Raw genomic sequence first — 72,089 nt, 5'->3', positions numbered from 1 at the left:
CCTTCTTTTGATTTTCCCATGATGTCAAGCAAAGAGGCACTGAGTTTGAAGGTAGGCCTTGAAATACGTCCACAGGTACACCTCCAATTGACACTAATGATGTCAATGGGCCTTTCAGAAGCTTCTAAAGCCATGACATAGTTTTCTGGAATTTTCCAAGCTGTTTAAAGGCACTGTTAACTTAGTGTATGTAAACTTCTGACCCACTGGAATTGTGACACAGTGAATTATAAGTGAAATAGTCTGTCTGTAAACAATTGTTGGAAAAATTACTTGTGTCATGCACAAAGTAGATGTCCAAACCGACTTGCCAAAACTTTAGTTTGATAACATGAAATTTGTGGAGTGGTTGAAAAGCCAGTTTAATGACTCCAACCTAAGTGTATGTAAACTTCCGACTTCAACTGTAAGTACGATGGTTACTGTATGTGTAACTACTTTTGACACGTTCTAATGACACCATGTTGATCTTGTGAATATACCGGATAATAACAAATTCATGCCGAATGTTCACACATTGTTTCTCCCACTCAATGTTATTTAGAGAAACTTTTAAAAAGTATATTTAAATGTTTTTATTTATCAAACTCAACTTGCATGTCCCATTATATTTCCAAGTTTAAAAAAATGATATTAGCTATCTATAAAAATGGTACCAATAACAAGGTGGGGGGAGTTCCTACTGCATGACAGCTGAGAGATGACAAAACATTTATATAATGCAGTTACTAAGGAAATTATTCAAAAAAATAGTGTTGTTTTCTTGTATCCTTTCAGTACAAAGGGCATGCCCTATCAGAGTAGCATGATTATGAGGAAATGATGGAGTATTGTCTGATTCAAAAATGTTATCCACCACAAAAGGTTACCCAGATGACATTATGCATGGCAGATGTCTCTGATGGACAATTTGAGGCATATGACCTTTCGTGTTGCACATGCTCTTTGACACACACACACACACACACACACACACACACACACACACACACACACACACACACACACACACACACACACACACACACACACACACACACACACACACACACACAGATAATTATATATTGTATTTACATGTCTCATCAATTTAAGTGACCAGCTATTAAAACAACAGTTATCAAGCTGAAACTACAAACAGACTGAACTAAAGAAGAACAAAGAATTGACTCAATAATTTATTGCAGATGTTTTTTCATAGGAAAAATGGTATGCCCTTGGATGAAAACAATGACGTTGTGGACATACATGTGTCTACAATATTTAGTTATTGTGCAGACCATCCCAGTAACATAAAAAGCCCAGCCCACAGCATTCAAGGGCTTACCGACCCACTATTCCTTTAATTTAGTCTATTGTTTTTTAATTCCATCTTTGATCCAGCTATAGGGCTATGAACTCTAAGCTTTGATGTCAGTATGCTTGTAAATAACTCAAATAGGATTATAATTCAATATTTTCTATTGGAACACATTTTAGTCAGTGCTAGAAACGTTTTCAATTATAAAATATTTAAATCCGAGCCTGACACTGAGAAGTCACCCCAAAAGAATCCCTTTGTCATACATTAGAAAGGCCCATTTGATGCTGATCATTTGCCCTTGTGGTATGATACCTCGAGTAGTTCAAAGAAAGTCAATGCAACAAAATTAGCATTTTGCTAATTATTTATGAAATGCTTAATTATTTCACCCACATGTTGAGTGGATTAGACAACATAGATTAGTTATTTTCTTTTAATATTACTGTACCTAAACCTGACAAAGTATGAAATATAAATATTATTGTGAATGATAAACACAGTTGGCAGAGCTACATTGGGGTTCATATTGCATGCAATGGGAATGTCTAATCCATGACATGTGGGTGGGGTGATTAAAACAGACAGCAGCACTGGAGATATGTTTGCTTTGAAATTCTGAATATGATATGATTATGACACTATGAATAATTGTCCGAGAATGGCAGCCCGGTTAGATTTAGAACTCACATGCAGTTTACGACTAATTGTGTTAAGTGAAAATAAAGTGACTTTTGTTCTTGGGATAATGAGCATTTTTAAATGTCGCAAGAGTGATTGTGAAGGCGCACTTGGCTCTAGTGCTTTAGGAGTGAGCCCTCAGCCCTCCCATGGGGTGACATCGTTAGCATTATAGTCAATATTATGGAGGTATTATTTTGAGAAAATGTGTTGATTCAAATTCATAAATTATATTCTGATTTTCTCATCAAAATGTTTTGAAGGTGCAGACTATGGTTCATGCTCCCAAAGTGAATAATGTCAGCTAACACAAACTCAGGGTATGCGCATTGATTGTAGCTACTAGTTGTATAGTATTTAGATACATTTTCTATAAAGTCTACCCATCATCAATGGAAATGATCTGTTGTTAGAGTCTGTGTCATTTGGATGTCATTATATGACCATTCATAAACAAATAAAAAGTAGACACTTGTAGCCTTCTTAAAATGATTCACGTGTTTGAAAAGTACTTTGCACATTTGCCATTTAGATCACCACTATATTATTAGTTCCCATGAGCCTAGGTGGATACCGCCAAAGGTCTGCAGAGTTTTTCTCATGTTTTTCACACACCCCACCCCCATGTCTCCCCCAAGCTCGATCCCAAAAGTTTCGGCCAGAGCTGGCCTGCTCTGCCTGTAGACCAACCACTCAGAGCCTGGGCACTGGATAATTAGAATCAGTTATTCAAAACATCTCTAAATGTGATTTAAATGGTAAAGATGTATTAACATAGAAGGAAACCAATAAAGCGGGTAGAGGGAAATTCCGACTTAGGAGCAGAAGACGATGTTGAGGAATGAGGAAAGGGGTGGGGGGGAGGTGAATTTTAGGGGGAGAAAGCAATTACTTGATGTAAAAGGCCACGAACAGAGCACCTGCCGTCACTGAGAAATCAAATCTGTCAGCAATTAGAAGGATCTGAGGGGGCCAAGCAGCACTTGCCAGTGGACAATGGGGCAAGGGGAGAGCGGGTTAGCAATTATGTGAGCTGATAGAGTAGCTTTATTTATCTAAACAGTAGGTTAGTCGCCCAATCTCCTCTTTTGTCACTTGTTGCACACATGTGAAAGGGCCACTACTTAATCCGAATGGTGTTCCTTGTCGTAGCCAATCGGTATTGTACGTGAGGGCAAGAGCTGGAGAGGAAGTTATTTCCTTTCAACACAGGGTCAGAGTAAAATTGGGCTGATCTCATGCTCTTGCAATGCTTTCTTCACTCCCAAGAGCTGATCCGGATGCTTTACATTTGAAGCTATTTATTGAGGGTGGGGAAGGGGGGCACACTCCTCTAAAACATGTACTCAGTATCAAAGACTCCAAAGACTCCTGCTCCTTGAAGAGGGCAAAAAAATCCACATCTTAGGAGGGGTATTGAAGATCTGCATAAGATCTACCTTTCACTTGAGACCCCAATGCAGACATGGCACACTAATAACTACTCAGCAGCTCTCTCAGAAATATACCGAATAAGCTCACAAACTTTTGTCACAAGAATCTTTATACGTCATGCACATAAAAACATGCACATGAATAAATAAATAGCCCAGTGGATTAAGCGCTGTCCAGACCAATGGTGGTCAGTGCCATTTATGATGAGGGAGGACAATATTTTTTTCATGAGCATGGCCTTTATTTCTATTGCAGCATGTTGGATAACTGTCATTCATATTCCATTCACCCAGTTCAATGTAACATAAATAGGGTTAGGCTGCTACATGATACTCAAATGTTCACTTTTCACATGAGGTTGCTACAACCTAGCCTATGAATGAAAGTTTACAACGTAGGTGCACACAGGTCAACTGAAAAATATGAGATAACAGACAGTTACACATTCATTCAATACCGCCTTGCACACTCTTGCCTGCATCTAGCTTATCTAGGGTGTAATCATTAGTCCAAGAGTTGCAAACGAGAGTTTATATTGGACAAATTCAGGTACTTTTATCCCCGTTTCGTTTGCTTCCGTTTAACAAAGATTTTTAACAGAATCGGCGGATTGAATACACCCCTGATCATGCATAAACACAGTTCAAATCAAATCAAATCAAATCAAATTTTATTTGTCACATACACATGGTTAGCAGATGTTAATGCGAGTGTAGCGAAATGCTTGTGCTTCTAGTTCCGACAATGCAGTAATAACGAGCAAGTAATCTAACTAACAATTCCAAAAAAAACTACTGTCATACACAGTGTAAGGGGATAAAGAATATGTACATAAGGATATATGAATGAGTGATGGTACAGAGCAGCATAGGCAAGATACAGTAGATGATATCGAGTACAGTATATACATATGAGATAAGTATGTAAACCAAGTGGCATAGTTATAGTGGCTAGTGATACATGTATTACATAAGGATGCAGTCGATGATATAGAGTACAGTATCAACGTATGCATATGAGATGAACAATGTAGGGTAAGTAACATTATATAAGGTAGCATTGTTTAAAGTGGCTAGTGATATATTTACATCATTTCCCATCGATTCCCATGATTAAAGTGGCTGGAGTAGAGTCAGTGTCATTGACAGTGTGTTGGCAGTAGCCACTCAATGTTAGTGGTGGCTGTTTAACAGTCTGATGGCCTTGAGATAGAAGCTGTTTTTCAGTCTCTCGGTCCCAGCTTTGATGCAGTTCACTTTCATAGCAGCCATGTTGCATTCCCTCTCACCTTTTCCCTTCATTTGTGGACTTCAATGAACAGCATATCAGCTTTATGTGACCAGGGGAAAAAACCTTTCCAAGCAAAACATTGTCAAAACCGCTACACACAGCCTACATAGTTGTCCCTATATTATCTAAAGTAACGTCCTAGTCAAAATAGCTAATAAAACTAATGCGTTAGTAAACCCACTACAATCGTGCAGTAACTTTACAGTGTATAGTCAGTAAGCAGTTACACCAGCGGTCCCCGGTGGCAATAAATTAATAAAACCAAAAGCTTACCTTAACTTGGAAGTGTTCCAGTGTTGTGTTGAATAGTCATAGCCAGCTAGCAAACATAGCATCCCTCTGTTTGAGCCGGGTGTTTGAGTAACTAACCTAGCCATCTGGTAGGTAGCCTAGTGGTTAGAGCATTTCAGTTGAATGCATTCAGTTGTACAACTGACTAGGTATCCCCCTTTCCCCATTTGCAAACTAAGTGAAACTGGAAGCTAAATAAAATTAAATCTCTCTCTCTCTTGCTTCTCCTTCATATTTGAATAAATTAATTTGTTGAAAACTCTTCAACTATTGTCTTTCTCTCTCTTTGAATCAACTACTCACCACATTTTATGCACTGCAGTGCTAGCTAGCTGTAGTTTACTCTTTCAGTACTAAATTAATTGGCTGATCCTTTTATTGGGTGGACAACATGTCAGTTCATCCTGCAAGAGCTCTGATAGGTTGGAGGATGTCCTCCGGAAGTTGTCATGATTACTGTGTAAGTCTAAGTCTAACCAAGAGCCTCCTAGGCTTTGTATTGAAGTCAATGAACCAAGAGGAGGACAGAAGCTAGCTATCCTCTGGCTACACCATGGTGCTACCCTACAGAGTGCTGTTGAGGCTACTGTAGACCTTCATTGCAAAACAGTGTGTTTTCATACATTTTTTTGGTGACGTGAATATATTTAGCACAGTTTTATCAAAAAAGGATAACTTTTTCAATGTTTTACAACTTTATTTTTTATAAAAATACACAGAGGAAGATGGTTCTCCCCTTCCTCCTCCTAGGAGCCTACACTGGTCCAGACATATTTAGTGTCTCCATTTTCCTTCCAAATCCTACTCTTCTGTAGCTGTCTCTATGTCTTGTCCGGTGTCTCTCTCCGTCATATCCTACTCTTCTGTTGCTGTCTCTGTGTCTTGTCTGGTGTGTCTCTTCAGTTTTGCAATCCAAAATGGTCAAGGGGATACTAGGCTAGCTCAAATTGTTTTGGGCCTGTGTCTGGATCACCTAAATTATAATTTTCCCTATCAGTTGACCCTGGCTGTTGCTGCTGTAAGTGCTCCACTGGCTTGTTGTTCTCATCTGTCCTCCTCCTTGTCTCATCTGCTAGGTAGCAAGATAACAAGTTAGAGGTGCAACATGTCAGTATACAGTAACTTTAAGACTAACTAATGACATGACCAGGGCAACTCAATTGTAAAGAAAAATGCAAGTGTCTGAATAACAGAGCCACACAACTCCAAACATGCATAACCCCTAGGCAATATGTCTATAAAAAAAACATGAGCCAAAAAAAGTACTTGTAGAATGGAGTAAGTTGTAAGACCTCTATACTTAATTTCAATTTGCCAGTTCTACCAGATAATGAGGTTTTTATATTACATAACATTTGAGGACATATACAGTGCCTTCGGAAAGTATTCAGACCGCTTCACTTTTTCCACAAATTGTTATGTTAGTGTTATTCTAAAATTGATTAAATACGTTTTTAAAAACTCAGTAATCTACAAACAATACCTCATAATGATGAAGCGAAAACAGGTCTCTAGCAATTTTTTCAAATGTATAAAATGTGGGAGAAAAAAACTACTTTATTTACATAAGTATATGAGACTCGAAACTGAGCTCAGGTGCATCCTGTTTCACTGATCATCCTTGAGATGTTTCTACAACTTGATTGGAGTCCACCTGTAGTAAATGCAATTGATTGGACATGATTTGGAAAGGCACACACCTCTCTATATAAGGTCCCACAGTTGACTGTGCATGTCAGAGGAAAAACCAAGCCATGTGGCCGAAGGAATTGTCCGTATGGCACCGAGACAGGATTGTGTGGAGGCAGAGATCTGGGGAAGGGTAGCAAAACATTTCTGCAGCATTGAAGTTTGGAACCACCAAGACTCTTCCTAGAGTTGGCCGCCCGGCCAAACTGAGCAATCAAGGGAGAAGGGCTTTGGTCAGAGAGGTTACCAAGAACCCTCTGACAGAGCTCTAGAGTTCCTCTGTGGAGATTGGAGAACCTTCCAGAAGGATAACCATTGCTGCAGCATTCCACCAATCAGGCCTTTATGGTAGAGTGGCCAGATGGAAGCCACTCCTCAGTAAACAGCACATGACAGCCCTCTTGGAGTTTGCCAGAAGTCACCTAAAGAGAAACAAGATTCTCTGGTCTGATGAAATCAAAATTGAACTCTTTGACTTGAATGCCAAACGTCACGTCTGGAGGAAACCTGGCACCATCCCTACGGTGAAGGATGGTGGTGGCAGCATCATTCTGTGGGGATATTTTTCAGCGTAAGGGACTGTGAGACTAGTCAGGATCGAGGCAAAGATGTACAGAGCAAAGTACAGAGAAATCGTTGATGAAAATCTGCTCCAGAGCACTCAGGACCTCAGACTGGGGCGAAGGTTCAAATAACAACAGGACAACAACCCTAAGCACACAGCAAAGACAATGCAGGAGTGGCTTCGGGACAAGTCTCTGAATGTCCTTGAGTGCCCCAGCCAGAGTCAGGACTCGAACATCTCTGGAGACACCTGAAAATAGCTGTGCAGCAACACTTCCCATCATACCCAAGAAGACTCGAGGCTGTGATCGCTGCCAAAGGTGCTTCAACAAAGTACTGAGTGAAGGGTCTGAATACTTATGTAAACTGATATTTCCAGGGGGGTTTTCTTCATAAATGTGCAACATTTTTGTCATGACTTCTGCTGAAGTTGATGCCTCTCCTTGTCAGGGTGGTGCTCGGCGGTCGACATTGACGGTCTTCTAGCCATCGCCGATCCATTTTTCATTTTCCATTTGTCTTGTCTTGTTTTCCCACACACCTGGTTCTCATTTTCCCTCATTATGTGTTGTGTATTTAACCCTCTGTTTCCCTCATGTCTTTGTGTGGTATTGTTTATTCTGTTTCATGTTATGCACACGTTAGTCTGTTGCTCTGGGTTATGTTAACCCGTATTGTTATTTCGTGTTCACTTTGCCGTATGCTTTTGGTTTGCCTAAATAAAAGGCTCCATTGGCTACCCAATATCTGCTCTCCTGCACCTGACGCCCTTACAGCCATTTACGCATACCTGACAATTTTCTAAAAACCTGTCATTAACAAGCTGACCAAAACAAGCTACATATGGACAGTACCATAACAAATTATCTAATGATTGTCTGTTCGCAGCTAAATCTGCAGAGCTGGGAAGGTTGTATCCACATATAATTAACATTCTATTGGTTGCATAAAATTGGAAATAACTAAGTTTTGAATCCGGCTTCATTTTGCATATCATATAGCCTACCTGTATGCTAAGAATTGGGAAGCAATTACAGGGAGTGAATTTAATCAATAACAGAACGCGGAACAAAACAAGAAACACGAGTAGCGTACAGACATGAAACACAGAAACAGAGTCAACACCTGGGGAAAGAACCAAAGGGAGTGACAGATATAGGGGAGGTAATCAGGATGGTGATGGAGACCAGGTCAGTCTCATGAAGCGCAGGTGCACGTAATGATGGTGGCAGGTGTGCATAATAATGAATAAACTGGCGCCAGAGCGGGGGAGTGGGAGTAGACGTGACATATCTCAAATTTTGAAATATATATATTTTTAAATGGCCTGAACAACAAAGCATTGGCAGGGCAATTCAAGCAAATCCAATATGTGGTGATAATGTATTGGGCCTATAGCTTACTGCACAAACCTCATTGCAACATTAGTGTTTTTAATTGGTTAATGTTGCATAGGCTTTTTTTAAGTCATGTAACAAGCAGTTACATCTGGGACCGGGCTGTGGGGGAGACCAGATCTGGGACCGGGCCTAAACATATTAACCTGTAAAAGAAAAGGGTTCATATTGAAACAAAAAGGATTGAATTCTTTGAATTGAACATAATCTGTATTCTGTTACAGTTCAGTAAAGGCCTACTTATGTAACATATTGATTGATACAGGATGTTGGGTTAGGGGATTTCCCTTCACATTGTCAAGTATTTGGAAATGAATTCCATTATTAATGGAACGTTCAAAGTGATCTTGACTCAGACAAAATTTCATTTAAATGTAGCCTTTATTTAACTAGGCAAGTTGCTTACCACTGTTCTCGATTTTTCCCTGTTAACACTCTTAATGTTTCTCTTTACTGTGGCAATTGTGAACGAATCAAAGCAATATTATCCACTTTCAATGCAACATACCTGTCACGGATTCCCCTGGTACTGCTGCTCATTCCGTTCAGCCGCTTGAGGTCTATGGCCCCTGCCCTCTAGGCGTCACTGAACTGAATCATTACCACCAACCCCTGACTGTCTTGTCTCATTGCGCACACCACATTCCCCCTGATTAGTATTTGTATATATGTGCCCTCTGTTCCCCATTGTCCTTGTTGATTAGTGTTCCATGTCTGTTGGAGTACCTGTGCTCTGTTGTATCGTTTTTTGTTTTACTGTGTACTTGTTATTACGGGTCTCGTCCCGTGTATTTATTAGAGGTTTACACCTCATGCTTTGTTTGGGTTACAGCCCTGTGTTATTTTTATATGTGTTTGTTTTGGGCTTCGTCCCCGTCATGTTCATGACTTATTCTATTTCGGGGTAGAGAAATACAAAAAAAATATATTCCTGCTCCTGTCTCCTGCCATTATACAACGTGACGATACCAAAACAAAATAAACTATGGAAGATATTTTGTTGTAGGCAGAACGCATCGGAGTAGGATTCTATTGCATTCCCATGCACTTCTCGGCCGTATTCTACACAGACTGGTGTGACAAACAATCAGAGCTGCAGTAGGCCTATATGCAAATAGATCATTGCCTTATATGGATCCGTGCCATATACTTTGAACTGGACTGTGTTTACAGCATGAGCGGTCGTGAGTAGATGTGCTTGTTTTGAGATAAAAGCCAGAGCTGCATGTAGCCACGTGCACATTTTGTTCATATCCTTTGCTAGTTAGTAAGTTATTTGCCCAGTTATAGATCATTTGTAGTCAGCAATAGGGGAGGGATTGCTCATTCCGGATTGCTTCCTACAAGAGCACAATACATATACATACATCTTTGAAAAGCAAGTCAGGTAAAGAGCTAATTTTCACAACGTTCAACTTTGTGCTCAGCAGACCTGAAATTGGCTCAGTGATGAGAAAAATTACATTGGTTATAAGACCTCTATGATTCATTTCATTTAGTCACTTCTACCACCTCAATATTGCCAATTTTAAACAGGGTTAAATAGTTCAACTTCAGTCTACAAGGGGGCACTGTGTCACTGTCAGAAGACGTGCTTCAATCAGAAAAATGTTCTCATCTCTTTGGTCTCAGCTAGATAGCCAGCAAGTAGCTACCAAAGTGTCTAGCTAAAAAAAAAAAAAATACACTCTCTAGAAAGAAACACTTTTCCTGATATCATGGCTTATATCAACATTCTTAGCTTGCCCATTCACTAAATATACTGTTACATAACTCTGCCTGACACCCAATAGCTTAAGAATGCTAAGCGCTAATGCTAGCTTATTAGCATTAGCCAACCCTTATGTTGAGGAAGACTAGCTCGTTAGCTACCACCAACCATGCACAAACCTGTGGATAACTCTGCTGCTGAACTTTGACTTTCTGTCTGTTCTGCCTTCTCCACCCCATTCACTGCTTCCTCAACCTGCTCACTTTTTTTGTCTGTCTTACGGTAGAAGTTCAGAATACCCATATTTGCTCTGAGCTATGCTGCACACTCTGACTGACAGTCATTTTGCTGAGTGATGTCATCTAATTGGCGATGTGGGGGAGGGATTACTGTTTATTTTTGGGTCACGTGAGTATATATATATAATATATATAATATATATATATATAATATATAAATATAATATAATAATATATAATATATATTATAATATATATATATATGTAATATATATAATATATATAATATATATATATATATATATAATATATATAAATATAATATATATATATATATATATAATATAATATATAATATATATATAATATATATATATAGTATATATATAATATATATATATATATAGTATATAGTATATATAGTATATAGTATATATATATATATATATATATAGTATATAGTATATATAGTATATAGTATATATATATAGTATATGACTGTCCACTGCTGAAGCCACAGAAGCCCTAAGGACGCCACTGTTCCGTTGCACATAAAAGCATCAGTATTTAAGCTTTGGATCAATTTCCCTCCTTTATGCCCTAATTTGCTAATGAAATTGGTGTCTATACCAAGTTGTATTGGAATTGACAAAGGTCTTAACCTAGCCTAATAGTGGCAATAGTATCAGATGCAATAGATTCCTCAAGAAGATATTGGTGTTCAAAGACAGAAATGCAGCATACTCTTTTCTGACGTTTACCATAAAACATTGTGATGTTCCATACAGTATGGTCTTGTAAATGAATAAAAATGTTTAAAGTTATCGATAATAAGATGTACGCCCTTGGGTGTCATCTGTTGCTATTGATTAAGATCTATGTTTGTGAAATCTTAGAGGAGAACATCAGGATGATAGGAAAACTGTGAGGAAACCTACACCTGCACACATACATCAATGTGTCACGCCCTGGTCTTAGTATTTTGTGTTTTCTATATTTATTTGGTCAGGCCAGGGTGTGACATGGGTTTATTTTGTGTTGTGCTTATGTATGGGGGTTTTTCGTAGGTTTTGGGATTGTGGCTTAGTGGGGTGTTCTAGCAAAGTCTATGGTTGCCTGAGGCGGTTCTCAATCAGAGGCAGGTGATTCTCGTTGTCTCTGATTGGGAACCATATTTAGGCAGCCATATTCTTTGAGTGTTTCGTGGGTGATTGTTCCTGTCTCTGTGTTAGTTGTCACCAGATAACTGTAACTGTCAACATTTACAACCCTTACGTTAAGGACGAAGAGGTGAGGGCATTTCTGGGGAGATGCATGGATAACGTCTCCTCAGCAAGGCACCTCAAAGACTCCCTTGGGTTTTGGAATGGGAGGAGAGGCTTCCAGGCCCTGCTCAGGGAGGACCCAAAGGGACATGGTGGCTACCACCATCCTCCTGCTATGTTCTCCCTAGGGGCTGACAGGGGGACGTTGTTTTATGCACGTCAGCCCCCATTTTGCAGGTGCTGTATGGCCTACGGCCACATATTCGCCTCGTGCAGCACAAGAAAATGCAGATTTTGTGGATCTGAGGAACGCGAGGCGAGGGATTGTGACAAGCCTAAGGCGTGCCACGGGTGTGGCTCGTCAGCACACCTGTGGCGGGGTGCCTGGCTCGTCAGGGGTCATATGCGTCTGCGGCTGGGGGGGGAGCAGGAGCGGGGGATGGGGGAATAAGAGGAGGGGAAGGAAGCACGCCTCATGACCAGAGTACAGGTCCAGAGGGGAAGGCCGCAAGGAAGAAGGAGGAGCAAGAAGCGGCGGATGGAAGAGAGAAGGAAAAGGAAGGCATGGGAGTAGGAGAACCAGGAAAAGCGGCGGAAGAAGGCAACCGAGTGGAGGAGCATGAGAGAGAAGAAAGCGAGGGAGGAGTGTTGGAGAAGGAGACGTGGAAGAGCAAGTGGACTGGGGGAAAGTGCCCTGGTGGAAGAGATGAGGGGTATGGTGGAGGAGCTGGCGGGGGGGGAGGGTGGTATCTCTCCACTGCCGCCATCACCAAAGAAGAGAATGAAGAGGAGGGTGCGATTGGCCGACAGTGAGAGGGAGGGGATGGCCAAGAGAGTGATAGGGGTGGGAGAAACCTCTGGGTTGCTGCTGGTTTCCCCAGGCCCTCAATTTCTGTTGGGTGGGGACACACCTAACAAGACTCAGGACTGGGTACAGGAGGAGGTGGGGAGTTTTTTGTTTGGGGACTCAGCCTCCCTGATTTTTTTCCAAACCAGCTGCAGCACTGGGGAGGGGAGGAGTGTGGGGGTAGACCCAGGGTGCAGGGCACCCCGGAGCCAAACACTATTCCTGCATCCTGGGTTGGTGAGATGGAGGAAGAGGGGGATGTCGGGAGTACAGATGGTGTTCTCACCGGTAGATATGGAGCAGGGGAGCATCGGGTGAGTCTCCTGTTTTTATTTTTTTTTTCTGTCTGGGTTTAGAATTTGAGTGTATTACATGTTTTTATTTTATTATTTCATGGGGTCTAATTTTACTTTTGTTAGTTTAAATGTAAGGGGTTTAAGGGATTTTGTTAAGAGGAGGGCGGTTTTTAGTTATTTGGAGGGTGTGGGGTTTGATTTTTGTTTTTTACAGGAGGTTCACCTGAGGGATGGAGGGGATGTTAGTAGGTTTAAGAGGGAGTGGGACAAGGGGGAGTCGGTTTGGGGTATTGGGGGGGTGCACTCATCGGGGGTCGGGATTTTGTGTGGGCACAGGGAGGTAAAAGTGGAGGATTCTTTTGTGGTAATGCAGGGGAGGGTTATAGGGGTGGATGTCACGATAAGGGATTGTAAATTTAGATTAGTGGTGGTGTATGGGCCACAGGTGGTGGCAGACAGGAGGGAGATGGTGGACTATCTGACGCCCCTGTGTGTCACAAATAGGAAATTAGTGATAGGGGGGGATTTTAATACAGATTTAGGAATAGGGGGGGATAGCAGTGCAGGCGCCATTACCGGGCTAATGGCTTGCCATGGTCTGGTTGATGGTGGTCTGCACACTACTCCGAAAATGGCCGGTCCTACATGGCGCAACTCCAGGGGGGTTGAGCGGAGGCTCGACTATATTTTTGTACCCAGGTCTTTGGGTAAGTTGTCTGGGTGGCTGTGTCCTGTTTTCTTTTCGGATCACGACGGGGTGCTCCTTCAGGTGGGGTCGCCAGTCTGCCTCTTTGGTAGGGGGTACTGGAAGTTAGATCGGGATGTGCTGGAGGAGCAGGCTTTTGTTGATGGGTTTTATGGTTTCTTTTGGAGGCTTGAAGGCCTCCGGTCCATGTGCGAGGGGGTGTTAGAGTGGTGGGAATTAGTTAAGGTGAGGATTAGGGCTTTTATAATAGGGTATTGCAAGAGGAAAAAAAGGGAGGAGAGGAGGGAGGTGGATCGTATCCAAAGGTTAATTGAACTCGAGTACGAGGCAGGCAACCTCGGCGGGTCGTTTGACTGGGAGAGATCCGCTACCCTAAAGGCGCAGCTCAGGGAGTTGCAGGAGCGGAAGACTCGAGCTTTCCTGGAGCGTGCGCATAGTGGCTTTCTAGAACACAATGAGACTTGTTCCGCTATGTTCTTTAAGTCGGTTAGGGCCAGACAGAGTAGGAAGGTAATGCATGGCGTTAGGGAAGAAAATTGTAGTATAGTTAGAGAACCAGAGGATATGGTCAGGGTGACAACTGATCATTTCCAAGGTTTATTTAAGGAAAGGGAAATAGATGTAGAGCAGGGAAATGTGTTTTTAGAACACTTGTCCAGGCGGTTGCCGGAGGACATTAGAGAAGTGATGGAGGCGCTCTTAGGAGGATGGGAAAAGGGAAGGTGCCTGGGATGCATGGGCTGCCGGCTGAGTTTTATCTCAAGTTTTGGGGTATACTTGGACCAGTGGTCCTCGAAGTCTTGAAGGCCATCCTTGAGATGGGGGTCCCGGGGGGATCAATGGCTGTTGGTGGGCTGTCACTTTTATATAAAAAGGGGGAAGTAACAGACCTTGGCAACTGGCGGCCGTTGACCATGCTGTGTGTAGATTACAAGCTACTTGCAAAGGTTTTAGCAGACCGGTTGCGCACAGCCCTTCCCTACGTCGTCCATGAGGATCAGACGTGCGGGGTAGAGGGCCGCTCTATTAGATGGAACCTACAGTTAATCAGGGACTCCATCGCTTGGGTTGAAGATAGAGGACTGCCTTTAATGGTAGCAGCGCTAGATCAGGCGAAAGCCTTTGATCGTGTGAATAGATCCTTTTTATTCAGAGTGTTAGGTCGATTAGGATTTGGGGAGAAGTTCATAGGATGGATTCGTACATTATATGTCGGAGCGGGGTGCCGAGTTAGTGTAAATAGTCACTTTTTGACCTCTCGTCTGGGGTCAGGCAGGGGTGCCCACTCTCGGCTCTCCTCTTCGTTCTGTACATGGGGTCTCTGGGGGCTGCCATTAGGGCAGACACAGGGGTGGAAGGCTTGTTGATCCCTGGAAGTGGTGGGCTGCGTGTTAAGATGACGCAGTACGCCGACGACACTTCCTTGCTGCTGTGCAAGGACTCGTGCCTGACAAGGTCCCTTGCCATCTTTGGGGATTTCACCCGAGCGTCGGGAGCGGTTCTGAACCATGCAAAGTCTTCCGTCAAGTTTTTCGGAAGATGGCGCGGTAGAACGGATGTGCCCGGGGGGTTATCTCTCTGTGAGGGGGCCCTGAGGATTCTCGGGGTCCATTTTGAGACCTCCGGCTCAGCAACGCTAAACTGGAACAAGCGTATCGCAGTGGTACAGAGGAAGCTAGCAATGTGGAAGGCTAGGTATTTGTCTTTTATGGGCAAAGTCCTGGTCCTAAAGGTGGATGTGTTGCCGTCTCTTTTGTATTTGGCGTACATCTACCCATTGCCGGCTTGTCTGAGGAGGCCTCTAGTGAGGCTTGTGTTTCAGTTCATGTGGAGTGGCAGGTGCGAGTGGGTCGCCAGGGCACGCATGCTCTGTCCCGTCGGGGAGGGAGGTAGGGGGTACCACATTTCCCCCTCAAGCTGGACGCAATTTTTGTTTCTTTCTTGTTCTTTCTTGTTGTCTTCTGGACAACAGGCTCAATGACCTGAATTGGTTGAGCCTCCATAAGTGCTTGCCGGTACGTTCCATCATGTACCGGTATAGTTTGGTGCAATCCCCCACCTGTCCAAGATCCTCTTGTGGCAGGGAGGAGACTGTGCGCCATGTCTTTTGGGACTGTGCCTTTGCCGGAGTGGTATGGGCTAGGGCACGGGTGTTGTTAGGTTTGGTAAGGGGGGATTTTGTATTGATGTGGGCCAGGTTAGAGAGAGGTGTAGGGAGAGCGAGAGGGACGGATAGGGACAGGTTTCTGCTCTGGCTTCTCATGAGTCTCTTTAAACGGGGGCTGTGGGAAGCCAGGCAGAACATGGTGAAGACAGGGAGAGATTGGGGGGGTGGAAGGGATAGTGAGGAGGGTGGAAGGAGATTTGAGGGGGAGGATGAAGAGGGAGGAGAAGAAGTGGGGGCAGCATGCTGCTCGGGGAGAGGTGGAAGGGGGTTTAGGGCTGGGTGTCATTTAGATTTGTAAGGGGATAGATTAGGGACGGGGAGATAGGGAAAGGTAGTTTGTAGGGTGACGGGGAGGGAAGATGCTCCCCTGAGGTTTTGTTTGGGGTTTTTGTTTTGTTTAGTTAAATTAAAATACCATTGTTGGAGTATGCATGAAAAGTATGAGTTGTAAAGAATTAATGGTATTGAAGGCAATAAATTATTTTTTATAAAAAAAAAAAAATAGGCTGTATAGGTTTTCACGTTCCGTTTCTTGTTTTTGTATTGTCGTGTTTATTTCGTCATTAAACATGTATCGTATTAACCACGCTGCATTTTGGTCCGACTCTCTTTCGACGGAAGAAAACCGTAACAGAATCACCCACCACACCAGGACCAAGCAGCGTGGTGACAGGCAGCGGCAGCAGGAGCATCCAAGGTTGGAATATACGACTTGGAAGGAAATAGACAGGTGGGCGGTCGACCCAGAGAGAGTGCCGGAGCCCGCCTGGGATTCGCTGGAGCAGTGCGAAGAGGGCTATAGGAGAATGGAATCGAAGAGACAAGCACGGCGGCGCAGAAGGAAGACCGAGAGTCAGCCCCAAAAATTTCTTGGGGGGGGGGGGCTCAGGGAGAGTGCGGCAGAGTCAGGGTTCAAACCTGAGCCAACTCTCCCTGTTTATCGTGAGGAGCCAAGGAGGAGACCAGAACCAGAGCCGGTGTTGGAGGTGAGTGAAGCAGAGACTGTGAAGGAGTTAATGGGGAAAGTGGAGGAGAGAGTTATGAGGGAGTTGCTAGGTTGGTGCTTTAGATACGATATTCGCCCGACGGAGCGTGTCGGGGATTTGATGGCACCTGGGTCAGCGCGTGTTAGTCGGCTGGTGAAGAGTGCGCCAGCCTCACGCACTAGGCCTCCTGAGTACCTACCTAGCCTTGCACGTCCTGTGCCAAGCCTGCTCTCAGGCTCTCCAGTACACCTTCACGGTCCGGTCCATCCTGTGCCACCTTCACACACCAGTCCTCCGGTGGCAGCTCCTCGCACCAGGCTTCCTGTGCGTGTCCTAGGCCCAGTACCACCAGTGCCAGCACCACGCACCAGGCCTTCAGTGCGCCTCACCTCTCCAGCGCTGCCGGAGTCTCCCGCCTGTTTAGCGCTGCCAGAGCCTTCCTCCTCTCCAGTGCTGCCGGAGTCTCCCGCCTGTCTAGCGCTATCAGAGCCTTCCTCCTCTCCAACGCTGCCGGAGTCTCCCGCCTGTTTAGCGCTGCCAGAGCCTTCCTTCTCTCCAGCGCTGCCGGAGTCTCCTGCCTGTTCAACGCAGCCAGAGCTGCTAATCTGCATGGAGAAGCCAGAGCTGCCAGTCTGCATGGAGCAGCCAGAGCTGCCAGTCTGCATGGAGCAGCCAGAGCTGCCAGTCTGCATGGAGCAGCCAGAGCAGCCAGTCTGCATGGAGCAGCCAGAGCTGCCAGTCTGCATGGAGCAGCCAGAGCTGCCAGTCTGCATGGAGCAGCCAGAGCTGCCAGTCTGCATGGAGCAGCCAGAGCTGACAGTCTGCATGGAGCAGCCAGAGCTGCCTGTCTGCATGGAGCAGCCAGAGCAGCTAGAGCCGCCAGTCAGCCAGGATCTTCCAGATCCACCAGTCAGCCAGGATCCGCCATTCAGCAACGATCCACCATTCAGCCAGGATCCGCCAGTCAGCCAGGATCCGCCAGTCAGCCAGGATCTTCCAGATCCGCCAGTCAGCCAGGATCCGCCAGTCAGCCATGATCTTCCAGATCCACCAGTCAGCCAGGATCCGCCAGTCAGCCAGGATCTGCCAGAACCACCAGCTAGCCAGGATCCGCCAGTCAGCCAGGATCTGCCAGAACCACCAGCTAGCCAGGATCTGCCAGAGCCTACTACCTGCCTGGGCTTCCTCTCGGTACTAGGCATCCTCTCAGTGCTGAGCTTCCCCTCAGTACCGAGCTTCCCCTCAGTGCCGAGCTTCCCCTCAGTGCCGAGCTTCCCCTCAGTGCCGAGCTACCCTTCAGTCCCGAGCTTCCCATCAGTCCCGAGCTTCCCCTCAGTCCCGAGCTTCCCCTCAGTCCCGAGCTTCTCCTCAGTCCCGAGCTTCTACCTCAGTCCCGAGCTGCCCCTCAGTCCAGTGGGGTCCTTGGTGAGGGTTATTAGGCCAAGGTCGGCGGCGAGGGTCGCCAATCAAAGGACGCGTTACAGGGGACTAAGACTTGGTTGGAGTGGCGTCCACGTCCCGAGCCGGAGCCGCCACCGTGGACAGACGCCCACCTTGACCCTCCCCTATGGGTTTAGTGTGCGGCCGGGAGTCCGCACCTTGGGGGGGGGGGGTTCTGTCACGCCCTGGTCTTAGTATTTTGTGTTTTCTATATTTATTTGGTCAGGCCAGTTTTTCATAGGTTTTGGGATTGTGGCTTAGTGGGGTGTTCTAGCAAAGTCTATGGTTGCCTGAGGCGGTTCTCAATCAGAGGCAGGTGATTCTCGTTGTCTCTGATTGGGGACCATATTTAGGCAGCCATATTCTTTGAGTGTTTCGTGGGTGATTGTTCCTGTCTCTGTGTTATTGTCACCAGATAGGCTGTATAGGTTTTCACGTTCCGTTTCTTGTTTTTGTATTGTCGTGTTTATTTCGTCATTAAACATGTATCGTATTAACCACGCTGCATTTTGGTCCGACTCTCTTTCGACGGAAGAAAACCGTAACACAATGATCTTGTACAGTAACTCCAATTCAAATGACACATCTTCTTACAATGCCAGCTATCTGCTTTGACCCAGGAGAAAAGAGGATGTGAGGAAACAAGGTCTGTAAAGTGTCAGGAGATTAACTATGCCATTTATGGAACTTAATTTTTACAAAAATGAAGGCGACTACATTCAAAGGAGAAATGTGTAATTTGCAGATGATGTGGGTCCACCTCGGTAATGACGTAAAATTGTCATTGAATCCAATTAATATTTGTCTGGTTTGAGTACAGCTTTTTTATCAAAAGGAAAAAAAACATATAGGCTAATGCATACAGTAGGGTGTCAACTTCATTATCCTGATGCTGACATAGGCACAATTCTAGAACTGGCTCGAGATATATAAAAATAACTTTTCATTTATGGAGCAAGCTCATATCAACATCCTTCTTCAAGTGTTCTATTACATGAAGAGATTAAAAGTCAAATTGAAATTATATTAATTTGAACTAACTGTAAATATCAGGAATAATTTATGTTTGAAATGTATGTTTGAAGGTTTCAGTTACTGAATTTGTAATAAAAGAAAATTGTTGAGTCCATGGAAAGTGCTTGATACAGCATAAGCATAATTATCACATAAAATGTATATTATTAAGCACGTATGCCGTGCCATTGTAGGTATTTACAAATACTTCACAATTAAAAACATGTCAACTGGTGCTAAGTTGTTGCTTCTCCAGTGGAACCTTAACCTAGTGAGAATGAGAAAATAACCTCTTGATTAGAGTACCAGACATGATCCCATATTGCAACACATAAAACAACTTAAATGAAAGAAGCATGTGAACACAACAGACAAGTGTGAATAACTTAACCTTAAATGTGTTGAATATACTGCCCAGTATCTTCAACTACATAAAACTACATCAAACTTTCTGATTCACCACCCTATTACCCCTGATATATTCAATTGTCATCCACATGCTTGACTCTGCAGCACACCTTGCAGTGATACAGTGAAGATTGTCAATAAAGTATGTGGACGGTCCAGTAACGCAGCATCTTAAAATGGGATTCATAAATGGAAACGAGATGTCCAAAAAAATGAAATCCCATACTTTATTGACGGTTGATTTATCATTCTTAATTTCTCAATTGAAAAGGACATCACTCATGGCTCTAAACAGGGCTGCATATTTTCTAAATGGTGCAAGAGTCTGATGTGGTTTTGAACAGAGAACTCCACGGAGCAGGCCTAATAAGCTGGGGAGACCGTTGTTCCATTCTTTCAGTAGACATTTAGGTATTTGTATGTCTCTCATGAATGCTCACATATGTTCCCAAACGACACCGCTGTCATGGTGACATGCAGGCCATCTGAGGAAGTATTGTTTGCGTTCGCCATTTTGCATGATGGAGCACTTTTCTTATAAATATATTTCAATGTTGTGCTTCTACATTTAAATCAAATCAAATCAAATTTTATTTAGACTTAGAATTGGAAAGAGTGTATCTATTCGGGTATATTCAGAATACGTTCATCATATGAAGTCAGATGTTCCCTTTCAAAAATACGCAAACAATATCCAATACTCTATTCAGTTTTAATGTCAACATAAATTTGTCTGATTTAAAGACCTGTCAGGGGGATATATGTGGGCAAGAGGAACACATAAAGGACATAGTTACCTTTCTTCAAAATGCTTTCACAGCGTAAAACACATTTAATAAGAATCTTTTGATTGACAGGAGCGAGGTCTCCCACAATGTATTTTTGCTCTCACATTCTTTCTCAGCAGCTGTGTGCTGTTTTGTATGGAGTTGAAGAGACTAAAAACCGGTACAGCTCACGTACTAACTGAACTATTAACTATGAACCATTTATTCATCTGTGACTGTGCAGTTCAGTTGATTGCACACTAGTTGTGCCTTGTATTTGTGATGCAAGTATTACTTATACTGCATCAATTGTTTTGTGGGTGTGCAATATTTTATCAAAGGGCTTTACAATTTCCTACAACAATTAAAGGAGTAGTCCAATTGAGAGGAAAAGATTTACAGGCGGCCTCCTGAGTGGCGCTGTGGTCTAGTGGCTAGCTGTGCCACTAGAGATTCTGGGTTCGAGTCCAGGCCCTGTCGCAGCCGGCCATGACTGGGAGAGCCTGACTGGCCCAGCGTCGTCCGGGTTAGGGGAAAGTTTGGCCGGCAGGGATGTCCTTGTCCCATCGCGTACTACGACTCCTGTGGTGGGCCGGGCGCAGTGCACGCTGACACGGTTGCCAGGTGTACGGTGTTTCCTTTGACACATTGGTGCGGCTGGCTTCCGGGTAAAGTGGGCATTGTGTCAAAAAGCAGTGCGGCTTGGTTGGGTTGTGTTTTGGAGGACGTACGGCTCTTGACCTTCACCTTTCCCGAGTCCGTACGGGAGTTGCAGCGATGGGACAAGACTGTAACTACCAATTGGATACCACGAAATTGGGGAGAAAAAGGGCAACAACAAAAAAAATCCAAAAAGAGATATTTGCATTTATCTTTGTGTTGATATACATGTTACCAGGAGTCATTTAACCATGTATTGGTGTTGTCAGACTGTCTCCAGCTCTGTGCTGAACCCAGGCTGAGCGAATGTGAGTCAGAGCCACTGCAGAGGTCTGTGCAGGTGGCATAGCTGCAAAGCCCAGTGGGGTTTTCTCTGCTCCATCTCCACAGGTGCTTATTAGCACATAGGAGCTGCCATATGTTCCTAGCTGGGCCACAGCCTGAGGGAGCACAAACAGTCTTTGCCCATAATCTTCAGAACCTGATCAGGCCTTACTCCCACTAACAGGGCCACATGGTGTAGCATATATGTTAGTTCAGCAAAAATATAGCTCAAACATTATCTTTTTTTTTTAGTTACAGGACAACCTTTCTCCGCATCCCACCTCTATTTCCATACTCAACCGTTTGAAAAGAGATATGTATGTTCAGAACATGTAAGAGATATCTATTCTCAGAGACCAAGAATGATTTAGGTTCAGCACATTTCATAGTAAAATGTTCTTTTAACAGATATCAAACAGCTTTTGACTTCACCAGTGGTCGAAATGTCTCACACCTGGTCAGCATGACAGAAACCCATCATGACAGAAACCCATTGTCATCTTAACAGCCCCTACTTTGTGAAACGAGAACGGTTCTGCTGTGAAAATCTGCGAGGGAAAAAAGAATGGGAAGGTGTTGGGGAGGATGGGAGCTGTCCGTGTTTGAAGTGGGCATATGGTTGTCGCATTTGCATTTAATACCCTTCAGATTACTTGTTTTAACTTGTGCTAAACACCTCACTCGGTTGAAGCTAATTTGATGAGGCCATGGTGTGACCCAATGACCCCCCTCTCTCCGTGTTCTCTAAGTGAAACCAGCTGAGCCAGAGAGAGAGAGAGGGCCTCTGCCCTATCGACCGTGTGTGAATAGCTCGGGCTATCCCACCCCCACCCAACAATTTGGAGTTCTGTGCACTTAGCTGCACAGTGGACCGCTGTGCTGTGTCCACAAAGTCTGTAGACCTAGACCCTATTCCAGCCCCTAAAAGCTAAAGAGCTTCACAACCCTCTCGGCCACCAAAACAAGTGTAGTCAAAACACAGTCTGGAAAGAATAACATATGCCTCAGTTTCTTATCGCACACTTTCCACTTTGAAGATGTTTGCAGGAGAGGATTTGGGAAATATACATTTAACCAGAGATGTGTGCATGACCTGCAGGACCCACATTAGGTTATTTATTTTCATTTCCAGGTATATACTTCCTTGTGTTACAAACCATTAAATTACTGCTGTGCCTTGCGATGTTCATTAAAATGGTCTTTTGACTTAACCCACAAGGAAAATAAGTAATTTTGAAATGTTTCTAATTGTCATCCTCCGCTTGTAATTGTTGATGAAAAGGAAAAATCAATGACGTGTTACCGTTTAGGAGATGAACGTGTTTAGGATGTCAAACTTTTGGATTGTTTTGCATTTGTATCAACAATATGATTTGGCAGAACACTTGCATTAAGTTTTGTTATAAAATACTGATGTCTTTTCAAAATAATAAATGGTCGTAAAAAAAAAGTTGAAAAAAAGGTATAATAATACATGTTTTTCGCAATACATGTTAAAGGCCCAGTGTAGTCAAAATGTTAATTTTTGTGTTTTATAACAAGTTGTACAACAGCTGATGAAATTAACACTGTACAATTTTTGGAAAATGTGATCAATGTTATTTCCTTCTAGTTGGTGGTTGACAATACAATCCTCACAGGACATTCTAATCGGCAGGTTTACATGGGCAGAGGTTTATGACATCACCATGCAGTAAATTGGTTAATAGACCAATAACAAAGAGTGTTCCAAACCTCTTGACCAATAACAGCTTGTTTTCAGTTCCCCCTAGCCACTCAGACCACGCCCAGGCAAGTCCTAGCAACAGTTTTGCTTGAGAAATATATATTTTCCTAAAAGCTACATTTGGCCATTTTTATGGAAATCTATTACAGTAAGGCACTTAATTGTTACCCAGAAATGATTTGATATTGATATAAAACAGCTGCATAGGGCCTTTAAAATAAACATGAATTATGAAAGTCACAGTAGGGTGTTTACAATTTCCATTTTACTCTGGAAAGGTCTGTTTGACTGATGCACTACTAGACAGATCATACAAAAGAAACTTTGAATACAATTATATTTTGTTTCTGTATTTGCTTTAGCTCACATTGTCTTTCTAAAACACAACAAACACATATACAGTACATACACACGCATGCACACACACATGCACACGCATGCACACACACACACACACACACACACACACACACACACACACACACACACACACACACACACACACACACACACACACACACACACACACACACACACAAAACACACACACACACACAAAGAAACACAAAAAAAGCCGTCTTATAGAATTTCAATGAAGGTTGTTGAGGACACCGATATGCAGTGAGAGTGAGACCACTCTGCTGGAGAGCAGGCTCAACTGTTGTCCAGAGAGCAGTCTGAGAGGCTAGGTTTTTCTAACCTCCAAGGCTACCGCTGCGAGGGCGCCTCAAGAGAGTCCCTCTCATGTCAAAAGGGGAAGCCATTCGTCCTTAGCCTTTTGATCAGTTCACAAGTTACAGTTTTGCTCAGACCTTTTTTTCATGCAAATGGAATTCCATCAAACACAGTGCCGAAAAAACATCTCTTTTTTCCGTGCCTTAATAGGACGTGCTCTTAACATGGGAAATTTCATAACCAAGGACTTGCCCCAAGAGTGTACCCAGACAACTGAAAAATTGCCTCAACTTAGGCTACAGGTGTAGATGGGGTTCCTTCTAAGAACTTATTTTAGGTCCAAAGTTCTTTCCAATCGTTGCCTTTGTGTGCTCAGAAGACCACATTGACTCCCAATTAAAGGATTCGATATTCAGGATGGCATTTAGGACAAACTGCTTTGAAATAGTTTCCCACAGCATACAATTAGATCATCAGGTTGAATTTATATTGTGTAATAGTGTGGCTGTTTTTCTGAATTTTCATTTTGTAACCAGTATTTCCCATTTTTAAAGGGAATCCAGCATGGATAGATTTTTTGGTAGAAACACCATCTCACTGGACGATCAGTTCTGGGTTTTATTTGGTGTGTTTAATATCATGTGTCTCCAAAGCTTTTAATTATGTCCCTCATAAAGTTCATGGTGATAGAAATTGGGAAGGGGGTGAGTCAAAACTCTTGTCAAGGTCATGTTCCGACAGAAAGCACCAATAATGCCATGGATAATCCCTCCCCTTCCAACACGGTCTGACTCGGGTCCTGCCGCTTGGAGGACTCAGAGGCTGGTGGAGCCTGGAGAACTGGAGGACAAGGACTCGGCTCACTCCTCGTTATCCTCGCATTAGGCATCCGAGAGACCCTGGATTATCTGCCAATTAGCACCAATTGTGGCGAATGGTTTTAATATAATGTTCTATATTTTTTATACTGTTTAATTTCTGCTCCTCTTCTCTTCCCCCTCTTCTCTTCAGCACAACTGAGATTGTCAACACTCTCCCTATGCTATTTCTCTTTTAAAATAAAAGATTTGGGCTTTAATTAGCGTAGAATATGCCCTGCCAGCACAGCATTTGTTGGAGAGAGAGAAAGGAAGGGGGGAGAGAGAGAGAAGGGAGTACTGTAAATCATTTTAAGGGGGATACTGTGAAGGACTTGTTTGAACAGGCCCCAAGCCTTCCAGTGTTCCGTAATATTGGTGGAAAAGTCTGCTTTGTGTCGGAAGAACGTGTTGCCTGACTATTGTGCCCCCTATGGTGGTAGGGTTTGGTGAGTTTGGATTAGGAGACTCCATTACATTGCCCTAATAACTGGATCCAACTGTCTCATCCAGTGCATCAGATCCTCAAGTATTAGTGCTCATGACTCATTAAAGCATTTCAGTGGTTGATCTGAGGACGATGGTTACAGAAATACATGTCTGAAACCTTCTGAGTTAGCTAGTCATCTCTCTCTCTATTAGATTTTCACATTTAATTATTTTAACCTTCATTTAATTAGGCAAGTAAGTTAAGAACAAATTTGTATTTACAATGACAGCCCTAGGAACAGTGGGTTAACTGCCTTGTTCAGAGGCAGAAGGACAGATTTTTACCTTGTCAGCTCAGGGATTCGAGCAAGCAACCTTTCAGTTCCTGGCCCAACTCTCTAACCACTAGGCTACCTGCCGCCCCATACGGTGGGGTTCGAAATGATTGACACCCTTGATAAAGATGAGTAATAATAACTGACGTTAAATATTTCAAATACTGTTATGTTATATGCAGACCAATTAGGGAATTATATTATTTTACATTAATACAATTGCTCAGTGAAAGAGATTTTGTTTAACAAATCATATTGTTTTTTCTTAAAAAGTTTAGGGTCAAAATTATTGACACCCCTAAACATTCTTATGAAGTAGGAGTCAAAAGTTTAGTACTTGGTCCCATATTCCTAGCACACAATGACTACATCAAGCTTGTGACTCTACAAACTTGTTGGATGCATCTGCAGTTAGTTTCTCTCATCTCTCACCATTACCAATAACAGGGGAGGTTAGCATGTCTTTGGGGTATGATAAATTACATTCTGTAACTTTCTCACTCATCATTATTCACTATTCATTCATGATTATCCATAATCATGGTAGCATCCACATTCATTTAGTAGTGTTTAGAAACATTCTATTGTTATTTACAATAAAAGTGGCAATACATTATTTCCCATCCATTTCTATTGTACACAAAATAATCTTAAACACAACCAAAGCGAACTGCAAATGCATCCAGCAAGTTTGTAGTCACAAGATTAATGTAGTCATTGCGTGCTAGGAATATGGGAACAAATGCTAAACTTTTGACTACTTTATTTATAAGAATATTTAGTCGTGTCAATAATTTTGACTCTAGCATTTTTGAGAAAATCATACTTGTTTGACAAAATCTATTTCGCTAAAGCAATTGTTTTAGTGTAAATAATGTAATTTCCCAACATTTTGAGCTTACAATATAAGCTCAGTATTTGAATTATTTATTTTATACAGTCATTATTGCTCATCTTGATCAAGGGTGTCAATAATTTCAGGCCCCACTGTATATTTTGAATTTTCCATATGAAGTTATGATAATCATATTTTTCCTTAACCTTTCATTTACAAACAATTAATGACTACCATCATCTTAAACTTTGAACTTGCACTGTATGCAAATACTCAAAACTGCTATAAGAGCACACTTCATGAACACACGTGTGCAGTTATTGTCATTTTCGAGACTACTGTAAAACTCAGTCGTTTTCAACATCCTACGGTAAGATTGTGGTACATATTGACAGTCTTTTCACACGCCTCTGTGATTACTGTGGCAAAATGACAATAATTAATCGGCTATGTCGGGATTTCCACATGGGTTATGACTCTATTGTACAGATTAATGGTTTCTAATTTGGAGGCAAATGACTAACTTTAGTGCTACCTCAGAGTATTTACAAAGGTCACCACAGTCAAGTGCCACCCTAATGCCTTGATACCCACATATTGTGACAACAATGTGGTATAAGAGAGAAAATTCCCCTTATGATTACAAGTCTTTATGGGTTTATGGGTCGTTACAGACAACAATCGTTTGTGCAGCTAGCAAATATCCTTCTGTGTGTATACTTCTTGGTAATGGAAAACTGTACATTTGTACCACATCCATTGATAACAATATTAATGCATACATGTTGCAAAGTATAATATATTTTTTGATTTATAGTTTTCTGGGATAACAAATTAATTTCTACAACACAACACATAGGGTAGTTAACAGTCTATGGTACATTCACAAACATGCTATACACCCTTGTGGTAGCAAGCAAAATGTGATTGTGTATCATTTAAATATGTCCTGGGTAAATGTATACAGTAACTTCAATGAACGTCAAATTCTTTGTTTCTTATGCGTTATGGTGTTTTTCTAATGGTCCCAATTGCTTACAGTAGCAGTAATTCGACATAGCCACAAATTCATATTTTCCGTGTGTGTGTGTGTGGGGGAGGGGGGTCTGTACAGTAAAGGATTCTTATTAAAATGCTAAACTTAGTGCATTTACATCAAAGTGAATTAATGGAGAATGACCTTCATTACAATGTTTGAATATAAAAAAGAAAATTGTCTCTATGAGAATGCAGTAAAGGCATGAACAGATTACATATAAAGCCTATCTCCTTTGATGTTAACTGTCCAGACCAATTAGGCCTGAGGACATCAGTGATTTCTGATGGTTTCACGGTTTCAGGTTGCAGCATGAGCTTTCACTGTGCTATTCTTCACTGGAAAACCAACCAATCTGCTGAGACTTGACTGAAATTAAATCAAATGTCTATAAAAAAATATATATATATGGAGATAGTTTTTTTTTTTGAGAGTAGGTGATTTGTAAAAGTTGTTACAGTAACTTTCTTTGTAGAATTTGTGTTGCTACGTTTATGCAAAGGATCATGTCTACAATGGAATAGCTCATAAATGGTCAAATTAACCTCCACTGTAAGCAGGTGTAAAGAAATAAAAAGCTGTCAAGGAAGGGATATCACACTTTGCAAACTGTACGGTCTAAAAATAAGTATGCGCAACCACTGTACATCACTAAGTCTAGTTTTAACTTAAAACTGGTTCAGACCCTCTCTGTTGCTCTTTCCCAAATTTATCACCAACCTGTCTCCAATATGAGAAACCAGCGTCCAGAGGCATGTGCGTTGTATGGAAGGGGTGTTTTGCTCAGGTTGGGCCAGAGGCCAGTGGTCATTAGCAATCCGGCTTCCCTTTATAGTGTTAATATGGGGTCAGGCTGTGGACTAAAAACCCTCGGCCACAGCTGGCACATACAGAAACTCCATGGCCGGTGTTTTCACTACTAAAGAGAAAACAACCCACCCGCTGTTCCCCCTGGTCGACCTTGCCCTTGGGCAACACCAACATGCCCAGCTGCTGTCGATCTGTGGCAGGGGGAAAACTGACCACTTTGTCTCACTTGTATGGGCGTTCTCTTGTCTACTCTGTCGGCCCTTCCTTCAGGTGTGCTAGGGCCCTCTACCTCCCCTCTGTTTGATTACCTCGCAGGCCCAATGCTTAGGGCTTCTTAGGGCTAAGCGTCTAACCCAATTCTCAAACTGATTCAGGGCCTCAAAATGCCTTTTAGATCCCTAATCCCAAACATTTAAGCCCTTCCTGATGGGTTCAACTCAAGGTCCTGCTGTTTAACCAATCCAAAGAAATTCTACCTACCTTTAACCTTTTTGTATTATTATTTTCTGTCATAACTTAATTCTTCTGGGGAATAATCTCTAGATCTCTAGTTATTGTTATAGCACAAGTGTGTGTGTATGTGTGTGTGTGTGTGTGTGTGTGTGTGTGTGTGTGTGTGTGTGTGTGTGTGTGTGTGTGTGTGTGTGTGTGTGTGTGTGTGTGTGTGTGTGTGTGTGTACAGAATGTGCGTATACAGGTACATAATGTAAACATACTGTATAGTACATGCTCTTAGATTCCATCTAACGGACTGGGACAGCCTATGTTTGTTTAAACATGCAAACATACAGTATGAATGAATACACACATCATACAAACGAACATTGGGCCACACCTTCCTGGAACTGATGCCTTGGGTGCCTTGGGTGTTGTCATGTATGCATTTAGATGTATGCTTTACTTTTCTAAACATGCAAAGTAACAGTCACTATTTTCATTTCTTAACACGTCTTGCATATTTTACTTGTAAGTGCTGCACTCACTCTTTCACACAAGAGGTCAGCGAAATGTCATTGTTTTTTGTGTACGCTTCTGTACAGGAGTTTGTGTACCCACCCAAACTCCCACTTTCTTATTGTGAAACACTATATTTCTTCAGCAGTGCTTCCACTTTCCTCATTTAGTTTGGGTAAATAGTGGTGTCCAGGCCTCCACCTGTTTCAGGCTGCTTGAGAAATGAACTTTTCCTGAAAAGTCCCCTGACCTCTGATCTCTGAGGAGCAGGAAGGGGCTGCCAGCAAACCAGTGAGCCTGTGCCATCCTGTGTGGCCAGCTGCCATTTAACCCCCTAATTGTTACAAGGCAGCTCCTGGCCCTCAAAAACCTAGTTTCCGGAAATCGCTCTTAAACAATCAAATAAACGCACATGCACGAAATTCGCTATGCCCAAGGCCTGAGAGAGAGTTTGTGTGGGCACACTCGCTGATTTTCTTAGGGTTTCGACCAGAGGAACGACACATGACAAATTATGGGGGAATTTTCTAAAATCTTAAGGCCTTTTTGGACATAGTATACAAAATATATTTTGACAGAATAGTCATTAGTAAGCTTAGTATTGCCGTTCGTTTGTTAAACAAATATAGAGTTGTCGTGTTCACTAGGCGTATGAAACATCAACAGTCAGGCTAAAACAGATTAAGTATAGTTCAAGAATTCACTACGTGTCACCCAATGTAATGGGCTACTCAGCATTCAGTTGCCATTTCACAGAAATCCTATAAAGGCTGTGAAAACGCTGTTATGGTCATAATGCTGTACACATTCAAGTTAGAAAAGGGTGCAGTGACATCAAGTACAAAAGACAGTGCACTAAAATGATTCCTACCTTAGGAAAGTGGTCAGTTGAATGTTGATCTCCCTTTGCTTACATAACACCAGAGAAGATGTCTAAAGATGTTGCTGTGCGTTTAGTAGTATTGACTCACACCAGGCCTCAAAAAGTGTTGTCGTTTTCCTCAGTACTTTTTATCATTCTATATGCTGGGGCCCATCAGGCTCTCTATGTGGTTGGCTGCACTTTGCTATTTTGTTCCATCCCCACACATTTGCTTTTTGCACTCACCTCCGGAGTCAGGCTTAGAGTGTTTCCCAACAGCCTTTCTGATAGCAGTCCTCGCTGTGATTGCTTCCCAGGATCAGAGCAGCGAACGCCAAGAGCAGGCGGCTCAGCATACCACACATGCTGCAAGATCAAAGGTCATTCTTGGAAGCCTAGGATTATGGGGGAGGTAAAATTATATTTAGTATCCTTCTGCTTTGTTTTTGATCACCCTAACTGACCCACCTTAACCTGTACTCCCATGCCACCTCAACCTAGAACTTAGACTCATGTAATTTCTTAAGAGGGGCTCTTATGGGGCATAGGGGTGGAAGTTCGGTAACGTAACGAAACAACAGACAAATGCAATGCAAACTTCAGCACCAGCAAATGAGGTTTGGAGCGAGTTCTAAAGCGATGCCAAGGTCAGTTGATGTAGGAACTGATGTCTGTCCCGAGCCTGACGGAAACAGAGTCCGAATCAAAGGAGCTCATGTATTACTGCAGGCAGAAAGTATGACATATACAATACAGAAGCTAGCATCCACATTGACAGATAATGTATATGATAACGTCTGCTTTATTATGCTGTGTAAATGACTGGGTTATCAACGTATTTACTGTGCAAGTAGCTACTGTTGTTTCCACAATTGTTTCAGCGAAATTATTACAGTAATGTTAAAATGTTCACCTTTCTCACCATTTTGAATCTTTAAAAGTTGAGGCATTTACGATGCAATGCTTGACTACAATGCAATAGCTTAAATCTGTCATCAATTCTATCCAGTGTTTGAAGCTTAAGAAAGACACTTTTTTATATTGAAAAACTATGAAGGTAATTGCACACTAGGAGAAATCCCAAAAGTGCAAATTGCTAATGATTTGTTCAAGGTTGATAATGTCAGGTGTCAGGTTGATAAACAACAAGATGAGACATACTTTCTCATAAGAAATTCTTATCACTTACTTACTGTAACTCAGCTCTTACATTTCTGCACAACTGAAATATCTCTTACAATATTAACACTAACAATTACGTAAGAAAGAATATAAATACTCATACAACATAAAATATGAAAACAGAGCGTCTGAAATGGTGGATGAATGAAATGTCATTTTCTCAAATCCAGTTGTTTTAACACCCGTACACTCATCATATTACCGGTGTTTATCTGTCATATATCTTTCATTCAAAATGTGCAGAAACTTTATTAAATGCATATGAAAATTGATTACATCGTATTACTATCGTCAGTATTCGCAATTGAAGACAATTATAAATAACAACCATGACAAGTGGTAAGTATAGTCACAGGAAGCAGTTTATGCTGACATAAGCCATTTTAAAATAGTTTGGATAAGATTGTCTTTGGTTCTTCTTGATTTAAAGAACCATCACCAACCAACCACAACTTCCTGTAAATCTGTATTGACTAACGTGTATTCAAAAAATATTATTAAGTACTGAAAATGTACAGATGTGTATATGTATATACTGTATTTGCTAAATGAACATGTTTTGTTCAGTATGTAATATTGCTTAATCTGGTCGAGTTTATGCTTTGCACATGTTTCTCTTTAACCTTGTATTAAGTTTGAACTTTTGTGATTTATATGATTTTAATATTGGTCTTTTGAATAATGATGAGGATTGAAGGTATATAACTTCGATATGCAATATCTGTGTTTTTCTTATACTTTGAAACTAAAGTAATGCCATTATTATTTTTTTTAAATAGCGGCGGTTTTGTGCAGGGTGTCTCTAAAAGCATATGTTACAATTACTTTAGGCTATCACATTGATTAAATTGATATAGCAAATATTCATTCTAGGGTGTTTACAAAACATTTATCATATAGCTTTGACTGTCCATAGCCCATTTATATATATGCACTGTACATATATATCTGTATTTCAAAGAAAAAAAAAATACAATTACAAAGTATAAATAGGTTGTCTCTCTATTGGCTAAATATGTACTGGAGTGTATTTCTCTAACTATGTGTGCTACAGTGCCTGATCAGAACATAGCTATGATGAGCTGGTGCGCAAAGTCATTGAAAGGTATTGTTTAAAAAGGGGGGGCGAAATCACTTTTGTACAGATTTCAAAGGAACAATCCATTTGAAAAGTAAAGATTGTCATGCCCATTTTAGATTTCATAAGAAGATCCTCTTCAAGATTTCAAGATAAGATAAAGAACCATTTCTGTCCTTTCTTCTCAAATTCATTGATAAACAGTCTGTATTTGAAAGGCAAATAATATCACATCTGATTTCCTTCTGTCTGTTTAGGTCAACAGGAGTAATGGTGTAGAGGAGGGGAGGCTCTGGAGTCAGGACCACGGTAGAAGACAGACACTGCCCCAAAGAACTGTGTTCCTCTACCTCCCTTTCCTTCTCCATCCCCCCCTGTGATTCAAACGCTATCTCAGTGTGCTAGAAGGGAATTGTCAGACTTGAGAGTGCCATTAAGTGGTGTGTTATTTACACATCATAGGCCAGTCTATTACACTGACATCCAGAGGGCCCTGTTCACCACTGTTCTCAGTGGGCTAGGGCCTTACTCTCTGTTTGCTCTCGGGCCCCGCATGCTGACTGTGTGCTTTTGTGATATGACATTACAGTACTGTGGATCACGTGTACATTTTCCTCTGATATAGTCTGAAAACATGTATTATTTGGGGAAAAACTTGATAAAAGGTCAAATAAGTGATTGGTAGGGATGGGATGGGGTAATATAGAGTGGGGGGGGGGCTTTACAATTGGATGGGGGATTAGGTTTTCCCTCTTATATCTCTTACTTACAATTAATCCACACGTTTCATCCAAAAGATATTGTTTAAACTGAGGAAGAGCATGAAGCAAATGTTTGACTTATTTCAAATTCATTGAGTTCAAGCATAACATTGCTGGTCTAAAGGTGACCAGTACAGGGAATATCTCTGGTCAAAAATGTTGGAATTGATTTCTCATTGTTGTCCCCCAAAACAGTCCTGCCATTTACCAAAGGCATAAAAATATTTGACGTATTATAATGGGATCTTTTTCCAGAGTGATTCCTGTAACTATTGTTGACAGAGGTGCCCCCAGGAAAATAAATCTGGTTCAGCTATTGGTATGAGTGACCCTTGACTGAACCCAAAGAAAGCACTAATGCAGATGATGGACTATACATTTCCCCACCTAAATGTACTCTAGTAACTGGCCATAGATATATTAGTGTACCACAAATCAGTATGAAAATAGTATAGCTATTGTCAATACATATATATGGACATTTACTTTTATATATGTGTTGAAAAAAGCTGCAGAATTGACTGTCTTAATTTGTTTTCCTTTGACTAAAGATATGAATGTATGAAAAATGTGTGGAAATTACTAGGCTGGTGTCAATGATGGTACTATATATAGGATAGAAATGCAAACTTATGAATGCATGTGCAAGCACACATGCCCACTTCCACCATATACTGTATGTATTGAAAAACACCATCCTCCTTTATGTTTACATTCTATTATTTATTAAACATTGATCATGCTATTATACAATATCCATCGTTCCTTAATCTGCATGTTATTCAAATCGCTTGACAGGTCATCCCTATCAAACACAACAATAAAAGACAGCACTTTCCCAGTGAACATACGCTGTAAAATTACACATGGGACAGTGACTCTCAGCAATACAAATGAGATGCACTTGGTAGTGTGTGTTAAACCCCTCTTCCAAAGTACTACATCATTTTAGCCCATGTGATTTTGTATTATAGTTTGCAGTTTGTAACAGGTTAATAATACGTATATTATTATTAATAATAATAATAATAATAATACAATTTTAACATCAAAGCTTGCGAGATTCAGTGTAACTAAAAGTTACAGGACATTAGAGGGTAATATGCTGTACAACATATGAGACAAAGTGGTCTATATAAATAATCCAGTATGGAGGAAACCAAATGTGTCACACGTGTGATGAAAGAGCTCAGACGTAATGCAACAGTTGTGAGCCAAAATGAAAAGAGCCAAAATGAAAAGGTGTGTCAAGTCCCTCTGCTACTCCGAGAATACAGAACGAGTCATTTGAAATCAATAGGCCACTCTGACAATCAGGTGTGAGGGACAGAAATGTACACCAGCCATCATATTGTTAAAGCAATTTTACAACTGGCTTTTATTGGTATGTCCCCTAACGATTACATTTCCCATTTATAAAGACAACCATAAAAAGGATAACAGTGTACTGCAATTGCAAAGTTTTCATTTGCTAAAGAAATATTGACAAATCATGTACGGAACCTGTGAGAAGGCAGATTGGAATCTATCATAAAATCTCCAGACTGTTCTCCACTCCTGTCTCTCATCCCGTGGTCTCTCCTCTAGCCAGCGGCACCCCACCCCACCAGAGTTGGCGTCAGCCCCAGTGGGATGAGTCTCTCTGTGGTTATCATACACCATCTAGTGGCTACAGTGGGTTAAAGGAGATGCAGCAGGCCACCTTGGCCAGCAACTCTCTGCCGTGGCAGTTGTGCAGAGGAGCTTCCATTCATGGAAAAGGAATGAACGGGGCTGGTGAGGATGCACTGCTGAAGCTCAACATTACAGCCAGTTGCAGTATTATGTTCTGTGTTCTAGTTCTATGTTAGTCAAGTGACAGCTAAGAAAAATTGCAGATGATATCGATGTGATGGTTGGAGTAGAAAACAATTGTTTGGGAAATATTTGTATGCGTTATAATAGTAGTTGTTCACAATTAGGAGAAAATAACAGTTCATCACATAAACAATTCAAAATTATATTTTTATTTGACAAAGTCTTACGTGACCTTTTACCTGTAAGTAAATATATGTGGTAAAATACATGTGCCGTGCAAATACATGGTCTGTTTTACTGAAAGTAGTTGGTCAAATGTTCACATGCCATACGGCTAATGAGATCATACTGAATTCATACAGGACTAAAATACAGACATGAAAGGCATAATTTGTTGCTATAGAGGTACATATAGGCACTCAGTGAGCATAACTCTCCTAACCCTCAGCCTAATCACTATGATGCTAATCTCAACATGGGTTTACACAATTATAGGTCACCATGAGTTGAAAGGAGTAAAGGTGATTGAGATAAAGTATTAGTTGAGGAGATTAATATAAGGACTCGGTATAGTATAATGGTGTACGCAGAACGTTGCCTACAGGTTCAAGGGGAAAGGTATAAACATGTCAGTTTAATGTTATCTGTATCACTTTAGAGGTGTTGAGATATGAGACTCGGGTTGTCCAGTCTAGATTGCTTTGAAACATGACGTGTGAATTGAACGTGATCTCTAAAAAGGATACAGCGAGAGGTATTGAGATTTGAGCAGAATGTGGTTCACGTTACAGAGATATGAAGCCATGAGAATGTGTGAAAGCAGTGCCCTCGCCATCCCCTCATTTCACATGCCGATTATCCAATTGAAAACGGATCCTTAGTTAACTCCCATTGTGTGCCTCTCTCAAAGAAGAAATGCACAGAATTGATCTCAGGTCTCGAAAGTGGAGGCTGTGGAGTTTGAGTTACAGATGGGACCATTTTATTCACCACTGGTGGCAATTTACACACTGAAAAACGGAGCTCTTGCAGAGAGAACCTGTGAGCCAGAAGTGTTCCACCTGTTTCATAACCTTGTTGAAGCTGGAGCACCATTTTGTCTGACTTCACTTCTCTGGAAGAAAATGTCTTGGTGTGACAATGTCAAACAGGGTATGTTTGACGATTCCTTCCTGTACAGTAAGCATGTCATGGTAAAGGAGCCCCCACTTGTTGGATCTCCTAATGGATTGTGACTCCTGCTGTCAACGGCTCAGCTCTGTGCTCTCGCCCTCTAATTTCCACCCATCATCGCTGTTATGGTGTGCTTTCAAAAACGTGTGCACAATGATTTAAGTCAAACCAGGGAGGGGAGAATCTATGGTGTTTGTAACAGCAACTTTATAGAGTTTATGGACGTACTTTTGTAGAACAGAAATACTTTTATAGGAGAACAGAAACCACTCTGATAACGCTACATTACAGCTCTTACATATAACAACTACAGAGGATGCACTCTCTTCCAACAATATCATTTGAACACAAACATTATCACATTTTATGTCCACAGAAGGTGACATATTGGTCTATAGTTCAATTTTACATTATGGTTTTGCTCTAACAGTTATAATCAATAGCCATGCCTGGGAATCAACCAGTACAACAAGGAGAGAGTGAAACCCTTCTCTCAGTGTGAAATAAAAAGGTGTCACAAGACACCTCATTGTATAGCAGAGAAAAAGAGAACTCAGTACTTAAAGCCTTTTTTTCAAAAGATTTATTTTAATCAGCCCAGAACCTCCATTCCATTTGTTCATCTGACTGGTGATGCAATCCCTGCAGTCCAAAGCCCTCCATTCATTAGATTGTTTTAATATGACTGAAAGCACTTGTGCAAATAAACAGTCAGTTACATTGGATAGAAAGGAATCCCTGCGTCCACGCATGAACCAACAGTGACTAATTCCAAGTTGTGCCTTTTATCTTTTTAATCCCATGCAATGCAGTTTGCAGGTCTTAGAAAAGACTTAGAAATTACATCTAATAGGCTTCAAATCAAGTACTAATTAAAACTGCATTAACCTTAATGAATCGGAAAAATTGAGACCCCAATTTATTGGTGTTTATACAAGAGCTGGCTTCAATAATACATGACGCAACCTGCTCTTTGGGATGAACTCCTCTTCCTAATGTGAACCTCCTGTGTGTGTGTGTGTGTGTGTGTGTGTGTGTGTGTGTGTGTGTGTGTGTGTGGGTATGGTGTGTTTGGCCCTCCTCATCATTACAAACCTTGTTAGAGGTTAACTTAGCAACATTAAGACATCTTTAGAGTCAGGAAAACAGACGGAGCAGCATTGTGCCAATCAGCATCACAGGTGTTCATAATTGTCTGACTAATTGCTTCATTACTTATTTTAAGGCCTGAGCCCCATTGAGCACCGTCTGTGGTTCCATCACATCTGCATTTTGTGAAGCCCACTTCAGCTTCCACGGGAAGTCTCTCCAGAGTTTTAACATGTATCTGCTTGTTACATTGATTTCCCACGAGGACATCATTTATTTATTCGCTGATTCCAACTCAAACGCCTTTAATGGAAATTCCCATGGCAGTATATGAGCAAGGTGGTATGACAATGTGTTGTCAGGTATCTCATTAGTAACTGAGAGAAGAGAGTTGTAAAAAGACAAAATAAATTATGCCATTCAAGTCATTGTTTTAGCCCTATTGTTTAGGTTGCAGTGTCCTAGCGATGCTGAAGTCTAATATTGGCAGATGACTATGACTGCTGTGAGTTACAGCCTCAATCTGTTGCTGAGGGGACCCAGAAGAGTTTCCACTGAGACCTGCCGTCCTAATAAATCAGGGACCACAAATGAATGGAAGACCTGGGGAAAACACTATGGTTTTCTAGCACTGAGGCATCAGCATAAACTACCAGCTAACCAGAGATCTGATTTCAACCTATGATATTATCACAGTCATGTCAAGATTTGTGTAAATGACAAAACAAAGACACTCATTTGTCCATTGCCGTCAAATGCTACTATTTATGTATTTTAATTATTAGGAAGTATGAACAGAGCAGATGTCATCAATAGTACGGAGACATTTAACGTTCCATATACAGGAAGTACAGTGAGAAATCCCATCTCCCAGACCAATAAGAAAACTCCCCAGGCGTAGGCGTATGGATACCCATGTGAAATGACTTGAAAAAGGACCCCTCCAACCTGAGCCACCTTTGCCCACCCACATAGGCAATGAGGCAGTTATGTATCCATCCTCATGTCTTCATGTGTGCAGACCAATTATCTCCGAATCATCTATGGATGTAACCTGTGACTTATGGCAGATGTATGTCAAAGCCCTTATGTATTTGTCTGTATTTCAGAGGGATTTTGAAGTGACAATGGGAATGTAAAAGCTATACTACCCTCTCTCTGTTGAGTCAGTCTTTAACCAGCATGAAATGCTTGTGGTTAAATGGTATTCATTTACAATGTGTCTATGCTGGTTATCCCACTGAGATAAACATATACAATAATATTCACTTGAGGTTCAGTTCCATGCAATTGCATACAGTAGGTCACAATTAGTGTTGGCTAACTATATATCTTGCAAATGATCAAATAATGCACTACTGTGGATGTTGTATCTCATAAGCAGTTTGCATGTCCCTGTTACCATAGTATTAGACCTATTAGACCTATTAGACCTATCGTACAACAACTCTTGTTCCTCTAAGGCCACTTGTATGTATAGGTTTTTATCAATGGTAATAGTCAGACAATAATAGCATGTCACCTCTGTGACCTTTGCTCGAGAGATTCACCTGGAAGTCCCTGCCAAAAAAAGATATATATATAAATATATATATATATATATATATATATATATTCATCAAGGCCTGAAGGCAAAACCTGAACAGTTATAGGCTGCAGCGCACATATGGGCTTACAAAGTAAGACAAGCATCTTCCATATTTACATCATCTTCGCCATCCTCTAAATTGGTCATTTCCAGAGGAAAGAGTTCATTCAATTAAAAAGCATTTAAAAAGTAGAATATATCTCTCCTCCTTGCCAGATGATGGTGGGCATGTCCAAACTTGATTCTCCCTGACAACACGGCTCGTGGTTGTTATAGTCACTCAGGCATGCTAAAGCCTTTAGAGAATTCAGGAGTGTCTCATGTAATGTCAACATTCTAGCCAAAACATGCTATACATGATTTCAATCATGGATCAGATCATTACAATTCTTGTAATGTAGGGGATAATCGTCGTAGAGTCGTAAGGAAACATCAGACAGATGAAACGGAGGTAACAGGAAGTGGAGCAAGAGGTTAGAAAGAAGAAAAGGGGTTTGACTAAATATACTCTATGAAGTAATAATTTAATCAGTAAGTCAAAGCATTGTCTATGTTGTTCCTTCAACAGCGGGTATTCCAAATACAAGTGTCAAAATATGTCATGTTCTTTTGCAGCTCATGTGCAATAGACTTGGCATCAATGCAATAACTATGGGAAGTGATTTATTTTCTGAAAGCAATTAAATGCCTACTTGATCATTTTTCAGGGAAAATATGAGAACGTGGCAAACAAATTAAAAGAGCACTCCATGACTAAACCTATCCTAGGATAGGGTTGAAACATCGCATTTACAGTACATGGAAGCCAAACCTTTGAATCTACATTGGGGGTGGGAGCAAAAAAATGCAGAAATGTGCATTCAATGTATGTATGCAGACGATTATTAATTTCAATTTATGTAACCCCACTTATTCCCACAGTTTAATTAATGATGCTTGTTATCAGCTGTGTTTAAGAGGTAATGGACAATGCTGAATTCTGAGTGTTTACAGTGCTGGTGAAAAATCCTGCTTTACCCCCTTTGTAATGTATTGCCAGCGAGCAAGGAGATTAACAGTGTTTGTCATTCTCCCTGCAGCTGTATTATAATGCAAAACAAGGAGGGTAGAGGGAAAAAAGCTACGAGCGTACAACTTTGAAATGGTGACTTGAAATAGCTACCATGGTCAGAAGAACTGGCATCCCCCTCCATCACCTAATCCACACCGTAATTCCTTATCTAATTAGAGGGAGGCTTTGCACTAGCTAGGCTGCCGCAAAAACACGGGAGGAGGATGGATTGTGAGAGAGGAGGGAAAGGATGGAAAGAGGAGATGGGGTTGCGGTTGAGGAAGACATGGACGTGTCAAGGTGTTGCAAACCATCGCTGGGGACAAGCTCAGCGGCTGCTACGTCGACCGATCATTTTTACCATGAGAGATCATCATGATTAATCTCATCTAACTGCAACTTCCACTCAGTGGACAGCTGGTGGACATGAAACCTGTTTTCAATCAGCCTCTGTCGTGCCACCATGTAGTCTCTTGATACCAAATTCCCTGTACCATCTACTGCTACGGAGCTTATTATGTACTGTGCAAGTAGGTTTTACAAGATTTTAGTAGACAGCACAAACGTTATGGAAGGCAAAGGAAATAGACAACACAACAGTGCATATTCACCAAGCATTTTTTATTACCCCTCGCTTAAAATGACGCAATAGATGCAAGATTGGAGGCCTGTCATTAATCCAATAATTAACATGCAGTAATTAAAAGACAGTGCTGATGGAATAAAGAGCATCTGGCAAAACGGGACTATTGAATAATCATAAATCACTTCACCAGGGCACAATCATAGTTTGACCTACTTAGCTCTCGAGTCCTGTAACCTATGGCTACTTCATAAAGAAGAACTCATTTGTTATTTGAAATGTTTACATCATTAACATTTTGTATTTATTGATTTAACCTTCATTTAACTAGGCAAGCCAGTTAAGAATAAATTCTTATTTACAATGACTGCCTAGCCCCGGCCAAACCCTTCCCTAACCCGGACAACGCTGGGCCAATTGTGCGCCACCCTATTGACACTCCCGATCACGGCCGGTTGTGATACAGCCCGGGATCGGACCAGGGTCTATGGTGACACCTCTAGCGCTGCGATGCAGTGCCTTAGACCGCTGCACCACTCAGGAGCAGAGCCCATTATATCGATAACACCATATGTCTTGATCCTTTCGATTTAGATCCGTTTAAATTCATTCAATTGACTCGATTGAGAGTCTTTAATCTATTTAAGGTTGAAAAGCATCTGAACAAGGGCAAAATAGGAACAAACATGCCTCCCCAATGATGCAACAACAAAACAATGGAAAATGAAATGACTGAATAAATCAATAAGCAGTGCAACGTTCTTGCATTTAAAGTTTTACATTGGATTTCTTTAGCAAAGAAAACACAATCTAAATAATAATAATGCATATTGATTTATAATCCCACTGTGGCTCACCTTCATAGATGTTCTTATTTGAATAAGGTACATACAGTACATATAATAGAAGAGGTAAATGGAAGGTCTAAGAAGCGATCCATAGCTCTTTCATCCTTATGTAACGCAAATACTATTAAACTGACTTTCTTGGCTTCAAAGTGCTTGTCTACTAAAAAAGATCAGACAGGGGCACTTGCTATGTTGGAATGTCCAGAGTCAATGCAGCATAGGATGAGGTTTAGTACATTTCTATATAGAGAGGTATTTTATAGCCAAAATGTGTGGTCTGATGAAGAAGAGGTTAGATTATAAAGTTAACAGCCCATTGAGTCATTATAGCTTGGCCAACCTTATACACAATTCATCAGTGGGGTCAGAAATGATTGATAAAGATGAGCAGAAATGACTGTATAAAATAAAGAATTTAAATACTGAGCTACATTGTATGCAAAAACATTTGGGACATTATAGTATTTTATACTAATACAGAGAAAAATATTTTGTTAAACAAGTAATACAAAAAAATTCTCAAAAAATACTGTACCTTTCTCAAAACCTCACCTTGTGAGGAAAACGGCTATAGTAATTAATGCAGTCTTTTGCTGATTGTAGTATTTACTGTAGTGTTATTGTAGACTGTAGTATACCGTAGTATTTACTGCAGTGTGTTTTTGCGGATGTTAATGTAGTATTTACTCTATATAGTGCTTTTGTTTTAGGATCTTTGACATAGAAGTTGAGGATTTCTCCTTGAGGAAACCTACCGGAGGAATACTAGATCAAATGTTCCATAACCTGTAGGTAGGCAGGACTGGGGTCTGAACAGATAGTTCAGAGCTTCTGCTCTTTTCTATAACCTGTAGGGGTACAATATATGGTCTATACCTAGCATGTAGGATTCTCACTTATGGGCAGGGTATATGCAAATGAAATACTGTGGTTAAAAAAGTGTAGTGTATTTGCGAACTGTATTGTTTTTGAGGACATTGCTGTAGTATTTACTATAGTATTCTACAGTATACTACAACATTCTATAGTAAGTACTACACATGTTAGTGGGACACTAGAGTGTGTAGTATAGCATAGTATTCTACAGCAGGGGTTCAATGTGTTCTCCAACTCATAACACATTCATTTTAGAAAAAGGGTCAGTGCCGTTATCCTCACAAGGTGAGGTATTGAAAGATATTGAAAACAGGGGTGTCTTCACTGTCTTTCATGTACAGTGCATTCAGAAAGTATTCAGAACCCTTGACTTTATCCCAATTTTATTGCGTTATAGCCCGACTCTAAAATTGAAATAATTTTCCCCCTCATCAATCTATACACAATATTCCATAACGACGAAGCGGAAACAGGTTTTTTAGACATTTTTGCAAATGTTTAAAAAAAATATTAAAAAATACTTTGTTTACATTAATATTCAGACCCTTTGCTATGAGACACGAAATTGAGCTCAGGTGCATCCTGTTTCCACGGATCATCCTTGAGATGTTTCCACCTGTGGTAAATACAATTGATTGGACATGATTTGGAAAGGCACACACTTGTACCTTAGAGCTCCAAGACAGGATTGTGTCGAGACACAGATCTGGGAAAGGGTAAGAACACAGTGGCCATCATTCTTAAATGGAAAAAGTTTGGAACCACCAAGACTCTTCCTAGAGCTGGCCGCCTGGCCAAACTAAGAAATCGGGGGAGAAGGGCCTTGGTCAGGGAGGTGACCACGAACCCGATGGTAAATCTGACAGAGCTCCTGTGTGTACATGGGAGAACCTTCCAGAAGGACAACCAATCTCTGCTGCACCCGACCAATCAGGCCTTTATAGTAGAGTGGCCAGACGGAAGCAACTCCTCAGTAAAAGTCACATGACAGTTCACTTGGAGTTTGCCAAAAGGCACCTAAAGACTCTCAGACCATGAGAAACAAGATTCTCTGGTCTGATGAAACCAAGATTGAACTTTTTGGCCTGAATGCCAAGCGTCGCATCTGGATGAAACCTGGCACCATCCCTACGTTGAAGCATGTTGGTGGCAGCAACAAAAAAATAACATCCATGCTGTGGGGATGTTTTTCAGCAGCAGGGGACTGGGAGACTAGTCAGGATCAAGGGAAAGATGAACGGAGCAAAGTACAGAGAGATCCTTGATGAAAACCTGCTTCAGAGTGCTCAGGACCTCAGACTGGGGCGAAGGTTCACCTCCAAATAAGACAACAACAACGCAGGAGCGGCTTTGGGACAAGTCTCTGAATATCATTGAGTGGCCCAGCTAGAGCCCAGACTTGAACCCGATCAAACATCTCTGGAGAGACTTGAAAATAGCTGTGCAACGACGCTCCCCATCCAGCCTGACAGAAATTGAGTGGATCCGCAGTGAAGAACGGGAGAAACTCCCCAAATGCCAAGCTTGTAGCGTCATACCCAAGAAGATTCGAGGCTGTAATCGCTGCCAAAGGTGCTTCAACAAAGTACTCAGTCAAGGGTCTGAATACTTACTGTAATCATATTTAAAAAATATATATTTTAATAAATTCACAAATATTTCTAAAAACCTGTTTCTAGGGTTAATCAATTTTAGAATAAGGCTGTAACGTAACAAAATGTGGGAAACGTCAAGGGGTCTGAATACTTTCCGAATTCACTGTATTTCAAACGTGAGCTTGTCCGAGGTGTCGGACTCGACAACAGTTGCTATCCATTGGAGCGCTGCGATTGGTTGCCCAAAAATCTCTTTCTCTGAGCAATTGGCCCTTCGCAATGCACCTCCTCCAAATTTTGGAAAACCAAATTACAATGCTCCAATGGATAGCAACTGTCATCGAGTCTGACACTGCACTATCCCTTTAATATAAACTAGAAATAATAGAGGTCCAAGAAGCAATCCCTGTGGAACGCCACATTTGATCTCAAGAGCGGCGGAAGTTTACTCCTTTGAAAGTGACAGATTGCATTCTTCCTTTTAAATGGCTGGAGAACCACAGCAAGGACTGATCACTCACACTTATAGTTCTAAGCTTTTGCAATAGAATATTATAACCAATGGTATCAAATGCTTTGGCAATACTTTGTTACCAATGGCATTGTTAGTTATGCTGCCACTTACATGAATTACATTGGACTTCCTCACTGGTTAGATCCAATAAACTCCCTGGTGATAACTCCTTGCATTAACAATATAATAGAGTACATTGAACCAGGAATACGATACTGTAGACAGTGCTTACCAAGGTCAAGGAAGCTCCCAAGCGTAATTACTAATACCCCAAACACAAAGGCATTGTTATTGAACAAGTATAATGCCAGATATTACCAGAGCAACACTGCAGTCTATCAGGGAACAGCCTAGGAAGACATAGGGTGGGCATCAATTTAGCCTACTTATCTAAAGTCTCTAATTACTTGGTTTATTTGATAAACAGAACAAGAAGAATCCTTAAATGATTCTGCAAGATCCAAAGGGGATTAATTTCTCACTCCTTGAAAAACAAATCTCGGGTAGAATCCCTTATTTCACTCTTTAATCACACATTAATTAGGAGCAATAGGGGCACCAGTTACACTTGGCATTTTGGAAGATTGGGGGAGAAAAACCCCTCCATTAGCCTCTCCAGAGGAAGAAGCAAACACATCAGGCTAAAACAAAGGCTCCACAATCATACAGAACAGCAGGAAGTGAGGGTTGGGGAAAAGAGGATCTGGGCTCATGAAAGTCCCACACAATGCTGATATTTTCTTAATGCAGAGCCACACTGGAAACCCACACTGGCACAGCCTAGAACACTGTTCTATTAAAAAATAATGAGCCCAGACTCCAGTGGATTATGTGCTGTCTAGACCTTATTAAAATGGAAAAGGTATGGGATGGCTTCAACATTTTTTACATGCCAATTTTCAACCGTCCACTAGGGGCAATGCAAGTGCCTGTTACCATTCAGTGCGTTGGGGATGTGGTTGAGGATGGCATAAACTGTGAACTACAGCTCTAAGCATCGCAGGTTCAACCCTTTGAGAAATCAATGAGAGAAGTGAAAAAATTATTAAATTTTCTCGATTTCTAAAGGCACAACCTAGATTCGAGCCAATGTCTTAAAGGGACAGTTCAACCAAATTACTAAATGACATTGGTTTCTTTACCCTGTAAGCAGTCTATGGTCATATGGGCAGGCCTTGGTTTAGTTTCTCTGACACTGTTTCCATGACTTGAATGGGATTTGTGCCACAGGTGAAAACGTTAGCATGTGGAAACAGTGCCAGGGAAACTAAACCAAAGCATAGATTGCTGTCATGTCTTGTCCACAGACTGCTTACAGGGAAAGGAAACCAATGGGGTCATTTTCTAATTTGGGTGAGCTATCCCTTTAAGTAGCTGAGCATGTTATTGCTCCAACCTCGTAAAGAAACAACTTTATATCTAAGGAGTGCACACGATTTGATGACATGCACATGCAGAGTTCGGTGTGACACGACAGTTAGACTCAATGACATGTTTCTGTGCATGACCTTAGCTAGCTAACATCGCCATGACATCGGCTACAAGCGCGATCAGGGATTTCTATTGGAGAAGCAGTTTGAAGATATCTTCATACTAAACTATCTTTGGGGATGCTTTCTCCCACCACCTGGCCAAGCTTCAAACTCTAGATGGCTTAGTGATGTCTGTTGATGAATCTTTTAGTTCCTTTTCAAAATAAAAAATTGTAAGGAACAAAGCTAAAAACAAAGACTATTTAGTTTGTTTTGAAATCATTATGTTCTCGCTCCATTTAATTTTTTCACCAGATTAAATAAAGAGGTAGCTTTTCAAGCAATCTTGGCCTTGTTTGTTTAAGGTAATTACTACTTGTCCTCCCATCCTGCCAGCCCAGATGATGCATGAAAATTACCGTTCCCCTACTTCAATCAAAGCGGAGAAAAGAAAAACGGAGAAAGGGGAACAGGAGAAAGCAGATGGGAGTGGGGTGTTGCTGAGAGAGGGAAACTCTGTGAGACACACACAGCTCCCTCCCTGCATGACAAGAAAGGGCACTGTCTCTGATTAATTAGCTGGAGTTGGTAATCAGTTTAATAAGTCTGAAGTTGATGGTGAGAGGTCCCCTTTGGCGGGGCCTGGCTAAGCTTAACGCTGCATTCGAGGCCCGCTCTTTCTTCCCCAGAGTAAACACACGGTCTCTATTTACATAAAGAGTTGTTTCTTTTTTGTTGGGGCCTATTTTGCCAAAACTGCCTGAAAGCCTCACACCACTGCTTTAAGTCACTTCCAAACAAGGAAAAGGGGGGGGGGAAATCTGGGATAAATTCATGAATTTTTCAACATATGAGAACTAATTAAATTGCAGCCTTTTGAAATAGGTATAGGGTGAAGACACCTCTGGTCACTGGTCCTACAAAGGAGGTATAATGCCTTTAAAGCTAATGTCAGCTTCTTAGTATTCAGTTCAGTCCTCTAACAATCCAAACACTAGAAAGGATCAGTCTTTTTCACTCATTCTGAATGGCACATCTTATTAGAAGAGTTTTGCCAGCTGAACATTGTGGACAACATGACTTCAATGATCAGCCACAAAGCCTTACACTGCCGTAAGCATTGCATTACAGTTGATAGGACATACTAGGACAGCTCATTACACTAACGTCACACTTTCCATAAGTTAAACAGAACAGTGTATCTCAGCTGTCAGTCAATATAAATCCATGCAAACAAACACATTTCCCATTTTCATTGAGGCACTCGCTTGTACCCTTACCAATAAGTTAGCTGGAATTCTTGCTGTTTTCAAAAATACTTCCTTTAGCTAATGCACGTGTTAGTATCATAGATGGGTGTGATGTGAGCATCAAACATGTTCAGAAACTCTAAGACAACCCAGGACAGCATTGTCTCATCCTTTTGAAGATGATTCATCTTCTCTCTCTCTCTCTCTTTGGTTATGCACTGCATCTTCAAGCAGCAAACCCTGAAATGTCCCAATAGCAAGAAAGATGGGATGCAGGGCTCTACACCATTTAAGGAAAAAAAGAAAACATTTCTATAAACGTGATTCAAATGACTTAAACACAACTTCTTCAAAATTAATGATTTTCAGATCAATCTTGTTCATGAAGGACATACCAGGCACCATAAATATATCTACTCAACATAACTTAAACTATTTTATCATCTAATGTGGGTTATTGTCTTCATTTACCACTTCTCGGTACTGTACATTAACCCTACCGAGTTTACTATACCAATGGCACTTGACATAAACATAAATCATGTAACATCCCACGTGGTCCTTTTTTTTCTTCCATTGAATGTTTTGCATAAAAACATCCAAGAAAATCGAACAAAAAGTTAAAGATATTACTTTTAGTACTGCGTTTTTCAGAAAAAAAAATGCATTCTGTCATGGTACAGCAGTTGTTTCCAAACCAAACTCACAGGACTCAGCCTCTGATAAGGGACGGCCACATAACCCATGCAGTTAATGATAGTCCGTTGTTACAACACAAAGCCAGTCAAGTAGCTGATAGTGCACAGAAATTATTTAAGCAGTGTTAAGTGGCCTATTGTCATTCAAATGATAAATTATGCTTGGCAGAGGTTTTAGAATGGCTTTTACAAAGCTTTGCTATTGTTTGTGTCGACACAAGGTTTTAGGAAGTCAGAATTTGGGGAATACCTTGGACCGTTTCGAGAAGTTACTTGGGCTTTGAAGATAAATTAGTTCCATGCTCATCAGGCCTTCACTAACAGTCAGAGAGCCTTAAACCACAACCTTCTGCCACGGCTATAACAGCAAGGAGAGGAGTGTCACAAAGCTGCAGACGAGACTGATAAATGGTTCAAAGAAGCACTACATTTTACACAAATGTTTTTTCTCCAATCAGCTCAAGACTACCATAATATAAACATTTACTTGTGTGTACATTACATCAACCAACAGGACCCCCCCAAGCCATAAGACTGCTACAGCTAATCAAATGGCTACCCAGACTACCTGCATTGACCATTTTTATTACTGACTGTATGTACCCCCCCTCACCAAATACACTGCTGCCTACAAGCTCCAAAAGCAAATGTACTCCAGCACTTTGTATTTGAAATTATACATTGACTAAAAAAGTGAAGACTGTCAGCTTTAATTTGAGGGTATTTTCATCCATATCGGGTGAACCGAAATGACAACACTTTTTGTACATAGTCCCCCCATTTTAGGGGGATGAAAAGTATTGGGACAAATTCACTTTTATATTTATATTTTTATATATTTATATTTTTATATTTATATATTTTTATATTTTATATGTGTATTATGTGTGTATTATATGTGTAGTAGAAGGTTATGTATTTGGTCCCATATTCATAGCATTGCAGTGACTACATCAAGCGTGTGACTCTACACATTTGTTGGATGCATTTGTTGTTTGTTTTGGTTCTGTTTCAGAAATAAAAATCCCAATAGAAATGAATGCTAAATAATGTAATGTGTCATTTTGGAGTCATTTTTATTTTAAATAACAATAGAATGTTTCTAAACACATCTACATTAATGTGGATGCTACCATGATTACGGATAATCATGAATGAATCATGAATAATGATGAGTGAGAAAGTTACAGACGCACAAATATCATACCCCCCAAGACCTGCTAACCTTTAACCATTACAATAACAGGGGAGGTTAGCATTTTTGAGGGGGTATGATATTTGTGCGTCTGTAACTTTCTCACTCATCATTATTCACAATTCATTGTTTATCTTTCACTCTGCATTGGTAGAAAAGGACCCGTAGGTAAGCACTTCACTATTAGTCTACACCCTTTGTTTACACAGCATGTGGCAAATAAAATTAGATTTGATCAACTTTCAGGTGGGAATTTTTTAAATCCTTATTGGCGACAATGGGCTTCATCCAATGTTAGATTTTTTTAATGAAACAGTGAAAGGCAATACATACATAACATTCATTCAGCAATGCCCTCTACTCTCCCATTTCTAGTTACAACTTTTCACAATAAAAGTCCTGTTACATTGTTCTTGGACTACAGTTTTTCGAAAAGTGGCATATTTAAGAACATGTTTTCAGTTAAGGTACTCAACAGAACAAATGAGTAAAACATTGCATTGTATACTACTGACTGTAAAACAAAGCAAGCAGGTAGATAAATATATATATATCATGTCTCCTTAACCGGGTGTTGCTCTGATGTCGCTTAATATGTCATTACCTTTGTGGGAATTGTTAAATAGTTATTTAAAAGAAAAATGTCATATTAATTTAGTTAGTTAATAATAATTCATACAGTTAAAATGCAATATGCAGTTTGCTTAGTGAAGATGAATGCCTAATGACTGCATGTTCAGCATATTTGTTCTTGGGAACATTTTATTCTATTTCCAGATAGTATTTTTTTTTTCAATTAAAAGCTCATTTTCATTTAGTCTTCTTTAAGATATGTAAAATTTGAATACATTATTTCAAATGATTTTGCAATTTGCGGTTCATGTAATGTAATATAAGTAATCCACATACACTGTTTTATTATTGTGGGATTGTATTTAAACAATCCTTTATCAGATTTTATAAATGTTATGTCTACTTGACCTCACTCCCATAGCTTCAAACAAGTTGTAGTTTTAGAAAAATTAGGAGAGCATTATATTACAGCGAATCGAAGTATGATACAGTGGGAATATTTCTTGCTTGGTACTTGGCAGCTTGGGTCTTGGAATTTATCATGGAGTTCCAAACTTCAATTAGTGAAAGAAATTTGAAATAACATACATTCATAATTTGATGTGAAGCTTTGTGGTCACCCAAGAGGTCCTCTGTTCTTGTTCTGGATTTTATATGAAAACAGTCATATGAATCTCAGGTCCTCATTAACTACTTCATTTTCCTTCCACATCCCTATTATCTAGACCAGTGGCGTCAATCTCATTTTTCCCTGGGGGACGTATTTTTTTGTTATCAAACCACCCGCGTCCCAGCCCGTGGGCCATATGTTTGACAACCCTGATATAGACAATAGACTCAGTAAGTTATAATATGGTCGATATAAACACGTTATAGACCATTTTTACACTTAAGTCCATTGTCTTTCACTCTCTCTGATACAACCTACAATGGTTTTCAATTCTTTGAGAATTCTCTTGATTCTTTGAAAGTAAGCTATTGATTGCTGCACATTGACATTCAACACAGTTCTGAGATTACTATTCCCATGCAGTGAAAGAGACATATAATGAAATATAATAAAGTCTTATTATAACATAGAAAAAAGGCTCATACATGCTTATACTGTAATACATTATAAAGATTTATACCTACAGTCTTTTAAGAAAGACCAATCCATGGACTGAAAAAGTAGGAACACCCAAACACTGTCAAACAAATCTTTTCAAAGGACATGGGGTTAATTTGGCTTGGAGATTAATCTATTTTGCTGTGATTAATTGTGACAGAACCATAATCATTTAATGATTGTTGCATTAGAATAAATGGCATGTATTTAGTGTTATAATTCTGCACATCTTGACAAACAAGACCCACTAAATAACCCTGTGGCCTTTTTCAAGAGTGATGATTACGCTAATTAAAACTGCATAACATCTGTGAGGGCTGTGGATGTGCCAGAATTAAACAGGTCATTAAATCAGCCGAGGAAAATGTCAACATCCACACCGCCTGTCGCTCTGAGGCTAGTTTACATTCATCAGGAGAATGAATATGAAACACAACTGAACTCCTTCAATAAGGAAGCATCAGCAGTGGCACAAAATGCAACAATTGTTTTTTTGTAATAATTTGTTAAAAATTTGACTACAATTTGAAATAATACAATTCTATAACAAATGCACTGTTATATTCAGCTATCCATGGATGTACGTGAGCCTATGAGAGATCCCTCTTCTAAGAGACCACTCTATGGTGTGTCAGCTATTTAGAATATTTCCCTTATCTGTGGCATCTCAGTTGAGACATTGAGCTATTTTCCTGGGGTCATGTCCTGGAGTTATGTCTGTTTTTATATTTGTTTGCTTTTAATCTAGTGATACCAGCTCGGGATCCTATTGATATGTTATTACAAGGTACATGGGTCCCTTTTCATGGTAGAACCTACACAACAATGCGCAACAACTTTTTTCCCCAACCATTTAATAGGATTGTTGTTGTTTTCATTCCACTGCTGAGAACAACCACCCCCCCCATAAAGTGTTTCAACATGTGCCCAAGGAGTTTGTCTATGCATTTCACAACAAATCAACGTAGGTCAGGGGCCAAGCCTGGCTTGCAGTAAAAACCCATTGAAAACGGCTCCTTTAACATGGAGAGAAGGAAACGGGATTTTACTGCTGCTTAAAAAGCAAGCTCTTCTTTGCTCAAGGCATTATGCAGTGTTCAAAGAGATTAATAAACTGAGATGCTATTGATACGGTGGCTGCACCGCTCTTGGCTGTATGCTGGCCATGTTCAATGAAAACCCTCATCTTGCTAACATTTAAATGGCTCTATCACTTCTTTTTTTCCCCCTTTTTTTTCTTTCTTTTTACATATATCAAAATCATATTCACAGATGCGTATTGCTTCTGGTCATTGTTCTGAGTCAATTGGTGCAACAGAATTATGCCAAGGACACAGAATGAGATGACATACATATAAAAGGGCCTTTCCAAGAGAAGGTAAACATAATCTGAGAACGGGTCAAATGGAATATCACCCCTGTGTAAAGCAGTTATTTTCTCTGAGAGTTGGGGGCTTATGCAATGTTTATGAAATAAACTACAATAACCACACAGTGCCAGCAGCGCAAGTTCCTGTGACACCCATAGAGATTTACCATGGTGACACCAGTTAAATTACAGTACGTTTTTTGAGTTATGATCATCCAGACAGTGTTTAGATGCCTGTCAATCGTTCTTTATTGAATAACTGTTCCTTCAGTTTAAAAAAAAATATTTGTGTCACATGCTTTGTAAACAACATGTGTAAAGTAACAGTGAAATGCTTACTTACTTTCTCAATGCTGAAAGAAAAAAAGAGAAAAATAATAACACAAGGAATAAATACACAATGAGCAAAGATATCTTAGCGATATACACACGGTACCAGTACCAAGTTGATGTGCATGGGTACAAAGTAAACAGGTAGATACAGTTGAAGTCGGAAGTTTACGTACACTTAGGTTGGAGTCATTAAAACTCGCTTTTCAACCACTCCACAAATTTCATGTTAACAAACTATAGTTTTGGCAAGTCGGTTAGGACATCTACTTTGTGCATGACACAAGTCATTTTTCCAACAATTGTTTTACAGACAAGATTATTTCACTTATAATTCACTGTATCACAATTCCAGCGGGTCAGAAGTTTACATACACCAAGTTGACTATGCCTTTAAACAACTTGGAAAATTACAGAAAATGATGTCATGGCTTTAGAAGCTTCTGATAAGCTAATTGGCATAATTTGAGTCAGTTGGAGGTGTACCTGTGGATGTTTTTCAAGGCCTACCTTCAAACTCAGTGCCTCTTTGCTTGATATCATGGGAAAATCTAAAGAAATCAGCCAAGACCTCAGAAAAAAATGTAGACTTCCATAAGTCTGGTTCATCCTTGGAAGCAATTTCCACATGCCTGAAGGTACCACATTCATCTGTACAAATAATAGTACGCAAGTGTAAAAACCATGGGACCACGCAGCTGTCATACCGCTCAAGAAGGAGATGCGTTCTGTGCAAATCAATCCCAGAACAACAGCAAAGGACCTTGTGAAGATGCTGGAGGAGACAGGTACAAACGTATCTATATTCACAGTAAAACACGTCCTATATCGACATAACCTGAAAGGCCACTCAGCAAGGAAGAAGGCACTGCTCCAAAACCGCCATAAAAAATGCCAGACTACGGTTTGCAACTGCACTTGGGGACAAAGGTCGTACTTTTTGGAGAAATGTCTGATGAAACAAAAATAGAACTGTTTGGCCATAATGACCATTTCTATGTTTGGAGGAAAAGGGGGATGCTTGCAAGCCGAATAACATCATCCCAACCGTGAAGCATGGGGGTGGCAGCATCATGATGTGGGGGTGCTTTGCTGCAGGAGGGACTGGTGCACTTCACAAAATGGATGGCACCATGAGGAAGGAAGATGATGTGGATATATTGAAGCAACATCCCAAGACATCAGTCAGGAAGTTAAAGCCTTGTTGCAAATGGGTCTTCCAAATGAACAATGACTCCAAGCATACTTCCAAAGTTGTGTGGCTTAAGGACATCAAAGTCAAGGTATTGGAGTGGCCATCACAAAGCCCTGACCTCAATCCTATAGAAAATTTGTGGGCAGAACTGAAAAACCGTGTGCGAGCAAGGAGGTCTAGAAACCTGACTCAGTTACACCAGCTCTGTCAGGAGGAATGGGCCAAAATTCACCCAACTTATTGTGGGAAGCTTGTAGAAGGCTACCCAAAACGTTTGACCCAAGTTAAACATTTTAAAAGCAATGCTACCAAATACTTATTGAGTGTATGTATGTAAACTTTTGACCCACTGGGAATGTGATGAATGAAATAAAAGCTGAAATAAATCATTCTCTCTACTATTATTCTGACATTTCACATTCTTAAAATAAAGTGGTGATCCTAACTGACCTAAGACAGGGAATTTTTACTCTGATTAAATGTCAAGAATTGTGAAAATTGTGAAAAACTGTCGTCATGTCGTTTTGGTCCCCCGTCCAGATGCGTTTTTTGTTTTGTTTGATGTCCGTTTTCCATTAAATGTTCACTCCCTGTACTTGCTTCTCATCTCCAGCGTCGGTCCTTACACATGTAGGGATAAAATTACGAGGCAACAGTATAGAAAATATACAGTAGCAGCAGTGTATGTGATGAGTCAAAAAAGTTTGTGAAAAAAGGGTCAATGCAGATATTCCGGGTAGCTATTGGTTAACTATTTATCTAATTATTTAGCAGTCTTATGGATTGGGGGTGGAAGCTGTTCAGTATCCTGTTGGTTCCAGACTTAGTGGATCAGTACCACTTGCCGTGTGCTAGAAGAGAGAACAGTCTATGACTAGGGTGGCTTTAGACTGACAATTTTTAGGGCCTTCCTCTAACACCACCTGGTATAGAGGTCCTGAATGACAGGGAGCTCAGCCCCAGTAATGTACTGGGCCATACACATTACCTTCTGTTACACTTTGCGGTTGGATGCCAAGTAGTTGCCATACCAAGTGGTGATGCAGTCAGTCAAGATGCTCTCAATGGTACAGCTTTAGAACATTTAGAGGATTTGAGGGCCCATGCCAAATCTTTTCAGCCTCCTGAAGGAGAAGAGGCTTGTCGTGCGTTCTTCATGACTGTGTTGGTGGACCATGGTAATTCCTTAGTGATGTGGACACCAAGGAACTTCAAGCTCTCGACCCACTCCACAACAGCCCCGTCAATGTGGATGGGGGCATGCTCGGCCCTCCGTTTCCCAAGGTCCGCGATCAGCTCCTTTTTCTTGCTGACATTGAGGGAGACCACATTGCCAGGTCACTGACATCTACCCTATAGGCCGTCTCATCATCATCGGTGATCAGGCCAACCACTGTCGTGTCATCAGCAAACTTAATGATGTTGGAGTTGTGCGCAGCCACGCAGTCGTGGGTGAACAGGGAGTACAGGAGGGGACTAAGAATGGACCCAAGGGGCCCCTGGGCTGATGTTCAGCGTGGCGGATATGTTGATGCCTGCACTCACCACCTGGGGGTGGCTCGTCACGAATTCCATGATCCAAATGCAACGGAAGAGTTCAGTCCCAGGGTCCAGAGCTTAGTAATGAGCTTGGAGGGCACTACTACCAAATGAGCTACATGGGACAACATTTTTCAACAATAGATTTTGTTGATGGTGGTTGAAAATGCTGTCTCAGGCACCATTCCAGAATCTCCCATGAGTGTTCAATTGGTTTAAGATCTGGTGACTGAGATGGCCATGGTTAACATCATTTTCATGCTCATCAAAACATTGTGACCACTCACAATAATGGCTTGCCCAACATTTTTTATACATGACCATAAGCATGATGGGATGTTATTTGCTTAATTAACTCAGGAACCATACCTGTGTGGAAGCACCGGCTTTCAATATACTCTGTATCTGTCTTTTACTCAAGTGTTTCCATTATTTTGGCAGTTTTTCCTCACGAAATGTGCACCCACAAATAAATAATAGTGTCATGTAAAATTCTGAAAACTATTGCCAGTGACAGTAAGTTATACTCTTAACACTTTGACAAGCAAAACCAGGTTATCTTTTTCTGTGGAATTCATTGTAGTTCTCAGCCCTTTTCAGATGTTCACAGTTTTAAGCCGCTTCGGTCAAGTAAACTTTTTATGCTGATGTTCTGCCTATTTTTCTTGCAGTGCAAGACTGATTCAGCATACACAGCAAGACTATGAGAATAGGAGTAGGTGCAAAAATGTGTGAAGAGCAAACAACTGAGGTGGATTAATCCAGATTGCCTTGGAGCAAAGCAATCATTTTGCATTGTTAACAAAATAATATAGGTTTATGAATAATGGCAATTACCAGTCGTGCACTTTTTCCGCATGCAATTTGAAATTACAATAATTAATCGCAATCTGCATTGGGGGAAGCATTTTGGACGGACCAGTTGGAAAGCAGGTTGTTGCAGAGCAAAAGAAGATCACAGTGCAAAGAAACTGTAAAGAGGAGCATCAAATCTTCGGAATAAACAACAATGTAATCACCGCTCATACTCTTTACAGCTATAGAGTAGGCTCCTTAGAAATATCCTGTGCTTCTTGTTTAAGCGGAGGAACAATGACATCTCTCTCAGCATGGGTGAAGGCCAACAGCAAAGCCTCTGTTTCATGTCCCTCTGTTCACACAGTTTACGACTGCTCACAACAGTTTACAGCAGCCAAATTTCATTTTGCACTGGCAAATCCTATCGCACATTATCCTGTAGATTGCATTAGGAACCTAATCTTTTCTTTCTCTACCTCCTCAGAAGAAAGGAGCACCTTCATGATTAACCCACTTTACAGCAATGAATAAACGCATCATCCAGTAATGTACACCAGATTTAATTTGAAGGGAAAAAAATCCCCAAAATGCTAAAAAAAAAAAATCAGAGAAATGTAATGGAAAACAGCACATAAAGCTGCCACCATGGAGTGCTCAGAATTTATTTGAACATTCCATATTTTTTTTTTTTTACAGATTAGATGTTTTATTGTTAGTTGTGTACAGTATCTTGACAATTTCACAAACATGATGGTACAAACATGAAGAAAAAATAATATGCATAAGCAAAAATGTTAACACAAATGTCATTAAATTAACTGAGAAAATACACAAATCTTCATTTTCTTCAAGTCACATATAGCCCATGTTGCTTTTGGTTTCCCATCTTTGCTTGGCTTCAAACCTGAATCGATGTTAAAATACTGATTTAGCAAAACTTATAAATTCTAACGACAAAAATGAATCTGAATGAAACATATTTCCATGTTCTTGAGAGCTTGTTCATAGACATTAGCATAACACATTATACACACATTCTTACCATGACATCCACTGTGACAGTTCAAAAGTGCCCATCTAATGTTAAGTGATGGCTACAGTACACACTTTCTCTGTATAGTCAAACCCTAGCATGTATTTATACCTGTGCATGAAATAAGAAAGAAAGAATCTGGCAAGCTAGCCAAATACGCATAACAAATGTCGCTAACAAACTACGATTTAATGTAAATTAGGGAGATAATTGTGGGGAGGAGAGTAAAAAGACAAACCCCCAAGCGATTTGTTTCTTCCTTTTCTGGGATGCCCGCGAAGCCTCCACTTCCTGTTTGCTTTGCACAAAGTCACGGCAATCGGTGGCTTGCGCGATTTTCACAGCCAACTATTGAAAGAGAAGACCCATTAGATGATGTAAATCAGTCTCTCTGGCAAGCAGAGCTCTTCACACTGATATGTCAGGGTGGCTTCTCATGAGTGCCTCCGGTTCCCGTTTTGTCTCACCCTGACCATGATGCAATGACGGCACCTAGATTGTGGGTTGGTGAAGAAAAAAACATAGTAAAACACACATTCAACTGCTTAACAGTAATCGAAAATAAGACAGTCAACCATTTACCATGACTATCGTAATATTTACTTAATCGTTTGAATGTACAGTAAAAGGCAACATTTTATTTGAAACATGCAGATCTTTAAATCAGAAGTTAAAGGAATGACCATGACTGCAAGTGGCAAAAACATTTTGTTCAAATATCAGTGAGGAAGTGCATGTATTGTTGAGCAGAATAATCCCAATAACCCCAGTCACACAGGAAACAAAAGGCTACATTCAGTCACTCCACACTTGGAACAAATCTCCAAACCTTTAGGTAATTATTTCTAACATTCATAGAGTACAATCAAGGGAAAGAAAAAAAAGTCTAAAAAAAAAAAAAGGTAGTGAAGAAATGTGCCACAATTTCTCAACAACAACAACATGCTAGTCAATTAAAAAAAAAAAAAAAATTAAGTGGGATAAACTTTATTAGAAAGACTAAATGTTGGGATTAAGCAGGACAGTGCAAGTAGCCAGGAAACATTTAACTCTAAAGGCTTTTTATCACCATATTTCAGGAACCAAGGGTGTAAAATGTTCTAATTTGGGATACATTAAAAGCCATAAAGGTCTTTCAAAAAGATTAATGGTACTTTGCTTGGATTTAAGATAAGGGCTTCAGCTGGCTGCAAGTACTGGGCTTTGGCTGGGCCCTCGAGGCATTCATCTATACAGTCACTTGGAAGATTTGTAAAAGCGTCTGCATAACCTGAAGCTAACATACTATGACAGTTTTCTAATTCCTTGCAATTTTTTATAGGTTTTAAAGGCCTATAAAATCATGTTTTCTAGGCAGAACTCTGGAGAAAGGGAAAGTTACAAAGGGTGATCATTCTCATGTTGAGAGTAGATTTGCCAGCAGATAATACCAGGGCGTTTTGAGCACCGTGTTTAAGTGGTGTAGGTGCTAAATGCTTTTGCTTGGATGTGGCACAGGCTGGGATCATAAATCTGAAGGTTTATTCAATTGTTGACAATTCTCCTGCGTTCACACATTTGCTAAAAATAAAGTCGTTGGGTAAAAGGCATCTGTTTTGAGAGAAAATATAATGAAATTGGAAGATGCTAAATGGCTCCTTGAGCTTTACAACCAGATATGTATATTTTTTGTAACACAAGGATTACCCACATTAACCTGCTCTCCTGTGGGGAACATTTGAAATTCAAAATGTCTAGAAACCACACCTTCCTAAACCCCCCCCAAAAAGACACTGACACATTGACACTTTGACATAATTAAAACCCTCTCACATACCCCCTCCCCCCTCTTCTCTTTCTCTTGCAGCCGCTGAGCGGTTAAAGTGGTAAAGGTCTTTACATTTTTTTTTTTAGCAATGCAGTCTACATCCCTGATTGTCTTTACTGGGGCTCAACATTAATGTCAACCAAGTTACCTAGGCGACAGAACAGATCAAAGAGACAAAAAAAGCCCTCAAATGTCTGATTAATCAAGCCTGCAAACAGCTTATTTCTTTTAGCCTGCATGCAAGTATGAAAATGAGATTCCGAGAGCAGTACATTGTGCAGATTTGTTCATTCTTATCTGAACAAAGCCAGCGGCAGCTTATTTCATGGATCACTGGCACTGTCAGCGCTGTGGCGCCGAGCAGGTGACGGCTCCTCTTTCTGTGGCGAGAACAAAATTAGCAAAAAGTCGGCACAAATTAGCCTCTCATATTTTCTGTAATATGACATTATTTTTCATTTACTTTTTTGATCCACTTTTCAGGATTTTTTCTCCCCCTCCCCTTGTGTGTGTCTTAGTGCCAAATCCTTTCAAATCACAAGCCAGCAGAAATGAAAACATTTGCTGCCAGAATAAAAATACAAAGCTAGAAAAGAAATGGGCCTATTCGACACAAAAACCTCATCCGTTCTTTGTTTAAGGCAGTCATATTCCATGTTTCCGTAAGACCAATGTTAAAATGAAGATTTAGTGTCCGATACCTTCAATTTTTTTCCCAAAACCATTTTCTTTTCTTTCAATTCTGTCGTGAGCATAGCCTCTGTTTAACACAAGGTTTATTCAAAGGATTAATACTGTGACCTTTGGAAGGTTTGCAGGCGGCAATTTTTTTGCTGCATTATACTGCCGCTGCTGCAGTAGCTTAGAACCACTAGGAAAGTTAAATCAATAGTACCACTTTCTGTTGTCACTCATGTTTGGGTTGTCATAGAGATTCAAGTGGAATCCCAAATATGTGGCCTCGCTATACTATACTATATATATATATATATATATATCACTTCAGCACAGGCCATGTTAAAGATAAGGCCGTGATAAGGCATGTCCATTGTATTGACACAATGCAAGTTATTGATCACAGTCCCCTTTGAGTTGACTTCTATGCTGCGGCACAGCCTGCTGCATAGACAGCATGGATGTGGCTTCTGTCAGTGACAAATGGAATTGCTTCCAAAGTATTCAAGACATTGGGGATCCTGCAGGTATTTCAACCAGTTTACCAACATGAGTTCATAGTCATCACAATGATTTACTGATAACTCTGTGCATTTCTCAGAATCCTTGGATATTCCAAGATACACATTACAAAAACAACAGCAGCTTCAAAAGACAATGGTAGGGAGAGAAGATTCAACTGAACGTAAATGCTTCTCTATATTAATAAAGTGTTCAGGCTGGTATTAACAATATGAAATAAATGATGGCTTTAAGGAAGAAATGGCCTTAAACCCATTCATAAAATGTCCTATCCTGGGAAGCCTCTTCCAATTAAAACATGTGAGAGGTGGATTAACAGGGGCTATGTGGCTTTGCCTCGCTAAATCACCACCCCGAGCTGCTCCGCTGCATTTGACGTGTAAACGATTAATGACCAGCCTAATTCCCTTATCACACTACCTTAATGCCTAAATAATGTGGCCTTAGTCAACTTTGGAAAGCAGGGCTATATAAGAATGGAATAAATATCAGATTAGGCAGCTCATATGTAATTTCAGTCTAATTTCGAAGAATCGTGGTAGGGAGGGAAAAAAGGAAAAGGGGGTTCTAGTCTGAAAAGTCAGATTGCTATACTTCAACTTGACCTTGTTTATGCCAAGTAAAAGCATTACTGCAACAATGAAGCACAAGGCAGTCTGTCCACTAAATTGCTTTGATGCCATTTCATCTATTTCCAATTATTGGTTGTCCTATCGGTGCAAGTTAAACAAAGAAATTACTATGTTGATAAGAACAAGTCTTGACAATGATTTGAGTGAATCCCAGCAAACTGGGGACGTCCTGGAGACATGCGGCAATGTTCCCATTAGGTCCCTCAATGGTTACGAAGCGATTATTATCCCACTGGACTTTCTAAAAACATTCTAACATTGCGTGATGGTCCCAAAGGAATGTTCTCTGAGGGGACCTTCATCTAGTTCCCAGTAAGTTCCCAGGACGTCACCGAGGACCATGTCAGGACATTCGCAGGACTTTAATTTTACTACTCCTTAGGATGTTGTGTGATGGTCCCAAGGGAACGTTCTCTCCGGGACGTTTTTAATAGTTCCCGGTTTGTCCAATGGTCCCCTGAACGTTATTGGGACATTGTGTCATGGACCCTGGAGGTTTTGTCTAGTTCCCAATTTGTCCCAGGGACGGTTTTTAGGACGTTCTTTGGATGTTGTGTCATGGTCCCCTGGCCGTTGTCTGGTTCCCGGTTAGTCCCAGGGACGTTTAACACGTAGCAGGAAGATTGGAATGCCGTGAACCAAGAGGTGGTGAGTTAAAATCTCAGGTGAGAACATGTTAAACAATAATTACAGTATGAATAAACATACACAATGTAATCAAGTATGTCAAAGTGTTCAATATGTAAGTTGAAAACACTGTATGCAATATATTGTAGTGAGTAGCTACCTCATCAAGAGGTCCTGAGTTTATCTTGGCATAAAGGCTACGAGGAGTTGGGTTGACAAGCCAATGACCCAAGTTTGAGTCACCACCTAATTTGCGAATTGGTGTCAGAAGTGTGATGGCGCTACCGTGAGGCCATCGAAGGTGTGCCCAGGCATTAGGAACTTGAGATGGGGAAGAAGAGGGGTAGTGACGCGACTTTAATCCAACACATAGCAACCTCGTCAAGAGGTTTTAGATCTCTTGGTGTAACAGCTAAGGTGTTGTGTTGGCAGTCGCTGGAACCGGTTCTGAGTCCTGAGACGTGGGCGAACCTTGGTCAATACGGAATTTCAGTCCTATTTTTTTGTGATGACGAATAGTCCTTATTCTGTAGCTGTTAAAAAACATCTAAGTACATCAAAGCATTACTGGCATTGGTTGTCTGGTGAGACCATTTGACTGCTTATCTAATCAAAGCCATGAGCTGTATATCCTCCCCGTATCATTTTTTTTTTTATTCAGGATGCATTGCCATATTCTCTCAATAAAGATGAGCATTATTGTCATTCAGGGGGCAGTCGTGTAAGAGGTTTATGTCATCTTGCTGCCAATTTGACAAACAGCATTACATGACATGCAAAAAGAGAGCCACTCCTGGGAAGATATTGCCGAACTGCCAGTGGTATAATGCATGTCTCTATTTTTCTGTTCCCTAATAATCTGATGCTAGATACTGTCATCTTTAGGGACTGAAAAAGAGTCTGAAAGTTTGCCCGCTTTGTACATATTCCATTATCTTGCCTCTTCTGAGTAGGGAAGGCTTATTAGCAAGCTTTGAACTCATACTTACAATAATGTGCCATCAACAGTTTTATAAGCTAATTAGAAAAACAGTTTAATTAATGACTGACTGGCAATAAAATGGCAATCATGAAAAAAGAAACTAAGGGTGCTAAGCTTCCACTACCACCAATTAAGGCCTAATTACAAACAAATTATATATGTGTTTTGCTGTGGGCTTTAATAAAAAAATGGCTTTAATTAAAAGAGAAAACATGCTAATTAATTAAACAGCACAAAAAAAAAATCTACATTGAAAAGTATGCTTTGCCTATCAAGTAATTAATGAAATACAATAATCTAAATGAGATTCCCAAGCATTTGATAAAAGCTTAGTACCCATTTCACAAAATCCATTTCAAAATTAATGAGCAGAAATTGCATGTGAGTCATCCAGAGATACATACAATAAGAGTTCATTCTGTGATGAATTGCTTATGCTGAAGGAAAAAGGAACGAAGAAGAGACTTTCCTTAACTGTTTCTCAGTCGCCCGAGGGCCTTGCAGGAGAGAGGAAGAGAGCCTCATTTTCTGATGTGGGGCGGGCACAGCTTAAATCTGATAACAAGTGTTTTCCACAAAAGCAATGCTCATTAAAAAATGTGGCATTACAGGGAAAGGTACTGAAAAGAGAAAACACCAAAATAACATGAAATAGTCTTAGTTCAGCTCCTCTTCTCACCTAAATAGCCACGTTGTGCCACCTTTGCTTTACAGTACTTAAACAGTGGTTTCCAAAGCAATGCATGCCATGGTGGTATGGGTTTCTTTCCTAATATACAGTACCAGTCAAAAGTTGACAAACCTACTCATTCCAGGGTTTTTCTTTATTTAAAAAAAAAAACTATTTTCTACATTGTAGAAGTGTATATTTGAGATTCTTCAAAGTAGCCTTGATGACAGCTTGGCACACTCTTGGCATTTTCTCAACCAGCATCATGAGGTAGTCACCTGGAGTGCACTCCAATTAACAGGAGTGCCTTATTAAAAGTTCATTTGTGGGATTTCTTTCCTTCTTAATGCGTTTGAGCCAATCAGTTGTGTTGCAACAAGGTAGGGGTGGTATACAGAAGACAGCCCTATTTGGTAAAACACCAAGTCCATATTATGGCAAGAAGAGCTCAAATAAGCAATGAGAAACGACAGTCCATCATTACCTTAAGACATGAAGGTCAGTCAATAAACATTTCAAGAAAGTTTAAGAAACAAGAAGTTCTTCAAGTGCAGTCGCAAAAACCATCAAGCGCTATGATGAAACTGGAGAGGAAGACCCAGAGTTACAGTGGGGCAAAAAAGTATTTAGTCAGCCACCAATTGTGCAAGTTCTCCCACTTTAAAAGATGCGAGGGGCCTGTAATTTTCATCATAGGTACACTTCAACTATGACAGACAAAATGAGAAAAAACAATCCAGAAAATCACAACATTTTTTATTAATTTATTTGCAAATTATGGTGGAAAATAAGTATTTGGTCACCTACAAACAAGCAAGATTTTTGGCTCTCACAGACCTGTAACTTCTTCTTTAAGAGGCTCCTCTGTCCTCCACTTGTTACCTGTATTAATGGCACCTGTTTGAATTTGTTATCAGTATAAAAGACACCTGTCCACAAGACACCTTAGCAAATGTGGGAACTCCTTCAAGACGGCTGTAAAAGCAATCCTCATGAAGCTGGTTGAGAGAATGCGAAGAGTGTGCCAAGCTGTCATCAAGGCAGGTGGCTACTTTGAAGAATCTAAAATATATTTTGATTTGTTTAACACTATTTTGGTTACTACATGATTCCATGTGTTATTTCAGAGTTTTGATGTCTTCACTATTATTCTACAATATAGGAAATAGTAAAAATGTAAATAAATAAAAAACTGGAATGAGTAGGTGTGTCCAAACTTTTGACTGGTACTGTATCTCTGGCTTCATTGAAATGGTAGAAGAAATTAGGTTCACAATAATATCATACCATTTTGAGTGGTATGAGAAGTAAAGATGCAAGTTAGCCTGTGGACACAATATATCTGGGCCTTCAAGCAACCACCCACCATTTACATGGCTCTAGGCCTATATCTCAGTCATACAATGATCTAACGTCCGGTGACTTAATTTGCTACTTATTGCCATGAGCAGCACCTGTGGATAATTTGGCTTGTCTTTCTGTGTTCAGAAATGTCACTCCTAACCATCTATCTATGGTGTGTTGAAGAGTGTAATTTCACTGGGTTCTGTACTTTAGACTACCAGTGGTTAGACAAGTGTTTATGATGAACCATGCAGGTGTTTCTTTCCATCATTTCCATATTCTTTAGCTTCTGGAACTCATGAAAAGGACATGACACCCCCTATTGTGTCAGAATATAGAGTTTCTGTTTTGAAGTGGTAATGTACGCTAATAGCTGTGATCACAGCTAAGGGGGAACTGGAAGCACTAACACGGTGTGACAGTCTTTTGTCTTGTATTATTTTCACTTATTATATAAAAAGTACTGCCTCAGAGTAAAAAACAAAATATTTAAAAAAGGGAGCTTATTGCTCAGTTTGTAGAGGAGAGGGATGTGCTCAATTGTTGCAGGATGGAAGTCCGCTGAAGAGACAGTGAATTACAATCACCATTGGATTAAATTGTGCTTAGCTATTTTACTTAAGGCTAGCTGTTAAACTCATTCATAATGTATTATGAATGAATAATGGGCATTTATGCACTTGTGTAGGCAGTTATAAGAAGCTATGAGCTGTTATGAATGCTTATAACAGTTTCTGTATTATTGGATATACGTTTTAACTGACTACAGTCTTCTTTGTTTTATTTTTCAGGAATGCTTTCTGGAATCCATCTTTTAAATATGAGCTGCCGGATCCTATCAACTCTCCTGACAGAGGGTGAGCGAGTTATATATAGCACTTAATATTATGCTAATTAAGGAAATTAATTACTCCATATGCAACTTACAGCTGTGTAAAATAATGTTCAATAATCAAAGGATGGCGTCGCAAGTGCCCTAATTGGAAGACTTGCACCACTCAATCTACTGAACTAATATTAAGAAGTACTTTAGGGGCCAGAAGCTATTCCTAGTATTTTGGGACTTCTAAGCCAGCCTTTGAGAAACAACAAGAAAAGTACGGCTCTGCAAAAGATCAACAAACAAAACTGCATGTGAGAAAAGAAGAAACATTGCCAACCCTATCTGCAAACAATGGTTTTCTAAAATGTAAAAAGGTATTAGGGATGAAAATGAAAGAGCTTCCTTCGAAACAACACTGCCTCAGTAAGGTACCAGTTAATAATATGAACAGATACCTAAGAAGAAATGTGATTGCTTTGTGTCATATTTTGGTGGACTTAATACTTAACTTGAACTTTTAAGAAGAACCAAGCTTTAAAAGGATTTGAAACAAAGAATTTCAGACTTTGGAGAATATTTAAATATATAGTTTAATGGAGACAATCTCAAAGCAACCTGTAATATTCTAGCAGTGTATTTTAGAACGAACAGATGAAAGCACATGTATCAGAGAATTTCTAAGAAGCCTTAAAAAAAGGGTTTTACCAAATTGTTTTAATATTCAGATTCAAAGTCAACAAAAAAATAATGAATTGATTGTCGCGAGCTCAAAACACAGCAGAAACAAACAATTCCTTTATTGGAGGAGGAACATCGTCAGACATTTCACTTTGGTTCAAAAAGCAATGCTGGTAGATTGAGAATTGACATACTGTGACAACCTGGTACACTGTGAACTGTGTTTCTTTACAATCAATGCCTTGGGGGACAGACACAGCCCTCTTTAGTAATTCACAGCTGTCTAAATCCTTTTCCGTTCTTTCCATTACGAAAACATGGTACTATTCCTCCACTAAAAAGCCTGCCATAATAATGTCTCAAGTGTTATGACTGTAAACAAATTAAACAAATAAGCCATTACATACAGTATCAAATGAGACGCTTCAATAATAACCTTGAAATGTATTCTGAACACAGTTGGGAATATTGATCCACTAAATGTTTGTCACCATAGGACTGTCCAGAGTCAACACTAGTGTCTCAATCATCATTTGCAAAGTGCAATGAGGTTGAACTCAGGAAGAATTAGACGAGGGTATGAAACGCTCCACTTCTACGCACATTTCCCCAGAGCAGATTTAATATGCCACATGCTATTATTTATCTAGGAAATGAAGCCGCAACCTTGACGCTGCCAGCAGCCACTACTTGAGCCATCTGTAGCAAACTACACTTCTCTCAAGTTTACCCTCTACCGTAGATACAGTATATTTGGTCCAACATCCACTAAAGAGACGGAGAAAAACATATTTGAAAAGGGATATTGCAGCAGTAACACATCAGTATCCCCTTCTGTGCAACATGGTCAACATACTACAGTAGAATAAATGGTGAAATGTCTATTTCCTACTCATTCATGGTACTGTATGCTGCTGTATTTTCCTATCTATTTACAAGAAGTCGGTGGAATTTGTAGGTCACTTGTCATTAGCTCTCATTGTCATTTAGACAATTTTACAGACAGGCTGATATTGGGCTAAATGTTACCAGGCATTACAGAACAATGAATGCGGTTTCTTACTCACCAATTTTGTTGTATGTGAGAATTTCTTGAAAACTTCAGTCAATTCACTGTTCTGAGCATGAGGTAAACACAGATACATAGTGAGCTATGGCTGCCAGACTGCTGTCAAGACCATCCTTCATGTTCCTGGCAAGCTACAAGGGAGGTGACAGAGAGGCAAAGAACCTCAGCTAAGTCTGCCCAAATCCACTAGTACTCTAAGAGGCTTTCTGGAACTACAGGTGCCACTTTGTCAGCCACAAAGCAAGTTTTTAATTTTAATTTCTCTAACCTTTTTTTTGTCCATTTGCATTATTGTGTTTTATCGTCTGTTTTATGCTGGGTACAAGAATCAGCCTTCAACATCAGTCTGCTGGCATGTAAAATCAAATCACTTACCCTGCGTGTCCCTCATCAACATTTTTAATAGAGAACTAGGTTTTAATGTTTGATAGAGTATGACGATTTTGCGTGCATTGCCTAACCTTTGTTGAAATTCAAGTGTTTATCTTAAATAAAGTTTAGGTACATGGCTGACAGACTTAAGTGTGTATGCTGTACTGATGCATGAATATCACTGCTTCTATAAGAGCATCACATCTCTCACCTCTAGTTGTGACAATTGAACATACTGTAATCCCTAACTATGAAAAGTAGTAGCTGTGTCTTTTTCTCTGCAATTATGGGTGCGTGGGCTACATTCTCCACTAAATTAGCTTCAAACCGCTTGATCCATGATGCCTGCCGAGACGAGTGGTTTCAAAACTGCAGGCATTGCATTTAGGGACGTGTGCACTTCAAAGGTATGAAACTTGCACCTTGAGAATGTTTTAAAAGTTGGCTTGAAGGCAATGTACCCCTTCATTAAAAAGCAGAGCCAAAAGTCCTTTAGACACTGCCACACTTCAAAACTAAGGGGGAGGGATTTCCATTAACTCAATGGAAAAGGGCTGCAGGACTTCTCAATCAAGTGTGCCTGTGTGTGTTTTTGTTCCCCTATGTCTTTGCAGGAAAAAATGGCCACGGATCCATTAGTTTGATTTGTCACAGCGGGAGCGCCCCAAAGATCTCTTATCAGTGCAACATACCTCTCGAGTGGCGAGTCTGTCGCTCATCTCCTCCGCCTTCCCAAAGTCCCCTTCAGCGATGGCGCTCTCTATGCTCTTTTCTAGACTGGACTGGAGAGAAGGGGAACATTTTGTGATTTTAGAAATAGAAAGGGGGGGTAAAATCTAAGAGTAACTTCCCCCGGGCCTTATTTTTTATAGGATTGCTATTAATACAAATATGTAGATTTTCCTTCACAAATGAAAACCTTTTTGATTGGATATTAGAAGGGAAATCTTTTTTTTGGGGGGGGGGTTATCACCAAAACATAAATGTGACTCTTTAATTACACATTTCCATTACAGACTGGGGCAGGGGAGAGGGCAAAGATGCCCTTGGTCACTGATGGCAGGGTGGTTCCCTAAAAAAGGAGACTATCCGAAGTAGTACAGTAAAGAGCATTTCTCCAAAAATCTTTCACAGGGCACATGACAGGCAAGATGTTATACTTCTATATTAGCGGAGCCTGCTCTGAAGCATCTTCAGAAAAATTATTCAAGGACTCATGGCCCTGTGTGGTTCAGTTGGTAGAGCATGGCGTTTGCAACGCCAGGATTGTGGGTTTGATTCCTGGGCCCATATATATATAAAATGTATGCACGCATGACTGCAAGTTGCTGTGGATAAAAGTGTCTGCTAAATGGCATATATAAACATATATATAAAGACAAGTTGTTTATGGACGCACACTCATTCCTCAAATTAATTTGGAAAAACCTAATAATGAAATGAAAGATGGTAGTAATAACTACATATATACAAACTTCTACTACCACCACAACTTTACAGTAGCCTTTTTGCTGGCAATGTGAACTGAATTATAGACTGAATGTGCATGTCCCAAAGAAAATATTTTGTGCCTAGTGTGTAATTGACTTAACATTTGTTAATGTAATATGAATGTCTAAATGACATTGATCACTAATGAGAATGTTTGAACATGGAGGAGCAAGACCTTCTCGTTATGTTGACTTGACAAGTTCTGTTTAATTCAGCTTCTTGTTAATTATATCTTATCCATTCAAAGTAGGCCTCCTCTTTTGAGAATGAGAAAAAAAACGCAGCAAAAATTCAATTTTATGGTACTTTGAGATAGTGCATTCAAATAACACTCCAAATAAGCATTACTAGAACTTCCAATTGAATTAGGACAAATTCCCCATCTTATACACCATTATTATATTTGCAACCACTTTGCTTACATGGCAATTTACATATAAAAATATGTATGTCTCTTTCTTGTTCTATTACATCAGACTTATCAAGTACATAACTTAATTTCTTACTTGAATCCATTTAGAAATAAACTCATTTTTCCAAGAGTTGCTTATCTTATGACACACACATTACAGCTATTCGCCAGCACTTTCCTGCACATAGATACAGGGCTGAGACACACAAAAACAAAAACAGGTGACTGTCTGTGATTCCATTTTCCATACATCATTTCCCAAAAATATAGCCTAAGCTAGTGCTCTGCAGGCTAGATCCATGCCCCTGTAGGCTAGATTCATGGGTCTGACAATTAGGCTACTCAAAGTGTGAAAGGCTATGTTATTGTTGTATACCGAGCTTTCCACAAACAGTAACAAGGTGTGCAGGAGCTGTCAGGTCTTTGTACAGACATTCAGTACATACACTTCTCTCTAGAGCAAACCTACATCATACATTAATCTCAACCTAAAAGGACAGTGGAGAATCATCCCAATGCCAAGATTAAGGTAATCTCATCATTACATTTAACACTATCTTTTATATTTTACTCAACGTCAGATTTGAGTCTAAAAACCTCTTAATCCACCTGTCATATTTGATAAAACAATGAGAAGTTACACAGGCATGGATATGGAAAGACAGGACACGTTCGATGCTTTTACCATAACTTGACGGCATTAAACACAGACAGGCAGGCGAGTAATGTGGCAGACATCTTTGTTACCTTGGGAGCAGGCTTGCTACAGGCAGGGGGTTGAAATCTATCATTGATGCCAAAGTACTGCGTAAGCCCATCCCAATGCCTTTCATGCTCCGCTTGAGGTTCTCTGCTGAGAAAAAAAAATTGTGTTCATGTTCATTATCGGTTCAGTACAAGACTACAGCATATGTTTAGAATATACATGGGTGATAAGTACCCATTCAATTTTTAGAAAGCCCTAGTAAAAATAGGCTATTAGGTAGGCCTACACCAACAAGGCTATGTCCCGATTCACTACCCTTTTTCAGAAGTCTGCACTTGAACACCTACCGTCATGGATTAAAAAGCATAGGATTGGTGTAGCCTAAGCATGGACTAGAGCGAGTTTCCACAATTCTAAAATCCATGGAAGAAAGTATGCGAGCTGTAGTGGGTGAAGTACTGGGACTCAGCCTTGAAGAGTCTATTGTAGAGCTACAGTTGAAGTCAGAAGTTTACAAACACCTGAGCCAAATTACATTTAAACTCAGTTGAACAATTCCTGACATTTAATCCTAGTACAAATTCCCTGTCTTAGGTCAGTTAGGATCACAACTGTGGTCTTCACTGATTTCTTATGATTTTCCCATGATGTCAAGCAAAGAGGCACTGAGTTTGAGGGTAGGCCTTGAAATACATCCATAGGTTCACCTTAAATGATGTCAATTAGCCTATCAGAAGCTTCTAAGCCATGACATTATTTTCTAGAATTTTCCAAGCTGTTTAAAGGCACAGTCAATTTAGTGTATGTAAACTTCCCACTGGAATTGTGATACAGTGAATTAAGTGAAATAATCTGTCTGTAAACAATTGTTGGAAAAATTACTTGTGTCATGCACAAAGTAGATGTCCTAACCGACTTGCCAAAACTATAGTTTGTTAACAAGGCATTTGTGGAGTGGTTGAGAAATGAGTTTTAATGACTCCAACCTAAGTGTATGTAAAGGTACGTATTCAACTGTATGTAATACAATTACATTTTCAAAAATAGATATAGCCTACATTACCTTTCATTGTTTGATACCATGTTCTTAGTTGCTGATTTTTCATCTGTTTAGTGATGTGAAACACAAAGACATTAATCTTGGTTCCCTGTGAACTGTCAAGTAAACTCCAAAAATCACCCTTTGTTGTATTGAGTATTGTGTCATGACTCATGACCTCAGAAATATAAATGGCACTGTGGTTATATCCCTTCAAAAAGAATGAAGGGGTAGACTGGTTGACTATTTTCTTTTCAGTGACTTTTGATGGAATTGTATATAATTTAATTATGTTTCCCGTGGATCCATTCCAGTTCAACCTTTATAGCTAGAAGACTATTAACTAAATTATAATCAGAATCAGAATTGAACAAGGACAAATGAAAGTCAGTGAATAGGAACTTTAAAAAACAAGGATCATGAGACACTTGGACACAGGATGACCCCTCTGCTCTGGTTTTCACTTTTCCATTATTTCTGTGATAGATAGGTCAAGTAGGTTAGGCTTACATCTGACCAGAGCAAAGATCTCATTGATCTTTATCTTCAGTGGCTATGTGTTAAAAAGTGCAATTCACCTTTCTTATATCGTCTTTTTCTCTGCTGTCTTTTTTGGGGGAGCTTCATTGTGTTGATCTCACATTTTTTCTTCTGTTGCTCTTTACATTTCTAAAGAACATGAAGTGCAACCGTTCACAATTAGCAATAACAAAAGCATTAACCCAAATCATGAAAATCTCATTTTCAACAGTTAATTAATTATGTTTGCGTGATGTGTATATCACGTTAGTGTCTTTAGTCACTTTAAAACATACAATGTAGCTTTTCAAATGAGTAGCCTATCCACATTTTACTTGCTTTTGAAAGGTGGGGCAACACTTCACATTCTTGCCAATTCTCCTCGGAAATCCCGGGTAAGGAGTCCAAACACAGGTAATTTTCTATGAAGGGCTGGATACAAGAATAACTTGTGTCTCCAAGTGTAACACAATTTAGCTTAAGACCACGCGAAAGTCCAACTGCAGGACGTTGAACGTTAGCTGCGGCTATTTCTTGATTTGCAACACCTTGGTCGTCTTCATCATCTGAACTAATTTCTGCATCAGTCAGACATTTCGGTAAAAGTCCGCTATACATGTTGAGAAGGGAAAATCAACAACGATGTATGCTCGGGTTATGACGTGTTAGTCATAATCCAAAACAAACTGGTATACCTATTTTTTTTTACAAAATCAAAGATTGTAAACCTTTTCACTTCCTGGTGGACACTATGACTCTTGCTAAACAACCGCTCTGATTGGGTAAAACAATGTCACTTCTACCAATGAGAACTGTTCTTCTATCGATGCGCCAAACCCCATGGTTGCGTTCCAGGTCGTCTTTATTAGGCTACAATTGCAATGCGCATCTCAGATTATTGCTGAGATTTTGAACACTTGTCCCTGGTAGAATTAACAGAATTGTAGAGCGATAACTTGCCAAAAAAGGGTAGTATTGTCACAACCCAAACAATGCTTTGGGGAGGGTTGTGTTTTTTTATTAGGCACAGG

The 72,089-nt window shown here is 40.4% G+C and overlaps 1 protein-coding gene across 8 annotated transcripts; it reads right to left on the bottom strand.

Moving 5' to 3' along the window:
• Window positions 1–56,310: 56,310 nt before the first annotated feature.
• On the bottom strand, window positions 56,311–71,810 carry LOC112252698 (protein FAM204A). Of its 8 annotated transcripts, none has more exons than XM_024424173.2 (7): window positions 71,398–71,810; window positions 71,118–71,208; window positions 70,564–70,606; window positions 69,542–69,647; window positions 67,584–67,673; window positions 56,929–57,038; window positions 56,311–56,561 (listed from the first exon to the last, which is right to left on the bottom strand). In XM_024424173.2, the coding sequence occupies exons 1-7, from the start codon at window positions 71,674–71,676 to the stop codon at window positions 56,510–56,512; spliced, it is 771 nt and encodes a 256-aa protein (XP_024279941.1). In that variant the 5' UTR covers window positions 71,677–71,810; the 3' UTR covers window positions 56,311–56,509. The 8 variants fall into 8 exon arrangements, 7 of the variants coding, with proteins under 7 accessions (XP_024279941.1, XP_024279950.1, XP_024279985.1 ...); XM_024424182.2 differs by having other exon boundaries at window positions 69,542–69,644; XR_006083540.1 differs by having other exon boundaries at window positions 56,534–56,561; window positions 56,929–57,182.
• Between the last annotated feature and the right edge of the window lie 279 nt (window positions 71,811–72,089).

Source organism: Oncorhynchus tshawytscha, linkage group LG01, assembly GCF_018296145.1.
Source record: "Oncorhynchus tshawytscha isolate Ot180627B linkage group LG01, Otsh_v2.0, whole genome shotgun sequence".
Taxonomy (NCBI): Eukaryota; Metazoa; Chordata; class Actinopteri; order Salmoniformes; family Salmonidae; genus Oncorhynchus; species Oncorhynchus tshawytscha.
Note: the sequence above shows the minus strand (reverse complement) of the source record. Positions and strands in the feature narration are given on the sequence as shown.

Bases quoted from the DNA above. Each gene is read 5' to 3' on its own strand.
- LOC112252698 (XM_024424173.2), bottom strand. From the start codon at position 71,676: ATGTATAGCGGACTTTTACCGAAATGTCTGACTGATGCAGAAATTAGT. The intron at 71,209-71,397 runs GCAAGTAAAATG...CATGTTCTTTAG, and splicing joins TGTTGCCCCACCTTTCAAAA to AAATGTAAAGAGCAACAGAA. The intron at 67,674-69,541 runs GTAACAAAGATG...CCTTCTCTCCAG, and splicing joins GTAGCAAGCCTGCTCCCAAG to TCCAGTCTAGAAAAGAGCAT.